General features: G+C 52.1%; 4 protein-coding genes and 1 non-coding gene across 6 annotated transcripts; all 5 read left to right on the top strand.

Moving 5' to 3' along the window:
- The first annotated feature begins 24417 nt into the window (after positions 1 to 24417).
- On the top strand, positions 24418 to 24909 carry LOC125399672 (uncharacterized). Its single transcript, XR_015003482.1, has 2 exons — positions 24418 to 24611; positions 24707 to 24909. It is a non-coding gene; the product is annotated as an uncharacterized LOC125399672 (transcript).
- A 270-nt stretch (positions 24910 to 25179) lies between these two features.
- On the top strand, positions 25180 to 27307 carry Prm2 (protamine 2). Its single transcript, XM_048433204.2, has 3 exons — positions 25180 to 25311; positions 26557 to 26926; positions 27052 to 27307. Exons 2-3 carry the CDS (start codon positions 26674 to 26676, stop codon positions 27114 to 27116), a joined length of 318 nt encoding a protein of 105 aa, XP_048289161.1. The 5' UTR covers positions 25180 to 25311; positions 26557 to 26673; the 3' UTR covers positions 27117 to 27307.
- Positions 27308 to 27395: 88 nt separating this feature from the next.
- Prm3 (protamine 3) lies at positions 27396 to 28154 on the top strand. The gene has a single exon (XM_048433205.3). It carries the CDS (start codon positions 27755 to 27757, stop codon positions 28067 to 28069), a length of 315 nt encoding a protein of 104 aa, XP_048289162.1. The 5' UTR covers positions 27396 to 27754; the 3' UTR covers positions 28070 to 28154.
- A 2294-nt stretch (positions 28155 to 30448) lies between these two features.
- Tnp2 (transition protein 2) lies at positions 30449 to 31137 on the top strand. The gene is made up of 2 exons (XM_048433433.3): positions 30449 to 30830; positions 30977 to 31137. The coding sequence occupies exons 1-2, from the start codon at positions 30521 to 30523 to the stop codon at positions 30991 to 30993; spliced, it is 327 nt and encodes a 108-aa protein (XP_048289390.1). The 5' UTR covers positions 30449 to 30520; the 3' UTR covers positions 30994 to 31137.
- A 3299-nt stretch (positions 31138 to 34436) lies between these two features.
- On the top strand, positions 34437 to 36709 carry Socs1 (suppressor of cytokine signaling 1). 2 transcript variants are annotated; one of them, XM_085694560.2, is made up of 2 exons: positions 34437 to 34820; positions 35591 to 36709. In XM_085694560.2, the coding sequence occupies exon 2, from the start codon at positions 35641 to 35643 to the stop codon at positions 36277 to 36279; it is 639 nt and encodes a 212-aa protein (XP_085550686.1). In that variant the 5' UTR covers positions 34437 to 34820; positions 35591 to 35640; the 3' UTR covers positions 36280 to 36709. The 2 variants fall into 2 exon arrangements, with proteins under 2 accessions (XP_085550686.1, XP_085550685.1); XM_085694559.2 differs by lacking the exon at positions 34437 to 34820 and adding an exon at positions 34893 to 35082.
- Positions 36710 to 69711: the final 33002 nt, after the last annotated feature.

The raw sequence follows: 69711 nt of genomic DNA, 5'->3' as shown, positions 1-69711 counted from the left end.
TGCAAGAACACACTGTCCACACTACAAAAGGTGTCTGGTTCGGAACTCCTTGTACCCTGGGACACTAACATGACATCTGTGTGAAAATTTCCTGGAGGAATAAACAAGAAACTGGGGCCAGTATTAAAACTGTATCAGCACCCCTTTTCTGGTAATGACCCTGATTCTGGGAAAGTGAAACTGTCCCAGAAAATTGAGACCGACATGGTCTGCCCATGTGCAGACAAGAAGATGCCTCTGAAGTTGGGTGTGGTGGCACACGCCTTTAGTCCCAGAAGTCAGGAGGCAGACAGAGGACGATCTTTGTGAGTTCGAGGCCAGCCTGGTCTTCAGAGTGAGTTCCACGACAGCAAAGGCTACACAGAAAAACACTGTTCCAAACAAAACAAAACAAAAAGATACCTCTAAGAAAGTGAGACCAAGACAATCTCCTATACCAAGGAAGAGGAGGGTGGGTCGGGAGATGGCTCAGCTGGATGAGGATCTGAGTTAGAATCTCCGGTATTCACGTAAAGGAGTCATGTGATGTCGTGCACGTCTGCCATCCCAGTGCTAGGAAGGAAGAAACAGGCAGGTCCTGGTGCTCACTGGATACCCAGTTTAGTCAAATAATCCCAGGCCAGTGAGAAACCCTGCCTCAAAAAAACAAAGTGGTGTTGGGCTCGGTGGTTAAGAGCACTGGCTGCGATTCCAGAGGTCTTGAGTTCAATTTCTAGCAATCACCTGATGCTCACAACCATCTGTAATGGGAAATGTTGCCCACTTCTGCCCTATAGGCATACATGAAAATAGAGTACTCATACACATCTTAAACAAAACTAAGGGGGCAGGCAATTGAGGAACACAACCAATTTCAATCTCTGCACACCACATACACGTGCACACCACACCCCCAAATATATACATAGTACACAAAAACAAACACAAATCAACAACAGATGCAAACACGTGGCTTGGAAAAGGCCTCCCCATGGCAGCAGGGACATTTTGTAAGTGGTTTTGGGGTAGAGTCCAGACAAGAGTCAGGAGTAAACAAAATGACCATTTGAGGCTGAAGTTCCAAAGCAGATGTTTCCAAAGCCTCCTGGACGGTGGGTGGCTTTGATGGGAGAAGGAAAGAACCCCACCGCAGGATTAGGGAAGGACATGCTACCCCAGCCAGGAGCTGCTAGGACTAAGGACTCAGGCTGTAATCTTGAGTGAACTCCACTGGGAATAAGGCAAATGTCATACTGGAGACATTTTTTTAAAAAAAAAAAAAAACAAAAAAAAACTGAACCCAGAGGCTGCAGCTATGAGACTGAGAATTTGCATGAACTTAAGGCTGGGCCTTCCTCAGGGACCTGTGAGCTGAGGCCCAACTGCAAAGGGCCAAACACAGCGTCAGCCCCAGCAGTCAGAGCATCAGCTACCAAGACAGGGAACTGGAGAGGGCTGAAGTCCAGCAGGGTCCAGTGTTGATCCCTTGGAACAGTGAGGAAGGAGCTTGACATGTGCAGGGGTTTGTGCTGAGCCATGCCATCCTGCATTTTCACAGCAGGGCAAGACGAGGTGCTTTCTCCGGGCACTGGAATGCAGTGATAAATTAAACTAACAAGAAACCTGGCTTAGGACGGAGTCTGCTGAGGATCAAAGACAGAGCTAAACATGACCAGTGCATGCAGGGAGAGGAAAGGAGCCAGGCGGACCAGGGAGAGCATTCCTTACCTGAGATCTGGACAAGGAACTGGTGGTCTATTGAATGCAGCTCCAGGGGGAGCAGCAAACACAAGGCCCTGAGGTAGGGCGCCAGGTGCAGAGTGGGGGAAGGAGCCAGCTATCGGGCTGCCCAGACCAGGTCAGGTGAACTGAGGCCACTGGATGAAAACTGGATGTTGGTCCCAAAACAACCTTAACAGATGTTGTCTGGAGGGTGGGCTGAGGCATGGTGGGGTTTTCCTTCTTGGCACATGGCCTGGCTGTAGTGTGGGGAAAAGATGTAGGTGAGGGGGCAAAACAGTAGGGGGATGGGAGGTGGAGCAAGCTTAGTGCAGCAAGGCGCAGGGTGTGGAAGTGACCACACACAGACACCCCACCCAATAAGGGGTGCAGGAGAGACAATGCCAAGGTTAGTGGATAGTGGGAGTAACCCCAGGAATCTCCTTCGTTTCCCTGTTCCCCCTAGGAAGCTCAGAGTGTGTTTCATTCCTATCTCACTTTTCCTCTCCATCCTGGCCTCGTGCTGTTCCCAAGGCCCCAGCACCCTTCCCACAATCCCCGACATGTGGAGACTTTGGTACCTTTAGGTGTGCAGTTCCTCCTGGCTCAGGACTTTTGCTCCTCCCTCAAGTGGCAAGGGCCTCAAAAGGGCTGCATTTGGATGAGGGATGGCCCTAAAGTCAGTGCAAATGTGTTAAACTCTAGCCTAGTCAGCTCCAGCTAGGACACTGAGCGTTCACATGGGACCTCGTCTCTCCCTCTGCAGAATGGTTTGGTATGGAAGTGGCTACATGCATGCAACTGCCCCTGTTCCAGTCAGAGACACCGCTGTCACTGAAGGAAGCCTTAGGCCCAGCCCCACACATAGTCTTGAAGCAGGTTGCTACAGGAACCCTCCTGGCTAGGTGGGTCCTGGTAAACTTGGAGGGTTCAGGGAGAGGCCGAGGTCTTGTTCAAAACACAACAGAAGTCAGGTGTGGTGGCAGATACTTGAAGCCTGGAAGCAAGTTGAGAGAGCAAGGCAGGAAGATATTAAATTCCAGGGCAGCCTGGGATACACAGCAAGGGGCCTTATATTAAAATTAAAAGGGCTGGGAATGCAGTTCTGGGAATGCAGTAGAGTGCTTGCCTAGCAGTCACAAAGCTGTGGGTTCAGTCCCAGCACTGGAAATAAGAGGAAGCAAGACCTTCTCCTCCTAGGGTTCTGGGAGAACGGAGCCCCACATTTCCCAAACACCCTTGCTTTCACCGGCTCTGATAGTGCGTGACCTCCCTTGGGTGACTGTGGCTGGCTTCATGCCACAGGTGCTGAGGCCAGATGTCCCATCATCTCGTGCACCCCTGCATGCTGTGGCTGGTCTCTGAAGAAGGGGAAGCCTTGGGCAGAACAGCCTGACTGTGGTGAGGCGCCCTCACCACTGTGGTGCAGGCTCTGCTGGGAACGAGAGCAGGGTGACTTACAGGAATTGGGACCTCTGCACCATATCAAACGAAAGGTGCACATGCACATGTGTATCCACACAAACACATACAAGCACCTACTCAGCAGCTATGCATGCTTAATGCATGTATTGCACATATAGCCAAACATGTGCACATACACAAAGGCACACACTGACACACAGGCACATATATGCATGAGCATACACTAGCACACAGACATATACATAGGTAGATTTGAACATGTGCACACCTACACTGCACATACCAGCAAACATACATGCACACACATGCATACACATACACACATTCACACACAGACACACAGGCACATACTACAGACACACGTGCACGAACATGCACCAACACATGGATATGTGCACAGGCAGACCCAAATGTGTCTGTCTACACGTGTATGTCTTGTACATACCAAGATGAATACATGTATGCTTGCACATATACAGGCACACACCAAACACATAGACACATACTCAGTCCCAAAGGCTCTTCTTGCTTGTGACTTGCTGTCCCTGGCTTCAGGCCTACACACCTCCCGTTCCTGCTACACAAATTGTATCTACATGAAGCCAGTGTGAACACTCACTAACAAACACGTGACAGCCAGACCAATGGACCCCATGCTCATTGCCTGGCTCCCTGACCTCATGACCTCATGATCTCTCTCTCTCTCTCATTTGGCCACAGGGGAGGTGCTCGTTCTTCCCCTAGCTGCTACCCAGGGTGACCATTCTGGTTCCTCAGTACTTCTGCCTGTGTCCCATCCCACCCTAAACCACCTGCCCTCAAGCAGCCACGTTCACCAGCCCCACCCACCAGAAAGTTTGTAGCCACACAGATATTCTAAAGAGGGCTGGGCGACAGCGGGATTGTGGGTTAGCTTGGTACCTGGCCGTACAGATCTTAGCCTCTGTGGACCTCGGCTTCCTGAGGTTGAAGTCACCACCATGTTATGCACAATGCCCCTCTTCCCTTAAGAGGAGTCGGGCAGCCAGCCAAGTACATACTAGATGCTTAGTACAAAGATGGTTAAAGGAAATGAAACCTTGTCCCACAGCCTGAGCTGCTGCTGTGTCTACAGGCGGGACCTTGTGAATGCCACCAAAACCCGAGAGAGGAAACTAAGCCCCAGGGGAGGGGTCTGTCTGAGGTCACTGATCCTGGGCAGCTGTGATTATAGAGGGGTTCCAGGCTAGGCACTGTTCCAGGCAGGTGTAGGCTCCTTGCATTCCCTGTGGGGCCTGTAGGGGTCCCAGCTGGCAATCAGGGCTAATGAACAGGCCCCGTGTGATGGGGGCTGAGGCGAGGGGGTGGAGGAAACTTGCTCAGGATGGCCCACTGACCAAGCACAAGCCTGCAGCCCAAATAGCAGGAATAGACGGGCCTGGGAAACGTGGAGTTGTGCCTGGCTTTTCACAGTGCCGGTGCTCCTCGGGATGTAGAAGCAATACTAAATCCAGAATGTCCTTACGTGGGATTCTTGGTTCTTCAGTTACCCTCCCCACTCCAAATAAGGTTACAGCCATGGTTCGAAGTGAGGACGTGCGGGGAGGACGGGGGATGACAACAGTTTTAGCCAGTATTCCTGGAGCTGGGGCAGTCCACAGAGGAGTGTTCTGCCCCACCTGTCTCTGAAAATGATATCCTTGGCAAGACCAGAGCTGGCAAACCTCGATTCCCCCGACTCTATTCCCCGTCTCTTCCCTTGTCAAGGAGGAGGCTACAACAGTCCTTATCTGACACTGAAATAAAATGAGAGGCCTAGAGAGACGGCCCAGCGGCCAGAGCACCTGCTGTAGGCCTAGGTTCAGTTCCCAGCCTGTAACTCCAGCTCCACATGACCACACATGGGCACATAAGTAAAAATACAATAAAAATAAATACTTAAAAGGAGAAAAGAAAACGAATTCATAGATCTCAGGCAGGAGCTGAGTCTCAAAAGTGACCAATAACTGTTTCACAAAGACAGGTCAGGCATGGTTCAGACATGGCGGCTCACACCTACAATTCCAGGTTAAAGCTAAGGCAGCAGGGTTGCTGAAGTTCGAGGCCTGAGCTGTATTGAAGGTTAAAGGGCAGCTGGGCTGCAGAATGAGACCCTGTCTCACTCCTCATCACTCAATAAATTACCATAGAGGAAGTAGGTAATGTTCCAAGAATTGCTCCAGTGGTCTCCTGGGCACTCCTTCCTTGGTGTCCCAGAGACAGGGCAGCTCAGAAGAATTCCTGAACCCTGAGATGGCACATCGCTACAATTCCAGTTCCTCATCAGTGTCCCACGTGGGGCTCCCAGGCTGATTCCCGACAACATCTTTAGAGGTTTTCACACAGCTAAAGGCAAGGGCACTCAGGGAGCAAGGGCAGGGCTCCCGAAGGCTTTCCTGGATCTTGCCAGGAACATACTCAGAGACCTAGACAGCCCGTTTGCGTGACGCTGACGGAGCTTGGGAACCACTGGCCTCAGGCATAAAATGCAGGTGAGGGAGCCATCCTTAGCTTAAATCATGCATCTGCTGTAGAAGTTGTGTGGCCTTGGGTACCCATTTCAGCAAGTCTGTAAGTCCCCGGGACAGCACCAGGTAGTGGATAAAGCCCAACTGTTGGAATTATTAATTATTTCATCTTTTTGTTTGTGTGTTTGTTTTGCTTGCTTGTTTTGTTTTGTTTGAGACAGTGTATCTCTGGGTAGCCCCGGCTGACTTGAAACCCACTGTGTTAGTCATGCAGTGGTGGCGCAGGCCTTTAATCCCAGCACTCGGGAGGCAGAGGCAGGCGGATCTCTGTGAGTCCAAGACCAGCCTGGTCTACAGAATGAGCTCCAGGACAGGCTCCAAAGCTACACAGAGAAACCCTGTCTTGAAAAACAGAAACAAAAACAAAAAAGGAAGGAAGGAAGGAAGGAAGGAAGGAAGGAAGGAAGGAAGGAAGGAAGGAAGGAAGGAAAGAAACTCACCTTATAGCTCATGGTGATCTTGAATTTTTGATCCTATTGCCTCCACCTCCCAAGGGCTGGTATTTAAAGTGTTTGCCAGGTTTATGAGATTCTAGGAAGGGAACCTAGGACCTCACAGTGCTAGGCAAGCATTCTACTAACTGAGCTGAATCCAGCTCTCGGCTGGCTTTTTATATAATCAAGTAGGAGCCAATCAGACTTCACATATGGGTTCCGGAGGCACATAGTGTTGAGACGCTGAAGCAGGAGGAGAGCTAGTTTTGAGGCCAGGCTAGGCTATCCATGGTTCCTGTCACTCAGTTGCATGGCCCTTTAGGTCCAGGGTCAGAGAGTAAGTGGGGAAAAGTCATCTATGGCTAGCAAAGCAGCCAAGAGCAGACAAGCATGAGTCATGCAGGTCAGCAGGGCTCTGTGGTGTCTACAGATCAAGAGGCAGATGAGCTATGCCCAGGAGGGCACTCCAGGAGGTTCCACAAAGAAGAGATGGGGCAGAGCGCTGTGCTGAGCTAGAGGAGGTGTCCCCTTTGTTGTGATACAGCAACCGCAGGGACCTGCCCCTGCCTGTTCCCTTTGAAGCCTAATCCCTCTTCTGGGAATCTCTCTAGAGCAATTTCATCCCTCCCCTGCAGCACTAAGCAACCAAGTGGGTGGCTTTGTTTCTAGGCCACCACGGGGACCAAATTCTCTGAGAGAGACAGGGATGCCTAGATGCAGGGACTTCCAGCCCCATCCCCTCAGCTGGGTGCAACAGGGAGACAGGGAAGGAGGACCCAGTGCTGTGGGTACCATGCCCCAATGCTGCGCAAACCATCAAGTTCATCTCCAGATGGTCTGGAACTGGGTTGTTTGTTTCTGTTACTTTAAATTCAGTTGTCTGTTTCATTATCATCCCCAAAGTGGGCGGGGGCGGGAATCTGTCTGCCTGTTTGGTATGGACTCAGCTAGAGGGCTTGTTTGTTTTTGTGTGTGTGTGTGGGGGGGGGTGTTGAGGCAGGGCTCACCATGAATCTAGTGTGTAAGTTGCTGAAATAGTACCAGGCAGAGTGGTAATCCTGACAATCCATTTTACTGCGAGGTCCTGGCTCTTCCTCCACTGTTTTCCTTTTGTTTACTTGTAAAGATTTATTTTTATTTTGTGTACATTGGTGTTTTGCCTGCATGTATGTCTATGCGTGGGTATCTGATCCCCTGCAACTGGAGTTACAGACAGTTGTGAGCTGCCATGTAGGTACTGAGAATCGAACCCAGGTCCTCTGGAAGAGCAGCCAGTGTTCTTAACAGCCATCTCTCCAGCCCCGCCTCTGTGCTTTTTTAAGCACAGGTCTCTCATCCAACCTGGAATTCACCAAGTAGGCTGGGCTGGTTGGTCAGTTAGCCCCAGGATCCACCTGTTTGGACTTGCCCTGTGCTGCGGTTATGGACACACGTCATTGTGCTGGGCTTTTTACATGGGAAGTAGGAATCCAAACTCAGACCCCATAGGGGTGCAGCAAGCACTTTACCAAATGACCCATCTCCCACACCTCTTGCTTTGTTTTGAGGTAGGGTCTTTTTTTTTTTTACTTAAATTTTTTAAAATTTATTTTACATACTGACCACAGTTTCCCCTCCCTTCTCAATTAAATTTTTTAAAATTTATTTTACATACTGACCACAGTTTCCCCTCCCTTCTCTCCCCCAGCCCCCAATCTTCCTTCTACCCCACCCCATACACACACCTTCTCCGCATCCACTCAAGACTGGGGTTCTCTTTGTTGCCATGGGTCCTGAAACTCCCTCAGTAGACCAGGCATGCCTGCCTCTGCTTCCCTAGTGCTGGGATTAAAGGCATGTGACACCACCACCCAGCAAGGCAGGACTTTATAGTCCAGGATGGCCTCAAACTTGCTATGCAACCCTGTCACCTGACTCAAGTCTCCCAGACCATGGGCACCCGTGCACCGGAAAGCTAACTCAAGATCAAAGCCACTGTTAGGATGCCTTTTCTGGACACAACAATGGGGATTAGGACTGCAGCTCGGGCGGTAAAGGCTGCTAGCACAAGAGTCCAACCCCAGCACCCTGGGAACCTGGTGTGATAACGCAGGCTGGTGTACCTGCCATTTGGGAGGTGGAAGCAGGAGAGCAGAAATTACAGGTCATCTTTGACTATGTCATGGCTTTCAGACAAGCTAACAGTGCCCAGCCATCACACCTCTGCAGGCTTCAGCAGAAGCCACAGACTAGAAGCCAGCTCCTTCTATCTGCTCCGGGCTGCAGGCGTCCTGAGTCTCAGGGGCTGCTCTGAAGGAGTACGGTGTACTGCGCCGGAGGAGCGCTGGCACGCGCACCCTGCCCTGTGGTTACGAATGCTCAAACTTACCCCTTCCACACTGGGCATACAGTTGTCTCCAGCTGTTTACTACCACAACATGGCTGTGCTGAGTCACTTGAAACTTGGCTGCCTTCCAGAGGTAGGCTGCCAGCCTGGGCGTCTATAATTTTGACCTTGACATCTACAAGGGGCATTTCTTATCTGATAGCCTGGGACAGGGCACTGAGCGGTGGCGGGAAGTGCCTGGGTGGTGGGACCCTGGGTGGGGCTTGATACAGGGAAGGCCAGGCCTTTCCAGGAAACAGAAAGTGAAATTCAAAAAAGGACTGACAGCCTTGAAGTCCTGGGAAGAGACCAGGCTGCAGCTGGCTGATTTCCCTGTAAGCCCAGTCCCAGGGTTAAAATGTTGTCCTCAGACCAGGACCTGAAGGCAACAGGCAGTTGTGCCGAGGGTGAGGGCACAACTACCCTATGGTTGCTACCTTACTCTGTGCAGTGGCTCTGACAGGCTTTATGTTTATATCCCTTGGGGAAGCCAATGAAAACACACTGGTGGCCCTGTCCTGGGAGGGCATCTTACTCCTCCACACAGTAGGTATGAAGTGGAATCTGAGTTTCCAGTTTTCTTCCCAGCTCCAGGACTGTCAGGCCAGGATCCACGCTTGAGAACTGCGTGTCATCCAGCACATTCTAAACGAGCTGACTGGGAAAGGCTCACTTTACTCTGTTAGGATTCTTATGACTAATATATTATTTGTGATCAAGGGTATGACTGAGGAGGTGGCGCCGTTGCCAGCCCCACCCCCTGGCTTGTGGCCAGAGCTTCATTATTGACCCTACCCTTGGCCACCACTGTGGTACCAGGAGGAAAACGGAGGGGTAGGATCAAGCAGAGGACCGGGTGGCTTGCAGTCCCAGCTGTGAGAAGGCTGAGTAGATTCCCTGAGCCCACACATCAGACACCAGACTGAGCAACGCAGTGAGACCCTACTTCAAAACATAAAAAAAGAACAAGCGGGGTGGGACTAACCTCAGTGGGCAGAGTGCTTACCCAGCATGCACAAAGCACCACATAAAGTGGGCAACCCCACTACCAGGAGGTGGAGGCAGAAGTATCAAATATTTAGGGTCATCTTCAGCTACATAGTGAGTTCCAGGCTGGCCTGGGTTACAGGGCACCCTGTCTCAACAAACATTTACATGGAGATGGAGGTAGCAAGCAGCAGCCCCTGCTTGGATGGGGCATTTTAGGGATTAAGAGGGTATTCACAGTGAACAGATGCGTAACCTCCAGCCTTGGGCCCCCTTTCTAAGGTATCTAAAGACAAAGACAGCCACATGTTTGCCAATTAGGTGGCTAATTTGGTTGCCAGCATGACATACTTGGAAGAGAGAAACCCATTTGAGGAATTCCCTCCATCAGATTGGCCTGTGGGCATGTCTGTGGGGTATTTTCTTAATTGCTAATCGATGCTGGGGGCAGCCCTCTGTAGGTAATGCCATCTCTAGGCAGCTGGCTGATTATGAGTCCATAAACATTGTTCCTTCATGGTTCTGCTTCAGTTCCTGCTTTGGCTCCCCTTGACCTGTAAAATAAAATACCCCCCCCCCTTCAAGTGGTTTTTGGTCATGGTGTTTACCATAGCAACAGAAACTTACACTGTGGACCCACTGGGTAGTGGGGTTGCCATTTGTGGTGCTGGGGCTCAAACACAGGGCTGTGTGCCTGCTGGGTACGCACTCTGCCCACTGAGGTTAGTCCCACCCTGTTTGTCCGTCCTTTCCTTTTGGAACCAGGGTCTCACTGCGTTGCTCAGTTTGGTCTCTGATGTGTGGGCTCAGGCGAGCCCCTCACCTCAGTCTCCTTAGTAGCTGGGACTGCAAGCCCGGACCTACGCTTCATACAGCCCTCCATTTTTCTCCTGATAGCACAGTGGTGACCAGAAATGTACAGGATAATCTTGTAAGTATTGTTCCCCAGAAGATTCAGTCTGGGACCAGATTCTGACAGAAAGGACAAACCAACAGCGATCCTGCTCCCAGAGGAGCTAAGGCGGACAGATGTTACTGCTGCCATTGTGAGTGATCCCGCTCCCAGAGGAGCGAAGGTGGACCTAACTGCTGCCATCAACAGGAGGAAGCACAGGGCTGGCTATTCAGAGGAAGGAGCCAGACACACAGAGTTACTCACCACATGGCGCTTTTTCTACCATGTGTGAGAAGCAGGCAAGGACTCTCTCTGGTGGGAGAGTCTGATCTTGGGAGTCACGGGAGTATGCACATGTGTGAGTCTATTCAAGGGCCGGAACTTGCTGATACGACCCAGTGTTATTCAGCTACACTCCTATTCATTGACTCCTTTTTTTCTTGTTAGCTTTTTTGAGACAGGGTTTTTCTGAGTGTCCTGTAACTCACTCTGTAGGCTGGCTTCGAACTCAGAGATCTGCCAGCCTCTGCCTCCTGGGTGCTGGGATTAAAGATGTGCACCACCACTGTAATGGTCTGTCAAGCCCTCCTTGCCTGAGACAAGCCCCTCCCACTCCCCCCACCACCGCTGAGTCAGGAGGATCTTTCTTCTGCTTCCCCTCTGAGTCCCTTCCTTTTTGTCTCTCTCTTGAAGAGGCAGCTTCTGTCTCTCCCTTCTCCCCACTTCTCCTTTCCCCCCCCTCTGTCTCTCTGTCTCTGTTCTTCCCTTTTTCCCCTTCCCTTCCATAACCCACTAAATAAATATCCAACTTCATGCTGCATGGTGTGCCTATCCATCTCTGTCTTTCACCCGCCACGCAGCTTCCTGCCTGGGACCCAGCTGCCTTTGTGGCCTGCCGTGGTCTTGGGACCTGCTGCCCACTGCCTGCCACCACTCGGGGACCTGCAGCATTTTACTTACACCATTACAACCACTACCTGGGTCATTGAGAGACTCTTAAGGATAGTAAAATACATGAGTTCTTATTAGCCATTCTCACAGATTAAGGCTGTGAACTGCTGTGAACAGTTTCCTGAATGCTTCATCTTGTGAAAATGAAACACTAAGTCCATCAAAAGTACCCCGCTGTCCCTCCCTCTAGCCTCAGGCAACCCCCATCCTACTTTCTCATTCCGTACTCCTGTTTTTACTAAGTACACAGATATATAAGTTGAGTTATATAGTAAATCATGGCTTATTTCACTTAGCAGATAGTCTTCAAGGCTCATCATGAAGCCTCTGTCAGAATGTCTTTCCCCGCACCGCCCCTCTGAGCTGAATTATATTCTTTGTTCAGGCATTATAACAACATGTCACAAGCAGGATATAAGACAACAGAGAGTTATTTCTCATAGGTATAGAGACTGAGAAGACTGAGATCAAGGTGCTGGCAGATCCAGTGTACATTAGTTTCTACTTTCTGGGTTACAGACAGTGTCTTCAAAGTGTTCTCACATGGGAGAAGGGGTGAACAGACTTCAGAGCCTCCGAATTGTTTCAGATAGTCAGACTGATCCTGAACTCCCAATCCTCCTGCCTCTGTCTCCCAAGTGCTGGGATCACATGTATGCACTACCACCTTTGACCTTTGGAGACTCACTTTTAGTGGCACCAGTCACATTGGGGCCCCATGTGCATTCGTGAGCACTTTATGTTTGTGCATGTACTTCTGACAGGCACTGACACTCCCTCCCACACACACCCTCGTTCTCCACAGCACGGTTACAAACAGCACCCTTCTAGTCCATTATGTCACCCACGGATGTGACAAGGAATGGGGCAGGCAGAACAATGGGCCTGAGGCTGAGTTCTAGGGTCAGACAGGATTAAAGAATGGCTGTGTAACCTTAGACAGGGTACCTCCTTCCATGAGTGCCACCCTCATCCTGACTCGCATCCTCTGGACATATAAAGAAGCTCAGAGCCTTCCTGAGGGGCTGGTGAGAGACTATGTGGACTCTGAGCATCCAGCAGTGACCTGGCACAGAGCACTTCAGTGAGTGTCAGCTGTTGTTATTGTCACTATCGTGGACTCCCTCAGGAGCTAGCCCCAAGCACACAATATCCCAGACTCAGAAAGCTGAGTCTCCAAGCAGCCATTCTCTGGGAGTATGGCAGTATGCCCCAGGCTCTCCTCAGTTCCCAGAAGACACCGAGATGGGAAGGCTGCTTCTCTTCCCACAGGCAAACGACATGGGTTCCAGAGTCCAAGCTGGGCAAGAGTCTCTTACCAGGAGATGAGGAGGTCCTGAGACCCAGCATCTTCAAACAGGCCACCTTCCCTGCGCTTCGCTCCTCCCTACACGCCCTTACACGCTCTATAGAGCTGGTTTCCAACAGGACAGCATGTCGTTATAATCCGTTCACTTAGTGCAACCTGTGCCCCCCAGGCCCAGGGGTCAGTGACTCCATGACCCCAGCATAAGGTCTGGATAGAGGGCTTGCAAACACAGAGCTCATAAGGAGTAGTGGAGACCCCACAGTGTCACCAGGCCACACCTCTCCTGCAGGGGACCGTGCACTTGAGTGCTCTATAGTCCCTCTGGCTGCCCTCTCAGGCTTTGTGGCTGAGGTGGCCCCAGAGGGCTGTGTTTTACCAAGGGTAGGGAAGGGGCCAGTGACCACCTACGAAGCACATTGGTCCTCTTCTTTCCTTGCAGCTGCTTGGAGCTAGGAGAGCTGGGAATTTTTTCCCACATATTCACTGAACTATAATCTATGAGATGCATACTTAGACCATTAAGGGGCTTTTAGGGACTGGGGACGCAGCTCAGCTGGTGGCGTGTTTGCCCAGCATGCACTCAGCCCTGGGTTGGATCCCCAGTACTGCATAAGCGAATATGGTGACACAAGTTTAAAGTCCTTGCACTCAGGATATGGAAGCAAGAGGTCCTGATGTTCAAGGTCATAACCAGTTACATAGCAAGTTCAAGGCTAGCTTAGGATACACCAGACCCTGGCTCAAAAAAAAAAAAAAAAAGACAAAAAATCGGGGCTGGGGAGGGAGATGGTTTGATTGGTAAAGTGCTTGCCATGCTAGCTTGACAATCTGAATTCGGATCCCTACCACTCATGTACAAAGCCAAATGTAGGTCTGTAATCCAATGGTCCATCCAGCCAATAGGAGAGCTCCACATTCAGTCACATCAGTCCACCCAGCCAATCAGAGAGTTCCACATTCAGTCACAGATTTTTCTCTCAAAAATAAGGTGGGGTGATAGAAGACAGGGGAGATCAGTCTTTGCTTTTTACACGTGTATAGGTACACATATGCCCGGTAACCCCATGCACATACACACCAAAAGTTCCTAGCCTATGTATAGAGCTGTGTGACAAGCATCATAGTCAACTCTAGAACATTCCATAACCCCTAAAAGACACCCTGTGCCCATCTAGAATCATTCCCTTCCCTACCTGTCTTCTCTCGAGATTGGCCTCTTCCTTTAAATAGGGACCAAACCACTCTGCTGGCCTCGTGAGATGTTCTTCACATTTGCCAGCGTGACCCTGACACAGACCTGGGACTTCATTCCTCCTGATTGTTGGATGACGTTCCATCATGTGTCTGGCGAGCCAGGAAAGGGCACCACCTCTGCACCGACTTCCAGGTGACACTCACTGCCTGAGACTTTCCTCCAGTCCAGGTGGTAGACACTATACCTCTTTTTTTTCTTTTTTGTTTTTGTTTGTCTTTTTGAGACAGGGTTTCTATGTATAGCACTGGAATTTGCTTGTAGACCAGGTTGGCCTTGAACTCACAGAGATATGCCTACCTCTGCTTCCCCAAGTGCTGGGATTAGAGGAATGTGCTATCACTTCAGGCTGATACTGCTCCTCTTAAGTTCAGGGACCCAGGGCCTACAGACAGCTGAGGTGGATGTTTAGGTGGAAAGCCCTATGGTGGCGCCCATATATATCCCAAAAGGTTGGAATGTTTGGGATCTCCAGCTTGGGGCTCCATTCTACACTCAGGTCTCGCTCCTCCCATTCCAAACCCCACTCTCAGGGTGCCAAGCAGTGGCCCTGGAGCTGCCCTCTTCAAACTCCACCCCTGAGAAAGCACACCAAAAGTCAGCCCCTCCTTGGGCTACTTAAGACCTGGTAGCCATATTTGCCATGTGATACCTCTCCTGCCCTCCTGAGGGTCACCCAGGAGTGCTTTTTTCTGTTCATCAAACCTGGATTTATTAATTTGGTTTGATTGGTTTATTACATTGGCAGTGGTGGGTTTCCATTAACCAGGGTGGGGGATTCAAAACCTATAAGGGGGAATCCGACTTTCCAGAAGTATTAGTGGAGTCTTGGCACCATGGGAGCAGCTCCGAGCCCTTGTCTTTTGTTGCTCAGTGTCCCCAGATGCTCTGACAAGAAGGTTAAAATGAAGGCAAAGGGGGAAAGCAGCACTTACACCATTTTCATTACCACTGGGGTTGGTTGGATTTTGGAGATAAAGTCTCATGCAACCCACGCTAGCCTCAAGCTCTAACCCAGGCTAGCCTCAAGCTCTAACCCAGGCTAGCCTCAAGCTCTAACCCAGGCTAGCCTCAAGCTCTAACCCAGGCTAGCCTCAAGCTCTAACCCAGGCTAGCCTCAAGCTCTAACCCAGGCTAGCCTCAAGCTCTAACCCAGGCTAGCCTCAAGCTCTAACCCAGGCTAGCCTCAAGCTCTAACCCAGGCTAGCCTCAAGCTCTAACCCAGGCTAGCCTCAAGCTCTAACCCAGGCTAGCCTCAAGCTCTAACCCAGGCTAGCCTCAAGCTCTAACCCAGGCTAGCCTCAAGCTCTAACCCAGGCTAGCCTCAAGCTCTAACCCAGGCTAGCCTCAAGCTCTAACCCAGGCTAGCCTCAAGCTCTAACCCAGGCTAGCCTCAAGCTCTAACCCAGGCTAGCCTCAAGTTCTGTGCCATCTCATACTTGACTCTTCACTGCAACTTCGAACACAGAGATGTCTCTTGGTCCTACAGCAATGCCGGCCTCACTGAGAATCTGTGTACTGCATGGGACCCTGTTCCCAGGAACATGATTTTGCAGGGACCACAGTTTGCTTCCAACTCTGGGGATTCTTTGAAAGTTGCCACTGAGCTCTGAGCCTATGGGAGAGCAATCAGAGCCACACGGTTGGCGCACTCCTCTGAGCCCCGGCGCAGCATTGGGGTGAACTGTGCCAAGATGGCATGTGGAGGAGGCAGCAAATAGATGGGGAGGGAAGGCCAGGCACCCATCAGTCCTGATCCACTGGTGAGGCAGGACTGGGAGTGGGCGTCAAAGTGGCAATGCCTGAGCTTGTAGGACAGGCTCGTCACCTTTCACCACGTCTCGGTGGATACAACCAGACCGACACAAAGGTGAGGAAGGACGTTCCAGGAAGATGGAACAGCCTGTGCAGAGACCCTGAGGCAGCAGCAGAATTTAGACTCCAGGGTCTGAAAGAGTCCGGGGGTGTGCACAGTGAGGTCTAGAGGTGTAAGGGTGAGGGTGGAGGCCCTCCAGGCCAAAGAAGGGAGGAGAAAGGCTGAAGCCACCAGATCTCAGCTTTGACGACTTGTCAGACACAGCAGACTCCTGAAGCCTCAGCAGAGTCCTCAGAGATGGGACCCACTGTTCCAGCCTGCCAGTGTTTATTGAGATACCCTCAAAACTGGAGCACTCTGGTGTCTCCCTAAACCTGTGGGTTTTATAGAGGGAGTGCCTGTGGATGTGCCCCATGTGTGGTCACACGCTACAGCTGTGCTGTGGGAACATCCAGTTGCCTCCCTGGCAGCTTCCTCTGGTCCCTTTGAGCATTTATCTATATCTCACATATAGTAGGACCCCAAAGATTTGTCAATGTTCTGGCCCCTAACATTCTGATCGTGACCTCGCATGGAGGGAGGCAGGGGTGTACAGATGTGACTGGCAAGGATATTGCCCAGCTCCCAAATAAATACAAGGAAACTTATCACTTATAAATGCCTTTCCTTAGCTTGCCTTGTTTCTAGCCAGTTTTTCTAACTTAAATTATCCCATTTCTCTTTAACTATGTTCTGCCTCTGGGATTTTTAGCTTTCTTTATTCTATGTATCTTTATTTCTTACTCCATGACTGGCTATATGGCTGGGTGGCTGCCCCTGGCGTCCTCCTTGCCTTCTCCTTTCCTTGTGCTCCTCATTTCCCTAGATTTCTCCTTCTGTTTATTCTCTCTGCCTGCCAGCCTCACCTATCCTTGCTCCTGCCTAGCTATTGGCCATTCAGCTCTTTATTAGACCAATCAGATGTTTTAGGCAGGCAAAGTAACACAGCTTTACAGAGTTAAACAAATGCAACACAAAAGAATCATTATATTTTATATCATTAAAGAAATGTTCCACAGCATAAAAGAATGTAACATGTCTTAAACTAATATTCCACAATAAAGCTGAGAGATGGGAGATGGGAGAGCTTGGCCCATCTGAGAAAAGAGTTTCAAAACCCACCTGACAGGTCAGCTATGCCTGTGCTCCTTACCAACATCTGGGAGGCCTTAAAGAGTCAACCACTGAGCCCTCCCAACACTCCTCTGAGGCTAGAACCATCACTATGGTCTCTTGACAGACGAAACTGATGTCTCCTGACACATCAATAACACTCAATGAGAATTGATGGAATGTGGACTTTTATTTAGTTTGTGTACACATGGGTGCAGAGCCAGGCATCTGGTGTCTTCCAGAATCATTTTCCTCCTTAGTTTTTGAGACAGGGTCTGAAACTGGACACCACGGAGTAGGCCAGCAAGCCATGGGCAACCTCCTGCCCTGCTTCCCCAGTGCTGGGATTATAGGTGTGCCACTACACCTGGCTTTTTATGTAGGTTCTGGGATTAGATGCAGGGTCCTCACACTGGGGAAGTGAACGCTTTACTGCCTGAGTTATCAAAGAGAAGTCAAGTACTATACCCAGCACCGGCAAAGCAGGGACAGTCCCCTGCCTCCTGTACACCTGCCAGCCTGTTATGTTGCTTTCTACCCTTATATGAAGCTTGTGAAATTAGCACTGCTCACCCTGCTGGGTGAGGAAATGGAAGCTCAGGCAGGCTCGCCTGCCTAACTCTGCCAGAGTTAGCTTTCTTCCCTTCTCTTGTGCTCCCTGGCCCAGAACTGGAGTTTGCAGCCAAGAACCTCATTGGCCTTTGCCTTGGAGAAAGTTGTGTTCATCTGTCAAAGTTTTACCTCAGGGCTTGTTCACATTTCCAGGTCCAGGGAGCTGCAGCCCGCTCTCCCGGGTGCACAGCTGGTTCATCTGTGCCAGCCTCAGCAGGCCCACCTAACATGAGCATTTCCAGGGTTTGGGGCTGCGTGCCACTCTAACTCCTTGGACTGGAGATGGTGACACCAATCCTAAACCTTTTCCTGGACAGCAGAGGTGTGGGAGACAAGCGGTACACCCCCCTTCTTCACAGTTCCTAAACACATAACCCTGTGTCTGGGCCTGGGGACCCATATTCAAGGGTGTCGCCGAAGGATCTCCTCATGGGTGCTTGGGAAGTGCCATTCTAAATGGGCCTCAGAGATTTCAGCTCTCATTGCATGTTTTTGTTTTCTAGCTGCAGAGACTACTCACACATGTTGTGACCTGTAGGACAAAGGCTGTGTGTCTTGTGTTCATTCCCCTTCCGTAACCCAACCTGGATGGCAATAGGAGATGCAGTGTGTATTCAGCCCAGCTTCCCTCTTTTCAGATAAGCAAGCATATTGAGCAGGGTTTGGCTTGTTTTCTTCTATTTTAATGCAGAACAATAGTCCCTCTTAAGCCATTTGTATTTCTGCATTCTTGTTCCGACATCCCATACACTAACACCCCAGCACAGATATTTCTATTACTATAGTGGAAGAAAAGGGTCCTGTACCCTTTTGCAGATGAAGAAACTGAGGCCCTGGCTCACACTGAGTTCCTGCAGCAGGCTGCTGTTGGAAGGAGTTTGCGGCTGGGGCTGTGGGCACTGTGTGGTGTCCCCAGACTCTGCAGTCAGCCATGGGGTGCAGAACACTGTGCACTTGAGCAGAGGGCCGGATGGAACTGCTGCTGGCCTCTCCCTTAGAGCAGCCAACCACAAAGCAGGCACACCTGGCAGGTGGGCGGGCGGGGCCCACAGGCAGGCCAGCGCAAATGAACCTCAGCTGGCCACTGCATTTCTCTTTCCTGTCAGAAGAGTGTCTTACGGGACCTGTGAGCGTGCAGGGCCACAGAGCCCAGCTGGCTCAACCCTGAGGGACTCACAGGGGCTGCCTACCAGGGCAGTGGATTCCTTCAAGGTCGTTTTCCGCTTCTGCTTGCTTTTTTGAGACAGGGTCTCACTGTGCTGCCCAGACTAGCTTGAAACTTGAGAATCTTGTTTCTGCCTCCCAAATGCTGGGGTTACAATTTGGAGCCAGGACACTGGGCTTCCTCTTGGCTTTGTTTTCTTAATTCTTATGACACCATCACTTCTTTGGTGTGCTGTGTGTGTTTATGAAGGGACTGCAGCGGGAACGTGGAGATGAGAGAACTCGTGGGAGTCGTTTTCTCCCCACGGAATCCTGGAGACTGAGCCCTCTCCAGACCCTGCTCCTTGTTCTCTTATTTACTGTTTGCTTGCATGTGTGTGATGTGCATGTCTGGATATGTGTGTCCACATGTATGTGTGTAGGTATGCATATGTGCATGTGTGAGCATGTGTGAGCGCCTGAGGTTGCTCAGTCACACTCCACTTTACTGAGGCAGGGTCTCTCTATTAATCCAGACTTTACCAATTCCACTAGTCTAACTAGTCATCTTGTCCCCAGGGGCCTCCTGTCTCTGCTTCCTGAGTGCTGGGATTACAGGTGGATGGGTGGCTATACCTGCCTCGCTCGCTTTTATGTGTGCTCTGAGGGTCCAAGCTCTAATCCTCATGCTTGCAAACCAAGTATTTTTATACACTGAGCCATCTGCACGCTTTTTTTCTCTAAAAAAAACAAAACAAAACAAAACAAAAACCAAGGTCTCACTGTGTAGGCTAGTCTGTTCTTGGATTTGTGGCAATCCTCCTGCCTCAACCTTCAGTGTTGGGATTATAGGCACTAGTCAGTATGCTTGGTTTGTTTCCTTTGTTTCCTTTCTTTTCTTTCTTTCTTTCTTTCTTTTCTTTCCTTTTCTTTCTTTTTTTTTTTTTTTTGAGACAGGGTCTATGTAGACTGACTATGTAGCTCTGGCTGGCATGGAGCTCAGAGATCTTCCCGTCTCCTGAGTGCTGGACTGAGTGTGTGTGTCACCCACACTTTTCTTTCTTATTCTCAAACTGCATGCCCTTAAACGCTCACAAGAAAGAAGAGCAAATGCTCCTACTATAGAGAAATGACATGAGTTGGGGAGATGGATCCCAAGGAACAGTATTCAGTGTTGACATCTGGCTTTGCAGGCACACACACATGTACTCACACAAGTACATATGCTCTCACACACGGATACCTGAGCACATGCAAACATGGCCCACGTGCACATACACGAAAATGACATGATAGATATGTGAGGAAAGTAGATAGCTTTACTGTGGTTTAAGCACTTCAGTGTGAACACACATGGGACCATCACGTGGTTCTCTATTGATACGGACTAGCTTTATGTGTAAGTCAAGTTTAAACATCTGTTGTGGTTGTACATGCCTATAACCCCAGCACTGGGGAAGTGGAGTGTCTTAGTGAGGGTTTCTATTGCTGTGAAGAGACACTATGACCACGGCAACTCTTAGAAAGGAAAGCATTCAATTGGGGTTGCTTACAGTTCAGAGGTTCAGTTCATTATCATGGTGGGACATGGCAGTGCACAGGCAGACAAGGCACTGGAGAATTAGCTGAAAGTCCTACATCTTTCAGGCAATAGGAAGTGGTGTGTAACACTGGACAGTATTTTCGGCATATATGAGACCCCAAAGCCCGCCTCCACAGTGACATACTTCCTCCAAACAAGACCACACATATTCCACAAGACCACACCTCCTAATAGTAGCACTCCCTTTAGGGTTCTGCGCCTTTCAAAACTACCACCGGGAGGGAGGAGGGTCAGGAGTTCAAGGTCATCCTTAGCTACTTAGAAAAACAGTCAGTTCAAAGCCCTCTCCCTCCTGTTGGATGAGTGGGTGCTATGCATAGATCCTGGGGAGATGATTCTTGGCTTGGCCTCTATAATTTCAATTACCCATGTAAGGAATGCAGAGCAAAAGAGGAAGAAGCCCCCAGCACTGGGACTGCCAGAGAGGCTGTCATCTCCTTTCCTCCTCCGCATAGGTTCATAAAGTCCCATTTTCTCCTCTCTCTTCTCTCCCTCGCTCCCACCCATCTCAGTAAATACAGCCAGTGTGTGTGTGTGTGTGTGTGTGTGTGTGTGTGTGTGTGTATGTGTGTGTGTGTGTGTGTGTGTGTGTATGATGCATAGGGCATAATGCTGGGCTAAGCCCATCCCTGCCCATCGTTTGCAGACACTCAGCTTTGAAGACCCCAGAGGGTGACGACACCAGTGCTGCGGAAGACACATATGCAATCGCAGGAAGGTGGGCCTGGAAACAGGAGGAATCAGTATTCATGGAGGAGAGGAGAGGAAGGAAGACCGGGGCTGTAGCTCTGTGGCAGTCCTTCGCCAGCATATTGAGACCTGGGTTCTAGCCCCATGCTGCAGTCTCAGCTCTCTGATGGTGCTCTGCTGCCCAAAGGCTTTACTGAAATCACAATGGATGGGTGACTTGTAGCCCACACCTGTCACCAGCATTTTGGAGCCCACAAAGTCACTACTACGGTCACTTGTCTCATAGGCTTGGACAGAACACTATGGTTAGCAGAATTATGTGAAATTCTATACACTAGCCCCCCATCTCCCAAGTCAGATAGGAAGCTGAGAGGGTGGGAGCACAGGAAAGGTCCTATCACCAGTGAACCACTTCCTCTAACCCAGCTCCATCTTCCCCAGTCCCACAGTGGAACTACTCATGTAGGGGCCCCCTCTGGCTCTAATCTGCTCTGAGAACTCCCTCACAGACACCTTTTTTGACTTTCAATGCAGTCAGGGTTCCAGTCACAATGAACGGTCCCAGTTACATATGCGGAAATAACCACACACACTTTCGTGTATCTAGAAAAATTTCTAGCCGTGGGGCACACACAGCAACTCACTGTTGAGGACATCTAAGCAGCAGTTCCCGTGGTTAGCACCCTATGACACTTCTTGGTCTCTAATACCACTCTGAGGGTGCTGCCTGGAGATGTGGTCTGGTTACCTGGGTCAGACCAGGTAATACGAGATGATTCTGGAAGATCTAGGAGGGTCCATGACCTGCCACAATCTGAAGTGACAGAAATTATATGTGTGAACAGTTGGTCCCTGGACGGTGGCACCATCTTGAGAGGTTATGGAATTTTGGGGATACGTGTTAGGAACTTTTCCTAATGCGAGCTCTCTGCCGACGCAAAAATCCCAATAAAGCCAAATCACAACAAGCCAAATTAAGAAATATCCAGGTTTAATGGGATTCCTGCGCTCTCGGGTGGCCCTGAGGGGGAATTGGGAGGCCGCTAACACGACCACCAGGAGGAAGGAAAAGAGACTATGAGGAAACTTTCCAGGGAAGCAGTTTAAATAGACTGAGGGCGTGGTCAAGATTTTGGTGAGCTCGTTTTTTGACCCTCCTCAGGGGAGGGGTCAAGACTTGGTGGGCACAGGGATGGGGCCTCCAAAGATGGAAGCCAGAGACCGAGGCTTACCATAAGCACCCTAGGGTCACTAGGGTGGCATTTGGAGGCTATGCCCACTTCCAATTCTGATCTAAAGGTCTCTGCTTCCTGATCCATGAGGATGTGAAGAGTCACACGCTCACTTGTCTGCATCACTGTGACAAAATACCTGAAGGGGGCGTCTGTCTGGGTCATTGTGAGGAGGGTGCAGCCCACCTTGGTGGGGGAGGCAGCTGTTCACATCACAACTGCAGTCAGGAAGCAGAGAAGTGAACACTGGTGCTCAGTCAAGGAGTTGCCCACCTTCAGAATGCGTCTTCCTATGTCGGTTAACCTAACCTAGAAATGCCCACACAGACATGCTCAAAGATCTGTCTCCTAAGTATTTTAGGTCCCGTCAAGTCGACAGTATCAACCATCACACCACACTACAAGCTCCCACTACTGCAGACAGAACCACCCCAGCTGCCATCTCTCCCCTGCCGTTGTGGGTTGAACCCCCCCCCCCCACCCCGAGACTGGGATTCAAAGTATCACAATAAACACCCTTTGTCCCTGAGGCTGCATCTGTTAGGCATTCTGCAACAGCAACAAGAAAATCAACTAGTAACGCAAAGTATAAAGCACCCACTAATCCACTCTGACAAATAAATTGACAGCAGGGGCCAGGGTAGGGTCGGGGGAAGTTCCAGTGTGGAGGTTTCAATGGCTGGTGAAGACATGATATCTTGAGGAAACACAATGTCCACCCCCTAAGTATGAACCCTGCATAGAACCCCAAGCTGATGGAGGAGGAGTCATTCAGTGAGCACTGACCCTAGCCTCGGTTTCACCCTCTGCAGCCCTTAATGGTTTGATCTTCAGACACCTCTCTGTGAGCTGGATGTGGGGAGCCTGGGCTCGCTCTCCTTCTGGAGTACACTCCACTTCCGTAGAGCCTCATTTTCTCCTAGACTTGAACCTCTGAAGCCACGTGGAAGATCATAGGCGGTGGCTAGGAGGTGCCTGAGACTGTTCTTTAACCAGACAGTAACTTACCCCTCCCGTGTGTGGTGGTGAGTGTGGCTGGGTTTCCAGAAGGCCATGGCTAGCCTTTAGTCCACCTTTGTATAAATAAACTTGAAAATTCAAGTTCTGAGCTATGGAATTAGAGGGAAAAAAAAAAAAAGGTAGGTCACGTGTGAGAAACACCCAGGTATAGGGCTGGAATTCACAAGCAAAGCCTCGGCTGGACTCCCATCCTCTGCTCAGTTCCTTGCTTGGAAGCTTTCAGTCCACAAATGCACAGTTGTCCTGGGAACCCCTGGGGAGACAACTCTCAGAACTTGAAGACAGAGTGCAAACCAGAGTCCTTGATAAGGAGGGAGGTGGTTTGGAGGCTTTCCTCATCCCCATATCGGCTTCGTGTCCACATCCCCATCAATCTGCTCACTGCTCCCTTTCAGGCCTCTCTGCATCTTTAGAAATATCTAGAAGCAGCTAACAAGAACATGCCCATCACTCCTCTGCCCACTGGTGTGTCCCCAGAGCCAGGACACCGATGGTCTCTGGCTTCCTAGCCTGTCTCATCCCATGTCACTTTTCCTGTGACCAGATGCCAAGCCTAAAGTCCACAGGGGCCTGGAGGAGGTCACATTCCATCTCGGCCAATTCCCATTGCGGCCTCCCTCACCTGCTGGGCCTCCCTCTGCTTCTTGCCCAACTGCCTTTCAGCTTCCTCTGCAGGCTGGACAGCAGCCGAGGTGAAATCAACACAAGAGGAAGTGAACTTCTCCTGGACACACAGGGGCAGCAGCATTGCCCACAGTCACCTCCTGTCAGGTAATGTGCAAAAGATGACCTGCACCCATGTAGCCCATGTGGCTACCTAAGGGGCTCCAGTGTTCTCACCGGAGCTGACTCTTCCTGCATCTCTGAGACCCTCTGGAATCATTGGTCAGTGCCCCGCTGGGGCTTTCACTAACTTTCATAAGGTCAAGTTCCCTCAGCAAATATCCTCTGGGCAGTCTGAAGATGTGTGCTTTTTTTCACAGTTCCAATTTTGCATGGCTGTTTCCCTGCTTGCCTGGCCTTGGATTATCTGTCGGGGCCTCGCCTGGAAGCAGGTGTGTGTGGCAAGCACTCACTGTGAATGAATGACTGAATGCTCACGGAGGTGCTCCCCTCAGTCACTTCAGCAACTGCTGATGCCAAGACCCTGCTCCCCCTCTTATGCCCATATTTGGACATGGTACAGGTCCTCACTGGCCATGGTCTGTGAGGTCCTGGCCTTTTTTGACTTCACAATCCCCAGGGGCCCCTTGCGTCTATAAGAGGAAGAGGGTGCAGGCTCGCCAGCCACAGCCCGCAAAATTCCACCTGCTCACAGGTTGGCTGGCTCGATCCAGGTGGTGCCCCCTGCTCTGAGCCAGCTCCCGGCCAAGCCAGCATCATGGCCAGATACCGCTGCCGCAGCAAAAGCAGGAGCAGATGCCGCCGTCGCAGGCGGAGATGTCGCAGACGGAGGAGATGCTGCCGGAGGAGGAGGCGAAGTGAGTAGGGAGCTGGGTTTGGCTGGGCTGGGTTCAGGCGGTCCAGGGACTGGGCAGAGCTTGAGATTCCCCCCTCACTTACCTTGTCTCTCTAGGGTGCTACCGCCGCCGCCGCTCATACACCATGAGGTGTAAAAGATACTAGATGCACAAAATAGCAAGTCCATCAAAACTCCTGCCTGAGAATTTTACCAGACTTCAAGAGCCTCTCGCCACATCTTGAAAAATGCCACCATCCAATGAAAAACAGGAGCCTGCTAAGGAACAATGCCACCTGTCAATAAATGTTGAAAACTCATCCCACTCATGCCTCTTAGTTCTTGGGCTCTACGAAGGGTGGGTGAATGTGGCTAAGGGGGTCTTTGGTCAAGTGGGAGAGGTTTCAAACCTGTCAACAGCCAATTCTCAACATCTACCCCCAGCCACCTCTACAGATCCCTCCCCAGAAGGGCTTCTGAGGGCCTCACCGTGGATAGCAGACATGAGGGCCACCTAACCTGGGAGGTCTTGGGCCCCAGTCACACAAAGACTGTTGGAAAGTCGAGGGCCCTCAAGACGAACATCAAATATGAAGGCCAGTTGAGTTTCCAGAGTTAGATCTAACTGGTCAGAAACTGGGGAACAAGAAATCCCAATGGATCTGTGTGATAGGCCATCAAGACTCGCTAACCAGAAATGCCCATCACCGATCCCTTCTTGGGTAAGCCCATGAGGGCCTGAGCAGTTAGGCTTGGTCTTCTCTTGATCTCAATCCTTGGGACTGATTTGTGTGTGAATGCAGAGTTCAGATGACCCTGGCTGGAACATGTGTCTGCAAGGCAGCAGGAGCCTGCACAGGGGCCGTGAGCCAAGCCTGTGCTCAGCTGAACCTTCTAGGCCACCAGGGGACCCTCTGTACACTTCAGATGGCCTGTTGAATATCCTTTGTGCCTGGTTTTCGGTGTTGGTGACCCAAGATCTTATGTATGCTAGATATACTCTGCCACTCTCATTGGCAAAATCTAGATCTTGAAGCCCTCTGTTTATGGTGAAATTCAGCCAATATTCCATGATGGTTAAGATCAAGGTACCAAAACCACCATGTTGGAGATAAAAAGTACAACCCCCCCCCCGTAAGTTTCACTACACAAGTTTAATTTTTTTGCTGTTAGGTCCTTGCACATGCTAAGCACACTATGTCTCAAGTCCTAGTATGTCCTATGGTTAAACGTCAATTATGAGAGAAATCAAGGATAGCCTGGGCTAAAATGAGACTAAAGAACTGTTTCAAGTATGCCTCAGGAGAAGAGGCCCTGAGGGGTCAGGTGTGGTGGCTCACATCTTTAATCCTAGCACATGGGGCAAGAGACAGGCAGACCTGGCTAGCCTGGTCTCCAGAGCAAGTCCCAGGACAGCCAGGGTTACACAAACCAAAACAATGATAGGATTCCAGCATTGGAGGGAAACACAGCCTTGACTCTGTCTGGTTCAGCCGTGACCTTGATCAACACAAACTTTTTGTGCCTCAGTTTCCCCCATGGAAGATACATGAGAATATGTCTGGCACTTGTTTGGACGTTTTAGTAGTTCAGTGTGTCCTTAGTGTACATGGAGAAGGTGGGAAGCTTTTTCCACTGCCTGGCAGTGTGAGGACAGAGGCTGGGGCTGGGGCTGGGGCTGCAGGTGATTTAGTTGGTAGAGTGCTTGCCTGCCATGGTACTGCAACAATGGCACAGACCACGCAACAAGGCAACAGACCAGGATAGAGAAGTTGAAGCCCTGTCTCATACTAAAGCTACAACGGCTCTAAGGCAAGGCGAGTAACTTGGCCCCCTTCTCCCAACCTGCGAGCCAGTGCTGCAAACCCTGCCTGTGTTGCCCTCACAGAGGGGACTGGGCAGGGTGGGAACAATCAGGGGTGGGCCGCCAGGTCACAGTGGGGTTCCCCTTTATATATGACCCCCAGAGAGCTCCCCACACCAGACCATCATCACCACCAAGAGCAGGTGGGGAGGCTTCCGTCCTCCTCCTCCTATCCAGTCAGCTGCAGCCTCAGCCCGGAACCTCCTGATCTCCTGGCACTATGGTTCGCTACCGAATAAGAAGCCCCAGTGAGCATCCACACCAGGGGCCTGGGCAAGACGATGGACATAAAGACCAGGGGCAGAGGCAAGGGCTGAGCCCAGAGCGTGTGGAGGACTATGGGAGGACACATAGGGGTCACCACCATCACAGACGGCGCTGCTCGCGTAGGAAGTTGTACCGGATCCACAGGAGACGCCGGTCATGCAGGAGGCGGAGACGTTCCTGCCGCCACAGGAGGCGGCATCGTAGAGGTAAGCACCCAAGAACCCCAGAACCTTGACCACCTGTGCTGCTGCCCAGCAAGGCAGGAATGCTCCCCATCCAAACCCTGCTGCCTCCCAGGTAGCCTAGCAAACCAGAACTTTCCTTCCCAAAGGCGGCAGAAGATGCCGAAGGAGGAGGAGATGTAGGTGCAGAAAGTGTAGGAGGTACCGCTACTAAAGCCTCGCCAGGCCCATCCATCCTGCCTGGAGCCAAGGAAGTCGTCTGCCCAAGGAATAGCCACCTGCCCGAGCAACGTCACGCGAGGTCACACCACCGTTCAATGTTGATGTCTGAACCCTGAGCTGCCAAGAAGCCACGAGATCTGAGTAATGAGCAAAGCCACCTGCCAAATAAAGCTTGACACAAGACTCGCTGGCTGCTGTCTCCTTTTCACGAGCGTCATGGACCCGAGGGGAGGGAGTAGGGACCATTTCTAGTTATTGTCAGGGAGGAACCTGAGCCTTGCAAGGATGGTGAAAAGCTAATTTCCCCCAAAGAGGAATTCTACCTCTGGACCCGGGAAGCGAACGAGTTTGGGACTGGACTGGGAGAGGTCCTGGAAGTAAGGCCATCTTCCCACCGTAAACTAGGCACACTTGAGTTTCTAGACGCAGTAGGTTTGCCTGACATAACTCCTGTCCAATTGGCCCTCCCAGCTCATAGTGGCCAGTGCAGCTTCAAGTTCCAGGGTGGGGGAGGGTCCAGAGGGTGGTGCCTTGGAACCTGTTTGTGACGTCAGCGCCACGCCCACTAGCCTCACACCCTCTCACCGCCCAAGCTGCCTCCCTCCTAGTCCAGAGAGACAGGAGTGGGTGATGGGTTCCCGCTGTGCCAAGCTCAGCACTGGCCATGGCACGGCCCAGAACACAGGTCACAGCCGTGGCCACGAGTCCTCCATGAAGAAGCTCGTGGCCTGTGTGAGTCAAGACAACTTCTCCCTGTCATCAGAGGGCGAGGAGGAAGAGGAAGATGAGGAGGAAGAGGAAGAGGAGGATGAGGTGGAAGAGGAAGAGGAGGAGCAGATACCGGTGAAGGGCAAGCTGCTGCTGCTGGGGCCCGAGAAGCAGGAGAGTACTGAGGACAATGCCGTGGCCCAGCCAAGCCCCGAGCCCAAGCAGAAGCACTCCTGACCCATCCTGAGGCCTGTCTGGTGATGGGTGCCCATCGCCACTCCAGAGGAAGAGGACATTCAGAAAATAAAGAGTCTCCAAGGAACTCTCCTGGTTTCCCTCTTTCCCTTCATGTGCGTGCTTGGAGAATGGCCACCAAGTGTTGGGCACAGAGCTTGGGGCACTCGAGGCAGACTCTGTGTAGCTCTGACTCAGGCAATCCTCCTGCCTCGTCCTCTGAATGCTGAGATTACAGGCTCAGACACAGGTCTAATTTGCTTCTTCTGCCCCACCCCTCCTTGGGAAGTTAGTTCCTGGCCGCTCAGGAAACTCTTTCCTCCTGCCAAGGCAGCACAACCCCAGGAAACTTCGAAGGCCCAGGTCCTGGTGCTTGCACTGGTAGAGTCTGCAGCCTTCCTGATCCCAGGTAGCCTGATTTCCTTTGACTTTCATCTACCCTGCCACAGAGGCCTCCTCCAGCCAGCCTCCCAACTCTTCTAGGCCCTGGGGACCTGGGTAGTGGAACCCATTGGGAGTCCTCAGGGGAGGTCAAAAGGCCATGATGAGTACACAAGGTCTCCAGGGGTCTGGGGAGGGTTGGGGGGGAACTATGAAAAAGATAGCGCTGAGGCCCTTCAGGTATGGTCCAGCCTCCTTTCCACACAGCGAAGGGCGTGAGCAGAAAGGACAGCCAGGCTGATGTGGAGAGCTTCTCAAGGTGTGTTGCCCAGAACAGGGGTCTAGATGATACAGCTAGATGATGTAGGTGCCACCAGCCACTGCTCCAGAAATTGTGGGCGTATGACTACAGGACCCCAACCTGTGCCTTTAATTAGCAGCACTTGGAATCAACCCAGGGCCTCGTATGTGCCAGGCAAGTGTTCTATCCTGGCTCTTGTGATAGTTCTAGCCTCTCTGAGGATACTTGCTAGTGGAAGTGAAGGCCGGCCCAGCTGGTCTAGCACAACCCATGATTCATAGCCTCCATACATTTCAAATGCTTCTTCCACAAATCAGATCAGTATCGGTGAGTTCCATGCTATGAGAATGGGGACACAGATCTCGGGGGAGGGGAAGCTGCTATCCAGCCTGCATTTGCAGTCACTGGGATGCTTCCAGGCCAAGCTGGCTGAAGAGGGTGAGTGGAATAGGCAGGGCTCAGTAAACCAGGCAGTTTCCACAAGGGGCCCTCTGGTATGTATATGAAGAAATTGACTTAGAGCTTGGCATGCGCCTGAAATCCCAGCACGTGGGAGGCGGTGTCATCCTCAGCTGCACAGTGAGTTCCAGGCCAGCTCACTGAAACTGTCTAAACAACAAAGGATGAGTTAAATGGCTCAGTGGTTAAAGGAACTGGCCGAGTTCAAGGAGAGAAAACATTTCTCAGAGTTTTTACACACACACACACACACACACACACACACACACACACACAGAGAGAGAGAGAGAGAGAGAGAGAGAGGGAGAGACAGAGACAGAGACAGAGAAAGAGAGAGGGAGAGACAGAGAGAGGCACCTGCCAGTAAACGCTGATCACGAGAGGCAGTACCGCAGGAATAGTGCAGTACGGAAGCTGGGGCAGGGCCATGTGGGCACAGGGTGGGCAGTATCTCAGAGCCAGAGCTGAGGAAGCACAAGAGGGCTCTAGTAAAGCTGCTGGATATTGGGAAGAGAACACTGGCGTCAGGGCACACCGGCATCACTACAACCTGACCTTTTCTTTTCCGGGTTGGAACAGAGACTGAACACTGAGTCCCACTGGGAGGCTACCAGGACCCAAGGGCTGGCATCCTAGCTCAAAAGAATAGAAGGGCTCATATCAGACTGAGGGAACCTCACGGCATACCCAAGATCAGACTTCAATGCAAACTAGGCTTTGAACCTGCCACTCAACTTCTCACCTAGGAAGGCTGAGAAGGTGGGTCCATTCTAACCCCTAGTCACTCTGCAAGTCTTTGGTCCAAGATGCTACCCAGTCAGGGCACACTGCCTCACTGCCCACTCACTGGTTATACCTCTTATGGTAGGCCGGGCACCAGGTGACCAGGTGGAAAGGAAGAGAGTTCTGCTGCTCTCAAGGCCTTGAAGCACGGACCAGTTGCACTGACCGCAAACTGGTCCTCACCTAACCTCATGATACAAATTGTTAATATTTCCAATGGTTTATTATCTCCATCCCACAAAGCTGGGAAACTGGGCTATGGAGAGGTGAACGCACAGGGACGAAACAAGAAGCTAGCTGCGAATCTGAGATGTGACCTCAACACAATCTGACCCACAGAGCCCTGAAAACTGCCCCGCCCTGGGGAGAGGGCGATGGGCAGGGCTTTGCCATACCTGTCACCCTCTGTGGCCTGTGCCATCATAATTGGCCAAGCTATATAACTAGGTGCCGTGGGGGCTCCCCAAAGCTGGGCCTGCTGGAAGAAGAGGAGGAGGAGGAGATCTCTGCCCCTCCGGTTGGGGCCTCCCATGGACACCAAGATGCAGAGCCTTTCCTCCACCCACCCTCATCCCTCTCGGTCCCCAGGCCACCCCTGCAGCCAGTGCAGCTGCAGCCACCACTGCCGGAGCTGCAACCAGGCAGGCCACCCGAGCTCCAGTTCCAGCTCCAGCCCCAGCCCGCCATCGAAGCACCCCAAACTAACCATGCACTCCCAGCACTCACCTAAATATCGCAGCGGCTGTTCCAAGAACAGGAAGACCTTGGAAGGGAAGGTGAACAAGAGAAAGGCGGTCAGGAGGCGGAAGCGGACATACCGAACTAAGAGGCGTAGCTCAGGTACCTGCCCAGTGGAATAGTAGAAGTCTCTACAGCCTGGGAGCAGGGAAGAGGGCCACGGGCTGCCCAGGAGGGCACTGGCTTCTAGATGGAGGAGAGAATGGGAATCCTGTATTAATGGCCCCTTTTCCATTTCTAACTTTTAGGGCGAAGATACAAGTAAGACACTCCACGTTGTTCCTGTGTCCATTTGATCCCAAATGGAGACAGCCATCACTAGGGGATGTTGGGAAGATGCTGGCAACAGGAACGTGTCCTTGCAGCAATTTCTATGCAACATGATTAAAGCTTGTACCCTGGAAGACTATCCTTGAGTGAGCAGTTTTGCTTTTTGTTGTTTTTGAAAACTAATAAAGTAGCACTTAATGTGTCACAAGCAATACCAATCAATGGTTACATGTGTGGGTACACGCCACCCTGTCAGACGCGAGACTGGAGGTAAAAAATCAGCCACAGCACTGGCTGAAAGTTCAAGACTTTCATATTCAGTCCCTGGTGTGATTCAGGGAGCAAAATGAGTCTCTTCCCACCCCCATTCCCTTGCTGGAGACCATTGGTGACCATTGGTCCAGGCTCTGTTCTGTCCCTACCACATGGCTGGCTAGTGGCCCTAGTGGACCTGCGATGCTGTTCAGCAACCCTAAGATTGCCCGTGTTTATAGGGCCTTTGCACTGGCCAGTCTTCTCTGCTTCATCTTATCCCACAACCATCCAATCCCTCCCATACGGGGACCATGCACACACCCCCCACTCCCCACCCCCACCCCCTGTCAAGGAGTGTTGGGCAAAGAGCACTTTCAAAATCACACACACTGACCAGGGAGAGCGTTTCCCAGCATTGGAAAGAGAAACCAAAGGTTTGGTTTCTCCTCTCCACCTCTACCTCTACCCCCACTGCTAGAGAAAGGTGGCCTACAGGCCAGACTGTGCCCCACATCTCGCATCCCAACCCAAACTGCAGGCTTATGACCACAGCACAGAGGGGATCTACATCTCTTGCCCCAATTTCTGTAGTACGGGAGGTTGAACCTAAGGTCATAAGCATAGGCAAATGTTCTACCAACAATTCCATCCCCAGTCTACTGTGTTCCCTTTAGACAGCCCAGCCCTGGGAGTATAGAGCAGGCAAAGTCGGAGGAGGGAAGGAAGACAAGCCTGTCACACAGTATGAACACAAAGATTGAGTTCATAGACCAGAGCAGCACCGACTGGGTACATAACCTCAGCATTTATCAAGACCCTACCACAAGTAGCAAAGAAATAGGCGTAAAAAACTGTCTGTGTTGTAAATGGAGCACTCTGCTCTGGGCCCCAGGACGGGAAGCTATGTTGTTCAGCACATTTCTCTTTCCCTCTGGCATCTGGATTTGGTTTCGTTTTGATTTGAATTCACAACTTTTTAGAAACTGAAACCGAGCTGTCTGCAATAGGCTGAGGAAACTGCATCCAGTGACTACCCTGACTCACACTGGACTTTGCAACCAAGTCAGGGTACAAGGGAAAGTGAGACTCAGCTCATTTGCCAGACCCTGGAGTCTCCCTCTTATTTAGGGATGCAACGAGACAATGACTGAATCTCTCGGCTTCTTCGTTAGCAGAGAAACCAGCATGGAGACATTGGGAGTGCGGCAGTCTGCAGTGCAGTGAACGGGGGCAAAGGCTTCGGGGTCAGAACCTTGGCTGTGCGGTGTCCAGGCCATGAAAACATGGCTTAGTTTCTACCACTAAACCAGTAAAGACTGCACCACTGGGCCCGGGAATTAAGATTGGGAAGTGCTTAGCATGCAGTCAGCCTAAGCCAATAGGCTGTGGCTATTGGAAAAGGAAGTGGAAGTATGGTCCCTGAGGAGAAGCTAGCAGGGCAGGGGTGAGGGGATAAGCCCTCTGACTGAGGGAATGAGGGAAGCTCTCACAAGCAGTTGCTGGAGTTGCCAATGTGAGTGGAGGTGATGAGAGGCCTGGGGCCATCTGCTATTTATAGGGTTCCTTCTGCAGAGGCCTGCCAAGGAGACTGGAGGAGTCATCCCAGCCTTGCCACCTTCTTTCAGGCCCACCCACCTCGGCTCCAGCCCTCCTGCTGCCAAGTCCCAAGGGATACTGTACTTGGGTCTAAGTACCAGAGACTTCCCTCCTCCTCTTCAACTTTGCCTGCTCTAGTCTGTACTTCCTGGGCTGAGCACAGTAGCCTGGGAATGGAATTCAGTTGGTAGAAAATTTGCCTATGACCTTAGGTTTAACTTCTAGTACTACAAAAAGAATAATAATAACTGGGCAGGTGATGTAGACCAGTTGGCAGAGGGCTTGTCCAGTATGCACAAGGTCCTGCGTTCAGTTCCCAGCCCTGCATAAACCAATCATGGTGATGCCTGCCTGTAATCCCAAGACCCAGAGCTCGAGCTAGAGGACCAGAAGTTCAAGGCCAGCCTTGACTACAGAGCAAGTTTGAGGCTAGCCTGGGCTATAGGAGGCACTCTATCAATGATAAAGGACAAGGCCACGAGCCTGTGGCTCTAACACACCTCTTGAAGACACTCTCAGAAAGAAGGAAGGAGGAAGAGGAAATGCCTGTCGGGAGTAGTTTGTAACTGGAAAATGGATGCATCCAGAGCGGAGAGAGGCAGTGCAATGCCCAGCACAGCAGCAGAGGGCATGCAATCACATGTCAAGGACATGGCTAGAAGATGCTGAGTGGAGGAGGACCTGGGACCGAAGCCCAGGCTTTACCCACTATGTTACCTATGTCACCCCATCACCTACCAAGGGTGTGGGCCAACCACAGCTGCCCCAAACCAGACCACACTGCTCTGCACTTTCTTTCCTATCCCTCCATAGATGCTTCACCAGCGACCCTGCCAGCCCCAGTCAAACAGCTTCAAGGAGCTCAAGACAAGGACACTTAGTTGTGCTTGGGATGAAATGTGGAGCTCTGGGCTCAACCTGGGGAAACTGAGGAAGGGAGACCAGGAAGATCTGGCCCCAGAGCGTCAGACCAGCAGACTAGCAGATATCTGAGAGGAGCCTGTAGAGGGCAGTGTACGTCACTGCAAGACACAGAGAAGTTTGCACGCGAACCTCCTCATCTGCCTTCATTCATAAACATCACCACCAGCCAGGCACCTACTCATGGCCTTCCAGGACAAACTGAATCACGAAACCACACAGTGTCCTAATGATAGGTCTGACCGCCTCGATCCCAAGGTGTACATGGAGCACGGGAGCCCTTGTGGAGGCATGCTTGCTAGAGCCTTGAGAGCGTCTGTAAGGTTGAGGTGAGAGGGTAGGAAGGCAGAGTTTTGGGGTTACAGCTGAAAAAGCCTTATTTTTTTCCCACTGGGTTCGTCTGGAGGTGCCCAGCCATTGTGAATCACAGCCCCGCCCCGGGCCTCAGTTTCTCCAGCTGCCCACGTAGTGGGAGTGCAGGGAGTGTGAGTCCTGGCCGATGGGGACCCAGCCCAACCCCACCCGGTTTCCGAGGAACTCGGCCGGGAGCGGGGGCGCCCCTCCCGCACCGCCTTAGGCTTCCTTTGAAGCCTCTGCGGTCAGGCCACCGCTTCCTGGGAAGCCCAAGCCAAGGCCAGGCTGGGTGGCCGACGGGAGGGGCCTGCAAGTCGGGCTCCGAGGCTCCGAGGCTCCAGGGGAGGGCGGTGGCCCCGCCGGGCTCCAGGACTGGCTCTCGCACTCCAAGACCGGCCGAGATTGCCAAGGCTTTCGGGTCCTGGGCGGTAAGGACCCTGGCAAGGAGGAGCTTCTTAGGGGGACGCAGGCTCCAGGCGAGGCGGAGCCCAGACCAGAAGGTCGCAGACACCGGGAGGAGAGGAGGCGTGTTAACGTCGCGCGAGCATCCCACCCGGCCGGCTGCAGAGATGTGGGGCGAAGGTGGCCAGAGCAAAAGAGCGGGCACCAGGTCTTAAGGTGGCTATCCCAGACACGGACCAGAAGATTCGGGGCGGAGCCAGAACCCCAGGACGCAGAGGTCCCCAGTCAGGGCAGGTGCGAGGCAAGATCGAGCTAGGGAACAGACAGACTATAGGGAGAGCCGCCGGAGAAGAGAGAGGACTAGCTGGAAAGAGAAACCGAAAGCGGCGGTGGGTGGGACCGGTGGGTGGGGCCTCCCTGGTTTAAGAGCCTGATGCAGGGGCGGGCAGCAGCAGAGCGAGCTGCGGCCGTGGCAGCTGCAGGGCTCCAGGCCCCGGAGCATGCGCGACAGCCGCCCCGGATCCCTCAGCCGCGGCGCCCCGCGTCCCGCCGCCAGGTGAGCTGGGGCAGCGGCGGAGGAGGAGGCGGGTGGGGATGGGAGGAAGGTGAACAGAGCCCGGCAAGACTGGTCTCGCAGACTGCGTGGTGGGGTCGTGGATGCCACGCCTCTGGCGCCCGCCCGCCCCACCGGCTCGTCCAGGCGGACCCCCGCGCGCGAAGGGTGCTGGCAGCGCCGCCTCTCCGGCCCTGAGCCCAGATCGCCCGCCCGGGTTCCAGTCCCCGGTGTGGCCAGCAGGCGGCAGCCGCTGGGCGGCGAGCCACCAGCGGGGACGGCCGGGAGTCGGGCCCCTCTCCACGCCCCCTTCTCCACGCGCGCGGGGAGGCCGGGCTCCACCGTCAGCCTGGAAGGGTTCCACGTACGGGAACAGCCTACTTCGCAGATGAGCCCACCGAGGCATAGAGCCTCCGGGCGGATTCGGCGTTCCGCCCTCGCTCCTTGGGGTCCGCTGGCCGACCAGCGCCACCCGGACGCTCGGCTCACTGTCTCTGTCTCCCCCCATCAGCGCAGCCCCGGACGCTATGGCCCACCCCTCCGGCTGGCCCCTCGTGTAGGATGGTGGCACGCAACCAGGTGGCAGCAGACAATGCGATCTCCCCGGCAGCAGAGTCCCGACGGCGGCCAGAGTCCTCCTCATCCTCGTCTTCATCCTCGCCGGCGGCCCCCGCACGTCCGCGGCCCTGCCCTGCGGTCCCGGCCCCGGCCCCTGGCGACACTCACTTTCGCACGTTCCGCTCCCACTCCGATTACAGACGAATTACGCGGACCAGCGCGCTCCTGGACGCTTGTGGCTTCTACTGGGGACCCCTGAGTGTGCACGGAGCGCACGAACGGCTACGTGCCGAGCCCGTGGGCACCTTCCTGGTGCGCGACAGTCGCCAACGGAACTGCTTCTTCGCGCTCAGCGTGAAGATGGCTTCGGGCCCCATGAGCATCCGCGTGCACTTCCAGGCCGGCCGCTTCCACCTGGACGGCAGCCGCGAGACCTTCGACTGCCTCTTCGAGCTGCTGGAGCACTACGTGGCGGCGCCGGGCCGCATGTTGGGGGCCCCGCTGCGCCAGCGTCGCGTGCGGCCGCTGCAGGAGCTGTGTCGCCAGCGCATCGTGGCCGCTGTGGGCCGCGAGAACCTGGCGCGCATCCCTCTTAACCCGGTACTCCGCGACTACCTGAGTTCCTTCCCCTTCCAGATCTGACCGGCCGCTGCCGTGCCCGCAGCATTAAGTGGGGACGCCTTATTATTTCTTATTATTAATTATTATTATTTTCCTGGAACCACGTGGGAGCCCTCCCCGCCTAGGTCGGAGGGAGTGGGTATGGAGGGCGAGGTGCCTCTGGCTTCTGGCCGGAGACCCCATCCCGCCTCTGGGGGGCTTCCCCTCCTGGTGCTCCCTCCGGGTCACCTGGTTGTAGCAGCTTGTGTCTGGGGCCAGGACCTGAACTCCACTCCTACCTCTCCATGTTTACATATTCCCAGTATCTTTGCACAAACCAGGGGTGGGGGAGGGTCTCTGGCTTCATTTTTCTGCTGTGCAGAATACCCTATTTTATATTTTTACAGTCAGTTTAGGTAATAAACTTTATTATGAAAGTTTTTTTTTAAAGAAAAAAGATTTCTGGAGCGTATGTTTTGGCCAAACGTCCTGGGTTGGGGGCAGGGATATTCAGATTGACTTTCTTGAAGTGGTTGGGGATTTGGGCAGCGGACACAGCTCCTCCCACAGCACTGGGGACCAAACTGCCAGGCTACTTTTGGTTTGTGTTTGGAAAGATGGCGGCTCCAGTCTGAGCTCTCCTGGTTATCCGTGCCTGGTCTCTGCTACCCCTGCTTGAGCGAATCCTACAGCCCCTGATACTTAGTATTGCCTTGTCCCCCCTTTGAGCGACAGGTCATTGTGCCAGACCTCTCCTGGTGGAGAGGTGGGCCCTTTTGACTGTCCACCCAGCATCAGTTTGAAAAGGATGACAGAGAGGAAACTTCTTTGCTCCTCTGACCACAACTACTTCCAGGAAGAGGGTGGGGCAGAGCGGCCAGGGCTCACCGAGTTTTTGGAAGGAGTGGCAAGTTCTGCAGTCAGAGGGGATGATGAGCCATGCTGGCTTGACTGTTGCTTCCCACCCTACTCTGCCTTGTGTACTTTTTCGGAGCCAGAAAGCTGCTTTGCGGTCTGTGGTGGCAGGGGCCCTGGTGCTGCTGGTGGCTGGGGCAATTCCCTCTGCCTCTCTGAAAGGCCCAGCTCTGTGAGACACAGTGGTGGCAGGCGTCCAGGTGGAAGGGCTGTTTCAGGACACTTGTGGGGCACCAGAAGGGACCCAGGACCCTGGCTTTGAGGCAGGTGGGCTGGATAGGAACTGGTAGGTACTGAGTCACAGCGAAGTTTGGGACTAAGCATGTTCCACCTCATATTCGGAAGTTGTCATGACTCCCGCAGCCTGAGACATGCTTCTAGTGGCTTTCCTAGTGTTCAGAGGAATCAGCTGCTCTGGGCACACTTGCCTGGCCCAGACTTGCTCTGTGGTTTTAAAGGGCCAAAGTCCTCCAGGACAGGGTGGCCAGTCCTTCAGGGAGGTGGGGTGGGATGGAGGCCATATTTGGTGTGTTCTCTATTCCTTCCTTTTAGCCCCGATGCTGCTGTATGAATTATGGAAGTTATGGAGGTCCTTCCTACCCTTGCAGGGCAGAGACCAGGTGACATCTTGCAGACCCCCTAGTTAGAGGTGTGTGTGTGGGGGGTGGTAGCTGCGAAGACCCTGCTTAATACTCAGACCGGCCTGGGAGTCAAGCTCCTACCCCCAAGAAATAGGCCAGAAGGCAAAGAGGTGCTCCCACACTGGCACGGACCAGTTGGCCTTCACCTGGGCCTTTTGATTGGTACTGTGGTACTGTTGGCATCCGCATTTTACAGGCAGGAACCAGGCCCTCCTTCAAGCATAGGTTGAAGGCAGGTAGTTTTACAGCATGCCAGGGGGATTTCCTGGTCTGAAAAACGTTGACAAGTTCTGTGTTCATCACAGAAGTCTAAATCACAGACCCATTGCTTTGTAAAAGCCTGAGGCAGACCGGCTAGGAATAAAGACTCCCGTCCCTCACACTCCCCAGAGATGGCCCCTTCTTCCCTTTATGAGTCATTAGAAAAAAAAAATTCATCCTGACATACAGAAGGTGACCTAAAAGCCCCTGGGAGCTGCACTCCAGTGTCTGTGTGTCTGTCGCGCTGTGGCTTCCCTGGGGTGCAGGTTCTCTCTCTGGCCCTCAAACCTCAGCCTCATGATTCAGCAGTGCTGACGTCAGTGCACAAGAATGAAAAGTGAGAGGAGGGACCAAGCAGTGGGCCAGGTGGAGTATGGGGCTGACAAAGGGGGGGAGCAAGGCTGATGGCACACACGCGCACACATACACACAGGTGTGAGGCTGACAAAGGGGGGGGAGCAAGGCTGATGGCACACGCACGCACACATACACACAGGTGTGAGGCTGGCAAAGGGGGGGGAGCAAGGCTGATGGCACACGCGCGCACACATACACACAAGTGTGAGGCTGACAAAGGGGGGGGAGCAAGGCTGATGGCACACGCACGCACACATACACACAGGTGTGAGGCCAGCCTAAAAGCCAATACAGAGCATCTGTGATCTGTGTTGTTTTCCTGGGGTGGAAGAAAAGGCTCAGGCAGGAGGCTCCAAAGTGGCAGCCAGGCCTTGTACAGTATGTCTGTCCTGTTCTCAGTAAGATAAGTTTTGTTCCTTCCTTTTTTCCTTTCGTTCCCCCTCGTTTTTGTTTTTTGGAGGTAAGGTTTCCTGTGTGTAGCTCTAGCTGCCTGGAACTCGCTCTGTAGATGAGGGTGGTCTTGAGCTAGAAACCCACCTGCCTCTGCCTCTGTACCTCCTGAGTTCACCTCCACCCAGCAGAGAGTCTTTAAAGAGTTGGGGAGGGAAAGAAGACGGAGAAAACCTGTGAAAATGCATTCCTGGGCTTCCCCTCATTCTGTGAGCTCTCCTTGACCTCAGGAGTTGGTCATGAAATGAACAGAGGTGCCTCTTCTTTGGAGTGTCCACTTAGCACAGAACCATGGTATGTAGTAGGTACCTAATCTCTGCACAGTGAAGGATGTGTGGAGGTCCAGATAACAAACACTGTGGTGAAGTCTGGGAAGACTGAGAGTTCAAGGCCAGCCTGGGCTATATAGTGAGGAACACATTTCACACATTTCAGATGCTCTTCTAACCCCCAAGGACGCAGAAACGAAGGGAAGAGGGGTCTGGGCTCTGTTCTCAGGGTACCACATACATACACAGGAATGGTACTCCAAAAAGGGGCAGGGCTTAGAGGAAAACTAGCCGTGGCTGGTGGTGGTGGCACTGGAAGACGTCAGGAAGGTCATCCAAGAGTCCCTGGAATAACTCCTGACCAGGAAAGAGATGAACTGACCAGGAAAGATGGGGAAAAGGCTTAACTGGCAAGTACAAAGGCGCCACCCACAGCAGAACCTGCTTCTGCTCACCACAGAATGCCCCAGAGGGGAAGGCTAGATTGTGCTGTGCAGGGCCCCATCCATCTCAATTTTAGGAAAGCCCATTGGGAACCAGGAAGGAGGTGGGTGGGCTGACAGGTAGGTGTGACCTGGCCACTTGCATAGCTGCTCCACACCCCTGGGCAGCAGCTGGCCAGGCATCCCACAGATATCACCCTGAAGTGCCTAGAATAACAAGTGGGGGGTCTCACTCAGCCTGTTTCTGGGGGAGCCTCAAGGTTCCTCTGAGGAGTACCATTTTCACCAAAGCAAAAATCACACAGGGATAGCGGTGCCTAGCATGGCACCTTGAACTTGGAATTGGGACCTAAGCCACAACCCTTGTGGGGAAGCGTGGGTCCCAGGCCCACAAGTAATGGGGATGCTGGTGCAGCTCCACCTGTCTCGCCTTGCACATAGTACGGACCAGCAACTCTGCCTGTTATACCAGTCCCCACAGGCTTGAGGAACCAAGGCCTTCAGGGGGTCTTGCCTAGCTTTGGCCCAGTACTCACCAGCTTCTGTTTCCGGGGTGTTGTGCTTTTCGTGGTAGTTTGTAAGGTGTAGTTAGTAGGTGCCGGCCATGGTAGATGGCTAGGTAAAGCATTAGTCCAGGCAAATCCTGTTTCAGCCAGTGGTGCTCGGGCTGCCACAGACTGTACTTGATAACATCACTGCACTTACTGGGCTTACGCTGAGCTTTGCTTGGCTCTGCTTGGCTCCCTTCACCAGTGGTCCCTTGTGGAGTGAGTGGGGGCCTGTGTCTTCAGCCTGCTTGACTCCTTCCAAGGCCTAGAGCAGGCATGTCTCGAGGGCACGCCAGGTCAGCGAGATGATAACCAGCCACCCCCTGTCCACAGCCCCTTTTAGAATATTTATTTTTAATTATGTGCATGTGCATGCAATGTGTCTGCAAAGTGGCAGTGTCCTTGAGGTCAAAGGTGGTATCAGACCCCTGAAGTTAGATTACAGATGACTGTAAGTCACTTGATGTGGGTGCTGGGAATTGAACTCAGGTTATCCTAGTTTGGTTTTTTTTTTTCTGTTGTTGTAATAAAACATTGACCAAAAGCAACTTGGAGAAGGAAAGGGTTTATTTCTTCTCTCAGGTCACAATGCATCATTGAATGAAGTCAGGCTGTAAAGAATTTGGAGGAAGAAAATTAAGCAGAAGTCAAGAGTTTGCCCATAAGTATAACTCAGGAGTTGGCATAGCCCACAGTGGGCAGGGCCCTTCCACATCAATCATTAATCAAGAAAATGTCCCCACAACTACATTCACAGGCTGATCTGATGGAGGCTATTCTTCAAGTAAGGTTCCCACTTCCCAAGTGACTCTGTGTCAAGTTGATAAAAACTGACCAGCACGTGGGCCATCTCTCCAGTCCCTAACCCTTTTTGTTGGTTTGTTGGTTTTGTTGGTTTTTGTTTTTCGAGACAGCCTTGGCTGTCCTAGAACTTGCTCTACAGACCACGCTGGACTCAAACTTAAAAGATCCACCTGCCTCTGCCTCCCAAGTGCTGGGATTAAAGGTGTGCGCCACTACCCGCCTGGGCCTTAATCCTCTTTTTAAAGACTGGGTCTCCTAGGTCTCCACTTTAGTTCTAAGTTAGCCTGGCACTCACTTGCAGTTCAAGCTGTCATTACCCCTCAGTCCTTCCACCTCAGCCTTTGAGAGCTAGAATTACAGCTTTGGACCATCGTGCCCTGCTCACCCACCTTGTTCAGTCCTCGGAGATTCAACAGTGTTCCCAGCTCACTCTAGGCCCTACTGATTCTTACCTCCTTATAGCAGGCTTTCTTGTACCATCAATCAGCAACCAAATCAAGACAGGGAGACTTCTTATCAATTATGAATGCTTGACCTTATCTTATGCTAGCTCTTATAACTTATATTAACCTGTTTCTCATCATCTGTTTTTGCCTTGGGACTTTTTACCTTTCTTTCATTGTATATGTCCTCCTTTCTTGCTTCCTCAGTGTCTATCTGGCTGACTCTGTGTTTCCCTCTCTTTCTCTCTCGTTCTCTCTTCACCAGCCTAGATTCATCCTCCTACTTATTCTGTCTGCCAGCCCTGCCTCTCCCTCTACTGCCCGGCTATTGGCAGTTCAGCTTTTTATTAGACCAATCAGGTGCCTTTGGCAGACAAAGTAAAACAGCAACACTAGCTTTACATAATTGCATAATTAAACAGATGCAGCATAAACAAATGTAACACATCTTTACATACACCTCTGCCCACCATGTAACTCGGTCTCAAGCCCTCTCCTCACCTGCAAATGCTGTAAGCTACTAACCTTCTAGACCATGGACAAGAGTCTTGCGAGGTAGCCAAGGACGACCTTGAACTCATGATCCTCCTCCCTCAACCCCTTGGGTTCTGAGATTACCAGTGTGTGCCAGCACATCTGGCCTTTCCTACTTTAGATTAGCACCATTTATTGTTACCTACCAGCTGCTAGGCTTGACCCAGCTTCCATTATGAAGGAAAAGGCTCAAAAAGGTTGACGAATGGCCCCGTTTTGGTGGGTGAAAAGCCGGGCTGGATTTTGGGCCTAGCTGCTTCTGATGCCGAAGATCATTATCCTAGTCACTGTAGGTGACAGGGCTGAGGGTTTATACCAGGGATGTTCACAGGCCAGCCAAAGCTCAGAGACCCCATCTTCCTAGCCTGACCTTTCCCAGTGCAGGCCCAGGAAGCCAAAGCAGGCTGGTGACAGGGAGGGCTTGCCCGCAAGGTGGCATTAGAATCAAGCCTGGGAGAGCTGCCAGATCAGAATGGACCCTGAGGCCGGAGGGGACCCATAGGTGCCAATGAGGGTGAGCCAGAATCCAGGAAGCGTGAGACAGACAGTTGATTCCCTATGAGGGTGGAGGCTGGATGGTGGCATAAAAAGTTGGCCCTACCCAGGAGCCTGCAGGGACCTGTGGGTGAACCATACACTCCCTTTCACAGTTGGGTGCAGCAAGGAGGGAGGGCCAGAAGACCAGGATGAAGGAGAGAAGGGGGTGGAGTCTGAGTGACTCAACCTCGAAAGGCCCCTACCCAATGACACTCCTCTCTAGGAGACAGCACAGAGGTACAGAGAGAGCCAGGACCCAGACTTTGGACTTGGCTTTGAGATCTGGCTCTGCCAACTGACAGGCTGTGGTGGCCTCATTCATAAAACCAGGATCAGGCTCAATTAGCATATTGCCTCTGCACTGGCTTACAGAGGTCACGGGCATTGAGCAATGAAACGCAAACTCCTTGAAGCCCCAAATCTAGGAGCTCTAATAACCATTGTACCTCATGACATCAACTGAACCAGCAAACCCATGGCCAGATCCCATCCTGGCCTCCTTGCTTGCTGGTAGGAGTAGTGACAACCAGCTCAGTCTTGTCACATGGCATTGTTTTAAGTCATCCGAGCAGAGTGTCCCACATCACCCTCAGAAGAACAGTGTGGAACAGATCTAATCATCAGAGCTCGGACCTCAGAGAACTAGATAAGTGCTCAGCGTCACAGCCCAGGTTCGGTCTAGCTCCGAGCCTTGCTTTTCTCCCATTCCTTCATGTTAAAGTCTGAGCTAATCATGCATCCAGGGCTCTACTTGTATTATTTGGCAATATCTATCCAAGTCTCAGTCATTCTCTTACTCAGCTGTGTGCGTGTATGTGCACGCGTGTGTATGTGTGCACACTTGTCTGCATGCAGATGTGCATCAGGTGTCTTCCTCAATCACTCTCCCTCAGTCTCTCACAGAACTTGGAACTCACCGTTCCCACTAGACTGACTGGCCATCGAGGTCCAGAGATCCACCTGCCTCTTTCCTCCAGTTCTGGTATTACAGATGGGTGCTAGAAATTCAAACTCGGGTCTTCATGTTTGCATAGCAAGTACCTTGCACACGGAGCCATCCCTAGCCTAATCAGGTTACTGTTGTCTTAAGGCAATTTTATATCAAGGGAACTGGATCATGGCCTGTGTGCAAGGCCACAGTCACTAGTAGGCAAAGTGTTGTAAATTCTGCTGAGATAGTTGGCTCTGCTGTCTGTGTGAGACATGGAGTGAATGCTGCCAGCCATTTCCTGGGCCTGTCTGGCATTTCACAGACAAGAGTGCTGAGGCCGTGAGAGGCTGAGGACCCTACATGCTTCACAGCGAAGAAGCAAAGAAACAAGACGCATGCAAGTGTCAGACATGTAGGATTGTCTGTTTTGGTTTTGAGACGTGGTCTCAAGTAACACAGACTGGCCTTGAAATGACTCCAGAGCTCAGGCTGCGCTGAACTCCTGGTCCTTCTGCCTCTGTATCCGAGCGCTGGGATTACAAGCACAGCCCTCCACGTCCACCCAGTGTTTTAAGACACAACTGACTCACTGCCTGAGTTGAGCAGAAAACCTCCAGTAAAACTAGGAAAGGGGGCTGCAGAGCTGGCTTAGTGGGGAAAGTGCTTGCTGAGCAAGCACAAGGACCCGAGTTCGGATCTCCAACATCCACACACTGTCGTGGATTCCACTGTAGAGGCGGGAGACAGAGGCATGAGGATCCCGGGGGCTCACTGGTCAGCCAGGCTAGTCAGTCAGTGAGCTGCAGGTTCAATGAGTGACCCTGTCTCAAAAACTGAGAGTGACAGAAGGCATCTGATGTTGACCTCTGACTTCTGCATTGGTGCACACACACACACACAGAGAGAGAGAGAGAGAGAGAGAGAGAGAGAGAGAGAGAGAGAGAGAGAAGAGAATAGGAAGTTTGAGGGTTCCTGACGTAGGATGAGAGCCAAGCACACATCTCACCTGAAGATGAGATGGGATCGTGTCAAGCTCACAAAGCATGGAGGATTACAGAAGCAGCTAGAAACGTGACACAGAATACATGCTCAATACCCAGCTCATGACCTTTCTTCCTCGCCTTGTGCATAGACCACCGAAAACGAAACGCAGCCTGGGAGCCATCTGTCTGTCTCACCTGGGAGCCATCTGTCTGTCTCACCTTGGCCAAGTCCTTTCCCCACCACCTGGTGACAGGAAAGACCACAGTTTTCAGAAATGGTTCAAAATGAAAGTCTTCAGGTCAGGGCGGAGTGGGGGAGGCAAGATAAGAGGAGTCCCAACCAGATGGGTGGTGTGTGGGACAGAGGGTGACAGGGAACCCTAAGGCAGGCCCCTTCACTAGAGGCAAGACAAGGGATGGGCTATGGGGCACGAGGACTGAGCTCGGAGGCCCCTGTGACTCGGGAAACAGGACTGAGCATGAAGACCCGGTGAGACCTATCACACATACACACACACACACACACACACACACACACACACATGCAAATGCTGCCGGCTGGTTCTGACCCAGTCCTGCCTGGTGTGGTTAGTGTCCATTTTATGGACGAGAACAAAGAGGCTGAAAGAGGCTAAATATTCTCCGTGTTCTACAGCAAATCTGCACAGGAGACAGAGCATTTCAACTCAGGAAAGGGACTCCAGGGCACTCCAGCGGTAAGTGACTGCCAGGTGCCCAAATAGGGCCCCATTCTGTGGAATTTGAGATTCTTTCCAATCTGGCCCCCATGATTCTAGCCCTCCCCTCACCCCTCATTTCTGTCTTGGTCCCCTCGCTCCAGTCACAATCAGGCTTTCATGGCTCTCTAGACAGTTTTGAGCTCCCAGAGGAAACTCTTTGATGCTTCCTTCCTCTTTCTTTGGCAAACACCGTTACTTAACCTCTGTGCCTTAGTTTCCCTAGCTAAGTGTGGGATAGGGAGACAGCAGCGTTGTTATCTTTAAAAGGCTTAGAAGTATACCAGGCACAAAGAAAGTCAGCTGGGAATAGGATAAGAACTCCACATGGAAGTCGGGAGAAGGGTTAGACTGAGGATGGAAGTGGAAGGGAGGGGCATGCGGATAAAGAAGACACTGACACCCCCAAGATCAAGTGCAATGCTAGGCATAAGATGCACAAATGCTCCCTTAAACACTTATTTCGATGTGTAATACAAGGAAATATTACCTTGAACCTAAGGTGCAATCTCTTCTTTCTTAGCAGTTTTTCCTAGCAGCACCGTGTGGTGGCACCTTCGTGCTGCAACAAAGCTTGCCTGAGGATCGGAGTGTGGAGCGAGCCATTCCTTAGCCATAGAGGCCAGGCAGTGGTGGCACACACCTTTAATCCCAGCACTTAGGAGACAGAGGCAGACAGATCTCTGTGAGTTCAAGGCCACCCTGGGCTACACAGGACTTGAATCAGTCTAAAAGAGAAACAGAGCCAAGCAGTGGTGGCACACACCTTTAATCCCAGCACTTAGGAGGTGGAGATGGGAAGTGATACGGCTGTGCAGAGAGAGGAATATAAGGTGGGAGGAGACAGGAGCTCAGGATCCAATTTGAGGTTTTGTAGAGATGGCATTTAGTCTGGAGACTCCTAGAGACAGGATACCCATTCAATCTAAGGATTCGGTAGAGGTAAGAACTAGTGACTGGCTGCTCTGCTTCTCTGGTCTTTCAGCATTTACCCCTATATCTGGCTCAGGATTTATTAAAATTACTAAAATCAACTAGAATTTGTGCTCAGCATCACATAAACTGGAGCATGGTGGTATAACCTTGAATCCCAGAATTTGGGAGGGAAAGGCAGGAGGAACTGAAATTTGTTTGTTTGAAGACAGGGTTTCTCTGTCCTGGAACTCACTCTGTAGACCAGGCTGGCCTCAAACTCACAGATCCACCCGTGTTTGCCTCCTCAGTGCCACCAAGGCACCTAGGCATCTAGGCCATCCTCTGCTACTAATTAAGTTTGATGCCAGCCTAGGCTGCATGAGACCCTATCTCAAAAAATAAACATATAAAAAGTTTCTCCTCTGAACAATGAAGTTATGAAGTTCAGGACAAAGAGCAGAGGTGGGGAAGGCAGAGATATGTACAGGTGGAAAACCAAAAGAAGCAGAGGGAAGGGGGCCAGGGAGGGAGGAAGGATGGAGCATACAGGAGAGGAAGCAAGGAAGCGATGGAGAAATAAGGGAAGAGGAAAAGGAAGAAGAGGAGAACAAGAAGGAATGGGAAGTAGAGAGCTGAAGAAAGAAAAATGGACGTGCCTGGGAAAGGGGCTACAGGCCAACAGGGGGTCTGCAGGACTTGTGGCAGGGAGTAAGGCTGGCAGGAGGGCCACAGGCATGAATAAATGAAGGAAGGAGCTGAATGGTCCTGGGCATAGATAAAATAGGGGCAAAGAGATAGGGACCCAATGGTGACAGTCAGTTCACAGTCAGTTCGCAGTCCCCTCCAGTGCCTCTCTCCTAGCCCGGGTCCAGAAGAATTTGTTGGTTGCAGCCTTGATCCCATAGAGCAGAGCCCACTATACTGTTCAGTCATGAAGTCTAGGCACCTGCTCGATTCTGACCTCTGAAAACTGAAAGCAAAAGCCATCCTGAGAGCCTTGCCTAGACCTTCCTGTCCCTTGGCTGGTTTCTTAGAAACCAGCTGCCCGTGCTGGCAGTGGTGTCTGGACTTCCTCCCCAGCCCAGGCCCTTCCCTCGCAGGTATCTCAGTGCCAGCAAAGGGAGCCAGGGGCTGCTGTTGGAGCCGGGTAGTCCCCAGCAAACTTGGAGGTCCAGCATTCATCCGGCAAACGTTTACTCTGAGCCCCACTGTGTGCTAGTCACTGAGAATCTGAGCCATTCTCAGGCTTGGAGGGAAGGGAACCTAGGAATGGATTCAGGAGCTCCCTAAGGCACCTAGGAAGTGTGGAAGCTTGGGAGACCTGGGGCAGTAGAGTCTGCTGGAAAACTCAGCTCTTTAGAGAGAAGGCGTCTTGGAGAGGAGGAACAGCATCTGAAAAGATGGAGGGGTGTGAGAGCTGGAAACTGAACCATATGCTCTCTCCCTATCCCAGGGGTCTCTTTCTCTCTGTGGGTGCAGGGCTAGAGGCTCAGAGGAGCATATATGTCCAGCTTTTCCTGGGGGCGGGGGACAAGCTGAACCCTGGGTCCGTGTTGTGACTCTCCCACCTGGAACATTTAAAACCTTGTCAGCATCCCCAAGGAACACCCTGTTTGGAGGAGAAATGAGGCTCAGGCAGACCCCATAGGCAGGGCTGGGTACCCAAGAGTACTGCGAGTCTGGGCTCACAGATCCTGCCCTATGTCCCATGGAAGTGGCAAGGAGAGCAGGAACGGAGGCTCTGGTGCCAACACTCAGCACTCAGGAACGCCTGCCAACTATGCTATCATGGTCCTATATGGAGCCATGGCTGTCAAATGCTGCACTTTCTGTGGGCATGGAGAGACTGTCAATCAGTTCCTCATGCCCCGGTTCAGAGCAGACACCTGACCCAGACTAATAAGAGATCCCCCTGGTTCTTTCTTCACGTGTGCGTTTGCTTCATTTTGTTTTGTCAAGACTGGGTTTTACATAATCCAGGCTGGCATCGAACTGCCTATGTGGCTAAGCATGAGCTTGATCCCCCTGTCGCCACTTCCAGTGTGCTGGGACTACATGTTCCATCATGCTGTGTTTAGGTACTGTTAGGGATGAAGCCCAGGATTCCTGCACACTGAGAGGGCACGGTACTGAGCCACATCTTCAGTCCTGCTGAGAATTCTAACAGTCTTTTCTCTGTTGGGGAGCATGCGCCGTGTGGGCTCCTGAGTCCAGCCGAGCCTGTCCACCCCATGATATCCCTGTCACGTGCGTCGTTTCCTCTGTTGTTGATGTTAGTCTCGGTGACGTTTCTGTCTCTCACAAGCTTGTGGAATTCATTCACAGGAACGGCAGTCAGGCCTGACGGGAATGAGGGCCAAGGCAGGAAATTGAGTCCGGTTTCATTTTAGGAAGCCAGGAAAGCGGCCTCTGTCTAGAAAAGCCAAAGCTCCTAAGGCAGGAGCTGTCTGCTGCAGAGAGCCTCTGGGACACAGGTTCTGATTTTGCCCACCTGGCAAGATTCTCCATGGTAATGTTCACTGTTTTAGGTTCTGGGGATGGGACCCCGAGTCTGGTACACACCACACAAATGTTCTATCACTTAGTAACATCCCCAGATCTCCGTTTTATTTAAATTTTGAAACAAGGTTTCACTAAATTGCTCAGGCTGGCCCGGAGCTCACTGTGTAGCCCAGGCTTTGACTTGCCTCAGGCTCTATAGCAGCTGGGCAGGCAAACCTGCACCACCCGGCTCTGCTGGGTTCTGGGCTCTGCTGGGTTTGCTTCATTTTATAGATTTTTCACTGTTGTTTCGAGATTTGTTTTTGGTTTGAATTTGGGTCTTACTGTGGAGCCCAGTTGGGCCTGGAATTCTTGATCCTCCTGCCTCACCATTTCTGGGTCATGACTATTTACATAATGTATTTTGTTTTCATTGGAAAAAATTTCCACATTATTATTATAACATCCCCTTCCCCTTTTAAAATAGGAGGTTAGTTTTAGAGCATGTCACACTAAAACTGATTAGGCCTCTGGCAATGAAAGCTGGAAGGATTTAGTCAGCAGAAGCTGTTGACTCAGCCAAAGGCTCTGGAAAGGGCTCAGTCAACTGGAACACGACTGACCATCCTCCCTTAGCTGCTCAGAGCTGGGCCTGCAGGTCTGACCTGCCACACCTGGCCCCAGGATGGCTCCTCACTGAACGCTCTCATATGAGGTCCTGTGCTGGGCACTTCACCACACCTTACCTCTGGGCCACCTGCTGAGTCTTTCCTTCCCAGAGCTGGCCGAGGAAGGCCAAGGCCACTGCAGGGCCTGTCGCTTTCAGCCTTCCAGGAGGGTTTGGCTTTATCCCTGGGGCCTCTGTTGTGCCTCCCTGCCACCCCCCTCCTGGGCTAACCCAGCTATCTGTTGACTGGGGAACCAGGAAGTGACTTATTCTAGAGCCAGCATAGCCACCCAGGGGTAATGAGACCCTGAACCTGGAATTTTGAGCCGTCCTATCTCTGCCAGACAGAACTTGAAAACATAGGCCTGTCTAAGGGTGCCACTGTAGGGGTGCCAACTGTCTGGTAGGCCAGATGGAATGGATTGGAGATGGGCCCATTTTTCTGTCAGTAACACTGAGATCAATGTGTGCACGCCTAGTTGCTGAATACCCTGAGTACTTGTCCAGAGGTCCAGAGACAAGGGTGAGTGTCTAGACACCTAGGGGACTGACTTGGCCCAGCCAGGCCAAAGCATCCCGTGGAGAGAGGGAAAAGGTCCTAGACTAGTACCTACCCTGGCCTCTGGAGTAGTTGCTGGCATCCCTCAGAGCACAGAGTAGGAGGGTGGAACATTTCCAGGTACTGAGATGAGATTGGGGCAGCAGAGGAGGAAGGGGACAGCGTGGTCCCTGGGGCGCTCAGCCTGCCCACCCGCCAGGCACAGCAGGTCTTCTTCGGGGAAGTCTCGAAGCCTGAGTTCCAGGAAGCGATAACGCTTGTTGAAACCTCTTTCTTGTGGCCTGGTCTCGTCACACGGCTTGGTAGGGACCCACGTCAGGCAGGCTGGAGCCTAGGCAACTGCTGCCACCCCTGCCCTCCCCAACAGGCTGAAGAGGGAGGAGCGCCTTCAACTCCCATAACACCCTGCATGGTCGCCTCAGCGTCAGGTCCCTAAACAGCGGTACTATGGCTACGGGGCCACCGGGACAAGGACTTCCTGCTACCCGACACACAGAGGATGCCAAGAACCGGGGACTCCACTCCTTCCTAGGAGGTCATTCCAGAGCACAGTCTCTTGACCTTGCCATTGGCACACAGGGCTTTTGCTGGGCTGGGGGAATGTCCTATGGCTTGTAGAGCCCTGGACAGCATCCTCTACACTGACCTGCTAGATCCACCCCAGTGTGGCATGGGTGACTAATGGCGCCTGCTGCAGCCTTGTGTTTCCTGGGGTAGTGTTCTGGTTTCATTTCTGTGCTTGGTACACCAACCATAGGTGCTTTGATAGCAAAGCAGGCCTGGGGCGTTTTGTGATCTACTTCCTGGCATCACAGGGACACCCAGGATAACTCAGGAGGCTATTAGCATTCCAGTCTCCACCAGGGACCCTTAACAGAGATAAGGTCTCATGTAACCTAAGCTGGCCTCAGCTATACTAGCTTAGGGAGGACTTGAACTCCTGACCCCCTGCTTCCACTCACCACTACTGGGATTGCAGGAATGCACACCATACCCAGTTCTGTAGTACTGGAATGGGACAGTGCGGAGAAGACAAGCACTACCAGCTATACCCCCCAGCCCCAAGTATGCCAGCTACATAAAACTACCTGAGGCTTGGGACGGGGCATGGCAGGCCGGGTAGAGGGTAGACCAGTTCTGAGACTGATCCCCAGGATCTGCATGGTGGAAGGAAAAACATGTCTCTGTCCAGTTGTCCTCTGACCACACACGTGCCATGACGCCAATGTGCAACCCTTGTGCATAAGTAAGAAAATAATGTGGGGAAAAAAAGTGCAATTCATGTAGGGAATAAGCAAAATCTTGAAAGAAACAAAAAAGTCTTTAGGAGACATCATGTCCACAAAACAAGAACAGATGTTTTGAAAAAGGGAGCTTTGGAAGAGAGGAAAAGGACTAGAAAGATGATGGCTGAAGCAAATATTACAGCAGCGGCCTTGAAGACACAAGTGGAAAAGTCTCAGAGAGAAGGAAACAAGAGAAAAGATAGGAAAAATATCAGGCATGGTGGCACACAGCTGGAGCCCACAGGTGTGGTGGCACACAGATGGAGCCCACAGGTGTGGTGGCACACAGCTGGAGCCCCAGTTTCCAGAAAGTTGGAGCAGAAGGAACATAAGGCTAGCTTCGTAGTATGATCTTGTTCCCAAAGTAGAAATCAGGGAGAGGGGACACAGTTATTAAATCTGTGTCCTATCTCTGAATGTTGCTACTCTGGCCAAGTGGTTGAGAGACCAGTGACTTCTGCCTAGCCTTTAAGGGGTCTGTGGCTCCTACCTGGCCTTTCTGAGCTGCAGGCACCACAAAAGCCAGCCAGAGGCATCCTCGTGAAACACAAAGCCAATTGTAGCTGGATGGAGCCTGTCAACTGAGGCCACTCTAGACCACCCAGGGTTTCTCTGTCTGTCCTGGATTTCTCTATGTAGACCAAGTTAGCCTCGAACTTGAAGATCTGCCGGTGCCTCCCAAGTGCTGGGATTAAAGGTGTGTACCACCATGGCCTGGCAGGTACAGCTATCCTTTAGTGTGGGTGCTTCATAGGGAAACTAAGGCTCAGGGAGGGAAGGGACTTGGCTAAGGTCACCCTACACAGAGGTGACTCAGTGACTTCCCCAGGGATTTTGTTGTTCTTTTTCTTAGTGTCCCAGACCATAGGAGTGTGTGTGTGTGTGTGTGTGTGTGTGTGTGTGTGTGTGTGTGCACGCACGGGTGCGTATCTGTGTTCTGTAATCCTACTATATACTGAGACTAGAGGGTCCCAGGGAACCTGCAGAGGAACCCCCAGCCTCCACAGCCCCACTAGGTGGCACAGACAGGATTTGGGGTTTCAAGGTGGGTCAAGGGCCCAGGGACAGGAAGACAGAGGGGGATTCAAACCCAGATCTCACTGCACTCACTCTGGCACTGTCTCCCTGTGCGGTTTCTAACAGGCACTGGAGCAGCACTGACAGGGGCACCGCAGAACCTGGGGCCAGCAGGGAGGGGGCTGGAGGAGCGGAGGAGGGTGGGGAACCACCGAGCAGGAAGAGCAGAGCAGAAAGTGAAAGGGACCTGAGGCCCAGAATAGCTGTGGGTGAGGAGGGAGGGAGGTGACAGCGGAGAGAGGCTGCAGAAAGAGAAATGGGGGGAGTAGGAGGTGGATGCCTACTCCCCAGGGAAGGAGACCTGGGTGGAGTCCATTGCCTGGAGACCTGAGGCAACTACACTGCAGAGGGTTGCCCGAGAGAGAGGCACCATTCACAGCAGCCTGTGAAGCAACCTGGACCACAAAGAGAAGCTCCCCAGCCCGCCCTCACAGGAGCAGATGTGGATGCCTCTCTAGAGTATAAGCAGAGCCCTTTTCAGTCTTCCGGGCTCAGAAAAGTGCCTGGTACACAGCAGGTGTTCAATAAATGTATACAGAGGCAGGGGGATAGAAAAGGAAAAGAGGGAGAGAGGAGGGAAAGAGAAGGCGGGGAGGACGAAGGCAAAGCAGAGAAGGGAGAGAGGAAGACAAGGAGGCAGGAGGGAGGAGGAGAAGGCAAGGAGCCCTACATGTAGGTATCCCTTCTGCTGCTCCCTTGAGTCTTTTACTGCTCTGTGTTAATTAAAAAAAAAAAAGTAGCCAAAGAGGGGGTTAATTTTGTAAACAGTGCCAGTCTTTCTACTCAGGTGGCCTCAAGACACCCCCATCCCTGCCCACCCAAGACCAGCTCATGCATCCAGGGCTGGGGCTGAGGGTAACAAGGGGAAGCGACAGGAAGCTCACAGGACACGCTGTACCAAATCTACAAGAGAACTCAGTGTTCAGGGCTGACACATGTCCGACCCCTCCCCCTGGGGGTGTTACCTCGGCCAGGGTGGGGACCTTGACCAGGGGAGCTTGGCCCAGCTGCTCAGGTCTCTAGGAGGAACTCCACCCCCTTGCTTTCCAGGAACTCTGCCTGCCACTGTGGGCTGATGGCTCGCGGCCCAGCCACAGGTTGTAGCCACCCTGTGCCTTGGCCCCCTCACCTGTATTGTCCGGAAAGCGGGCTCCCACATCTGGGTGCACTGTAAACACTTCGAATTTTGATTTTGCCATCAATGTCTTCCTCCCCTTCCCACTTCTCCCCTTTCCCTTCTCTCCTCCCATTTCCTTCCTCTCCTCTTTCACTTTTGGTGCCAGGGACAGAGCCTCTGCTTCCTGCTACTGAGCCACACTCCTAGCCTTTCACTACCTGAGAAGATTTCAGGGCAATACATATAGCAAAATCCCAGCATGGTCAGCTTAGCTTCAGAGCTCATTGATGTTGATGCTTACCCAGCCCCCCGCCCCCCCACACACTGAGCTAACTACTGCTTTTCCTCCACATACTGGGTCAACGTCCCCCTTTTACTTTCTATTTGGGGGTGGATCTCTCTCTCCCCACCCCTCTCCATCTCTCTCTCTCCAAAGTTTTAAGTAGCCCAGGCTGGCCCCAAATTTCTTATACAACTGGGGCTGACCTGAAGCTCCTATTCCCCTGCCCCCCACACCTAAGTGCCAAGATTACAGGTGTGCACCACCACACCTGGCTTGTGTGGTACTGGGAATTGAACTCAGAGCGTTGTACACACCAGGCAAGTACTGTACCCCTGAGCGACATCCCATCTCTAAGACCTTTCTGCAGATGGATGGGCTTAAGTTGCCACCCACTCAGCCCCCCTCAAACTGGAATTACAGGTGAGTGGCGGCCTTTGAGTCTTTGCTGAGATCCAACAAGCAGAGCGCTACACCCTGCACCACACTGGGTGCTGCCGGCTCTTCTCCTTCTAGTCCTTATGTTGGAAGCTGCCATGGCTTCTTTGCATTATAGTGACAAACTCATCCATGTTTCCCCAGGGGAGACAGGAGGATTGTCGCAAGTCTTGAGGTGGTGGAGTCATGGTAAAACACATGGGATGGGAAAAGTGGGGTTTCTCTTCTTTTCTGTTTCAGGTAGCCACTTAGCAATAGTGGGGACCTTTCTGTGACACCAGATCCAGTGGCAAAGTCCCATTGCTCTTCCTGTGCCTGTTAGGTAACCATGGCCCCTGTGCTCTGACAACCATGGCCCTGCGCTCTTTTTTTCCTTGAGCTCTGAGTGGGATTGGCTCTCCGCGCATGCTCGTTTGGCAACCGCCTCAGTCCTACAGTCTTGTCCTCTACTGAAATGCCTGTAGTGGTTTTTCTTGTCTTCAACAGACCGTGGACCGTGACTGACAAGAGGCAGCTCACTCACATGTCTCCTGAGGCTGCAGGGTTAAGCTTGGCAAACTTTCCCAGCTCCTCCGTGCTGGATCTTGTTCTCTTGTTTACTAGAGCTGAGTTGCAATTCCGCCTCTCACCAGCAGGGGAGACCAGCAGGAAGCGCCCCAGAAATCTATGCTTAGAAACTGGGGCTGCAGAGAACTGGTGGCCAGTCAGGATCTTCAGTGAACACGTCTGCCGTCAAGAATGGCGAGTTGGAAACTCTCCATACTCATTCCTTCCAAAACTGGTGGTGTTTTTTATTTGCTTCCCCCCCCTCTTTTGATCAAAAATTACTCTCAGAGAACCCAAGCTCTCAGAAATTCCTACAGTTGAGGCTGACATAGCAAGGCACTTCTCAGAAGCCCAAAGACCCAAATTAGCTGGGAAGCACTGCGCAAGTAGCTGAACCTTTCTGGGCTTTAACCTCTTTGTGAATATTGCTGGAACCCCATACAGCGTGCATGCAAATCTATAATCCCAACACTCAAGAAGCTGAGGCAGGAGAATTGTGAGTATGACAGCAGCTTGGACTACAGAGCAAGACCTTATCTCCACAATAAAAAGAAACTGAAGCACAGGGCTGGTGATACCTACGCTGCAGGATCTTTGATGGACAAAATGAGCTAAGGTGAAGAGTCGGTGTTTGATTCAGCAAGAAAATGGCTGTGTCCTTTGCCCCAGCCTCCTATATGTGGATTCTGGTTTGTGAGACCTAAAGCCCCAGTTGGGGGTAACTCTGAAGTGTCTGGGGAGGCGGCTCTTCACTCATGCAGCTGGCACTTGGCTTGTACCAGGGAACATCTATGCTGTTCCAAAACCTCCTTCTGTGTCCCCGGATTCCTCTGAGTGTGCCAACTTGGAGGGAGTCACTTCACACCTGCTAGCTCAGGTGGGGCTCCAAAGAACAAGTGCTCTCGAATATGAGGCAGAGACAATGAGATAGCTCAGAGGTAAAGGCAGTTGCTGTCAAACCTAACTGCTGAGTTCAGTTCCTGGACCCATGTGACAGAAGAGAGAACTGACTCCTTAGAGTTGTCTTTTCACACACACACACACACACACACACATGCACACACTGTAATGAGGCAGATCTGTGTGCTCTTTCAGGGCCAGCCTCAGATGTCACATGAGGTCACTGCTCTGATGTTCCCAAATGGACTGAGGAACACCTTGGAAGCTCAGCTCTGGTGTCTGTAAGGGTGCCTCCAGGGATGTTCAACTGGGCAGAAAGACCGCCCTGGGCATGGGCAGCACCCATGCAGAGCTGGAGTTCTGAACTGCAGGAGGAGGAAGGGTTATCTTTGTCGCCAGGATGGACTGTGCCCCAAACTGTGAGCCCAAGTTTGCTCTGGTCAGGCATTCCGTCACAACGGTGAAAAGCGGCCAGTAAACGCCTACTCAAATGCAAGGCAGAGGGGATGTGGATCCACCCGTCCACCCGGAAGTGTTGAGGACGGCTTGGCTGTGCCTTCGAGGCAGTGTCCGGAACAGCCACCTCTCTGCTAGAGATTGGAAGTGATGCTCAGCAGCCATGAGAGAACACGGACATGGCCAGGGAGCACTTGATGGGATGAAGGGTGGATCACAGTGCTCCACACGCCAGGCAGTTAGGACCTGGGCTCCGAGTCACTCTGAAGAGCATTGAGCAGGGACAGGCAGCCAGGTGTGGGGAGGTACACCATTGCCAGCTGACCAGCCATGGCTACCTCCTGATTCTGTTCCACATGCCTGTGGCGCCACATGTAATTGTAGCACCCAGAAGCCTGAGGGAGGACGAGTATGAATCAAAGGTCAACCTGGGCTACATAGTGAGAGCCTACTAAAAACTAAATAAATCCCATAGTGAGGATGGGTCTTCCGGGGCGAGGTCAAATGACACGGGCTCTGGGGATGTGAACTCAGGTCCTCATGCTCACACAGAAGGACTTTGTTCACCGAGCCTTGTCCTCCTTCCCAGCCCTTCCTTTCTTCTCTTTTGAGACAGGGTTTCATCAGACTGTTGCTGTATACCCTAGGATGATCTTGAACCCCTGTTCCTCTGGCCTCTACAAGTGCTCCCAAGTGCTGGGATTACAGGCATGCTCCTCCATGCCTGGCTGGGAACCATCTTTTGAAAAGATGAACTAAATGTCAAGCGAATAAATAAAAATAAACAAAGTTCTTGACACGATTTGGCAGGGCTCCACAAAAAGCAGCTGGGACTGTTCACTGCACAGCCATCCCCAAACATCAAGATCTCCTCAGGCAGGGGGCATGTGCAGCCAGAGTTCCCAGAGTCCACCTCTGACTGGCTGTGTGCTCAGGTAGGTTAACCTCTCTGAGCTAATGATGCTCTGTGTCCCCAGAGGAAGGGGGCACAGCCTCTTTGAGACTGTAAGTGGCCAGGCTGCCCCCACTCTAGTGCCACCCACATCCCTGAGGAATCATCAGGACCTGAGGGAGGGTCCTAGTGCTGACACTCAGCTCTCCCACCCTCCTGTCCTCGGAAGGGCAAGAGTGACTGATGCCCAACCCCCAGGATGACTGTGGGGTGCTAGGAGGGTAGGAGAGTACTGGGGACTCCTCCATGGGAAACCCAGGAATTGACCTTTAGAACAGAAAGGGTGTCAAGAAGCCAGGCTGACTCTGTGTCATGTGTGACTTGAAGAGTCCCCCCTGGCCACTGCCTCTAATTTGCCCAGCTAAGATGGTTTGGTGTTGTCAGGGATCCCAGCAGGGACTGGAAGAAGGGTCACTGTGAGGACTCCTGGGGAGGGATCTTTGCTTCTGACTCATACTTTCTAGGACCAACCTTGTCCTAGGGGAGGCAGTTGACAGGAAGGCCCCATTTGGCCTCTTTGTCCCATACAGATGTCCTGACTTCAGCTATGCTGAGCCCCACCCAGGAAAGTGCAGGCCAGGCCCGGCCCAGACTGGGAGGGATGCTGGAGGGATGCTAGGAGGGATGCTGGAGGGATGCTGGGAGAGATGCTGGAATGAGATGCTGGAGGGATGCTGGAGGGATGCTGGAATGAGATGCTGGAAGGATGCTGGGAGGGATGCTGGAATGAGATGCTGGAGGGATGCTGGGAGGGATGCTGGAGGGATGCTGGGAGGGATGCTGGGAGGGATGCTGAAATGAGATGCTGGAGGGATGCTGGAATGAGATGCTGGAGGGATGCTGGAGGAGTGGTGCAAGGATGATGAGGGGGATGCTGAAAAGGATCTTGCTGAAGATGGGAAACTGCACCTGAGCTCAGCCCTGTCTCTACCCAGTGTACCATGCGAAGTCAGCATAGCAACTCATCTCTATGGAAACTATGGCAGCGCCTGTTCAGGGCCCCTGTGCAGCCTGCCTCAATTAGGGACCACTTGCTCTTGCACAGGGCTCTGACTGTGGAGACACTCTTCCATCTTTCCTGTCCCCATCTGCCCCCATCTGCCCCCATCATGACTTCTTCAGAAGCTGACTTTAGATGGGGCCTCAGCAGTGTGGCACTCTGGCAGATCACTGTGATCAGGGTTGGGCTGGCTGGAATTCTTATGTCTATCATTCTCCTGGTGGGTGGAGTACAGGCAAAGTTGGTTCCAGGAGCCCACAGATGAGCTCTGGTAAAGCCTTTCAGGTACCCTCTGCTGCCCAGGAAGTTCCCTGAGAGGAGTGATAAGGGCTGAGGAGGGGGTGGGGGCCAACACTAGGGAAGCTGGGACACCGCTGAGCACTGACCAGCTGGACGCCTTCTCCATTCGTCCCCCTCCCCCCCACAACCGTCTCCTCTCTCACCTGAACAGCGGACATCTCTTCCCCACTTCCCCGTGGATGCATAATCACTGTCCACAAGGCGTCTTCCGAGAGCAGTGGATCTGACGCCCTGCCTCAGTGACTCCTCCAGTACCTAAGGTGCAAAGTCGGCTTCCTCCAAGGCAGGTGCTGGGAACACACGAAGCAGAGCACTTTAGTCCTGCCGGGCTCCGAAGTACAGATGCTGTTTACGGTGATGACATAAACAGAAAATGTATCAGAGCGCAGGGGAGAATCTAGCGGGGCTGGGGTCACACCCCCAAATTGCTAGGGGCCAGGCCTTGCTTGGCTCCAGCCGATGGTTCCCCCAAGGTGAAGGAATGGTGTGTGAAAGTCCTGGGGTCAGTGTAGAAGCCCATAGCTAAGGAGATGTGGAAAAGGAAGAGCAGGAACTAGGAAGCCGGGAGAGAAGGTCCAGGGGAGGGATGAGGCAGTGTGGGCACAATAAAGGAGCATAGCAGACTCAGACCACAAGGACTGAGCATGAGATGGCACACAGACATGGTCAAACTTGGGAAGAACAATCAGGCTTCAGTGTTGTGTGGGGACCCTCCATCCCAGAGTGCCACTGACTGGTACTAGTGGACATCCTGGGTACTTGCACACAAATGGGTCCTTGTATGCCTTGCAAGTTCTGGAGGACACAGGAAGACCCAATCTGGGAGATCAGATAGGCCCTGCCTTGGGAGTGTGGGGGAGGAGCCAAAGGCTCAGAAAGCATCTCAGCCAAGAATGGCTGGGGGTCGAGCTGCTAACCCCAACCCCAGTCCAGGCACTGCGATGCACTGCAATGCTCACACATGTGGAAGGTAGTGTCACTGGAGTGACATTGTAGCTGGGGACAGGAGATGTGGCCCCCCTCCCTCACAGTTCCACAAACCCACTTGCCCAGTGGAATCGCCCCTTCTCCCCATGCGGTAATAAGGAACCTGCAGAGGTCTTTCTGGGTCCTCATCTGGCAGAGCTTGGCTTCACAGTCAAGGTCAAAATGAGATCACTTCCCCTGTGTAGATATGTCTTTTCTCCCTCGGGAGCTCGGTTTCAAGCAGGGTTGTCCCCGGCTGCAGCCCGATTATGAAGGGGACATCCCCAGGATGTCCTGAACAACCTTCCCAGACACACAGAGGAGGAAATTAAGGAAATAGTTAGTACTAGGAGGTGGGAGCTGACACTTCGCTCCTGGAGGCCGGGCCTGCACTTGACTTCCACAGTGTGATCTGGATAAAAGAGATCAATTCCTTATGGACATCTGTGTTTCAAGTTCTGGCCTCTGAAGTGGTCTTTAGGACACCTCAGATGTTCCTCCCTATCTGAGGAATGGGTGTTAGGGGCCCCAGTGCTATCTGGGGTGAAGAAGGAGATGAACCTTGGGCTTCGCCTCTATCAACTTCTGACTCCAGGCTAGGGTTTCCCCTTCACTCAACCATCTTGCCGTCCTGAGGCCCTACTCAGGGGACTTCTGGGCTGGCATGTCAGCGGTGTCCTTGTATTTCACTGTCTTTTGTTTCCTAGCACCCCTCCAGACGTCTTGAATCTTTCCACCCGAGCATCTCAATGAATTCCTTTCCTTCCCCTCCTCCCTCCACTCTAGCTCAACCCCTTACTCTTCTCTTTAAAAAAATTATTTATGCTGGGCAGTGGTGGCGCACGCCTTTAATCCCAGCATTTAGGAGGCAGAGGCAGGCGGATCTCTGTGATTTCGAGGCCAGTCTTGTCTTCAGAGCTAGTTCCAGGACAGCCAGGGCTACACAGAGAACCGTCTCTAAAAACTTTTTAAAGAAGTTATTTGTGCATGAACGCATGTGTACGCATGTGTGCATGATATTGGGACATGGGGAGGTATGACGGTCAGAGAATAACTTTGTGGAGTTGGTTCTGTCCCTTCTCCCTCACACAGGTTCCAGGCTTGCATGCACAGTCATCTGCCCAGCCCCTCTTTGTCTTTTTGAGTCAGTCTCACTATGTAGGTCAGTCATCCTTCTGCCTCAGCCTCCAGAAGGTGAATATTATAGGCAGGAACTATCATGCCTAGCTGATGTCTTTCTAGACAAATAAATGTGAATCTCTGGCACTGCCTTTTCACCCCTTGGCATTGGACAGGCATTTGTAGACATGTGGTTCATCCCCAAATCTATCTGGAAGTCTTGACTAAGAAGCTCCCAACCAGCACAAGACAATTCCTAGTGGAAAAAAAAAATCCATGCTGGCTCTGACGGGCTGACCTGATCATGTGCTGCAAACAGCTGCAAGAGAGGCTGAGAAACTTGGTGTGGACTATTTAGGCTCCTCCCAGGGGGAGGCAGGCTCTGTCTTGCCCTAAGCCCAGGAGGGAGCAGTTTCCTCTCTATGGGAAGGGAAGGTACCTCAAGAATGGTCAAAGCCACCTCTCCTCCTAACTCACAGCTATGCCCATGCCAGAGAGGATCAGCCACTATCTGGTTATCCAATCCTTGGAATACCCTTTTTTCCACTCATGTCTGATTCTTCATCTGCCCTGAGGGTTGAAGCCTATGTCCAGTGACAATCCCTACCTCCTTTATTGCTATAGCACTTCAAGGGGTCCCAGTCCAGTGGGAAAGATGGACACCCAAGGGCTAGGGCGGCCAGCATGGCACAGGTCAGACCAGCCTGGCACAGGTCACGACTGAGGGAGCCTGGAGCACGTGGCTGCCCCGGCAGCAGCAGTTGGGAGGGCTTCCTGGAGGTGACAACACTGAGACTTGAAGAAAGAATGGGAGTCATAGAGACAAAGGTTGATTCAGCAACTCAACGAAGCCCCACAGGCAGGGGGATTCCAGGAAGTGCTGTGTCACAGGGAATAACCGTGAAGGAGTGAGGTGTCAAGGGATGGAGCCACACAGGAAGATGGCTCCTCTTGCTTTAGGGGACCTGCCTTCATGGTAGGGCGAGATGCCGGGCAGTGTAGTAATGACTTCCCGGGACAGGCAGTCAGGGGGCAGCCACTGAGGCACTGAGGCAGGGACCGGAAGCTAAGATCAGGCTGCTGGGGCACGTCCAGGCAAGAGGCAGAGAGGAGGAACCTGGGCAAGTCCCTGGCACAGCCTGCAAACTCAGTTTCCTTCTCTGTAAGCAGAGGGTGTTGCAAGCCAGCAAGGCTACCACTTTCTGCTCCCCTTGTACCCTCGATGCTCTTGGAGTTAGGACCACCCTGATATGGTGGGTGAGCTGCAGTCCTTCTGCCCCGAAGGGCGTAGTGACCCAGATGTGGGCTGCAAGCTCTGCATGGAGATGGACTGGGAGAGAGAGTGGGCCATTCCCAGCACCCGACTGGGTGAGCCCCCAGGGACTAGGTTTCTCAGGCCAGTGGATGCCATCATTCCAGGAACTAGATCTCCACCCATTTGCATAGCTACTATAACAGGAAGAGGGACCTCAATGCCTCATCTACCAGGGCTGGGCTGCCACACTGACTAGGGACTTAGTGGCACTGTGAAGCAGAAACCTGCACTGAGCCTTCCATCTTCAGTGACCGGAGAAATTGTAGGACAGGTGGCTCAAGAGCCCTGCATTGTCCCCAAGCACTTGGACCAGCTGTGACCCAGGGAAGGAAGAGGGTTTAACATTGTGACAGATGGGCCCCTTCAATGAGGTCAAAGTACACCATGTCGGCCCAGAGCAATCCTGGTTCCAAGAAGTGGTGGGAACACATCCTGATAGCAGGAAATATCCCTGCTTGCTACCTGGCCCCTCTGTGCCCCTCCCAGTCCCCACTGGTCCTTTCCAGTAAGTCCAGCTGTAAGCAGGAAGCCTGAACTCCCAAATCTCTGGGTAGGTGTGGGGCAGGATATAACCATTTCAGGAACTAAGTGGGAACGCCAGATGATGGGGATCTACCTACCCTCATCTCTCCTGGTCCCCAAGCTTGCTATTGATGTTTGCTTCCCTCCTTAGCGGGGGAGGAGGGGGGCTGGAGGGGAGACCCCAGAGAAATGGGGAGGCCAACTCCAGACTTCACATGAGCCTTCTTCCTTTCCCCCCTCTTCCTCTTTCTTCTTCTTTGTTCATGAGACAAGATTTCTCGGTGTAGCCCTGGCTGTCCTGGCACACACTCTGTAGACCAGACTGGCCTCACTCAGAGACCCGTCTGCTTCTGCCTCCCAAATGCTGGGATTAAAGGCATGTGCCACCACCGCCTGCATGTGACCTTCTTAATGGCAAGTTCTGTGACATGTTGGAGAGACCATGCCCCTAGTTCCTGAAGATACAGCTTCATAGGGTTTGAATCACACCTCTGATGCTGGCTGTGACCTCAGGCCAACTGCCTGAACTCAGCTTCTCTGTAGACAAGCAGGACTTCAGAGAGGTCCTCTTTCCCTATGTCTGAAGGACAGAACAGGTACCATAGGGAAAGGCCTGCCAAGTAGGAGGAAAGGGCACCTGAACTCCCAAGCCTACAGGGCGATGTTAGTGCCCCTCTGTAGGGACCCTGAGAGTGTGCTGGGGCCATACCAAGAGGCTGCATTGAGTAGCCCTTTGCAGATGCCAGAGCAGGGAGAAGCCAAAGTGCTGGGTCTTTTATGAGGGCTGAGGTAAGCTTCCGGGAAGAGTGTCCAACATGGAGTAGAAGGAAGGTATCTCAGTGGCACAACCCACAGGGTGGAGGCAAGTGAGCAGAATCCCTGCCACAGAGCTCTCAGACTCCTGTCCTGGCACGGCCGGTCTCCATCGCTCTGTGAGAACACTTCCTGTCCGGGACATGCAGTCATCATTCCAGAGCAAGCAGCAGCTCACTGGCACACGAGACGACTGTTCTCTCCTGGGAGCTCTGTCCACGTATCTTTAGGGTCGCTGTGACCAGCCCTGCAATGCACAACTGTTTTCTGTTATTTGCTGCTTTGTTTTGATTTTTGGGACAGGGTCTTACTATGTAGCGTTGGATGGCCTAGACTCACTGTATGGATCAGGCTGGCCTCAAATCTGCAGTAACTGCCCTGCCTCTGTTTCCTGAGTGCTGAGATTACAGGTGTGAGCCACCACAACCAACCTTCATTTGTATCCTCACTCTGTAGCCCAGGATGGCCAGGAATTGACTCTGTAGCCCAGAATGGCCTTGGATGCATGGCAGTCTTTCTGGACTCCTTGGTGCTAAAATCATAGACATGACCAATTCTGCCCAGTTTCCATTATTTTCTATGCAAATAACTTTGCCCTCTGGGCACTGGGAAAGGAATCTAGGGCTCAGCACGTGTTAGACAAGTTTCATTTAAAAATTAAGAACAAGGGTTTGTGGTTTTGACATGCCTGTGACCTGCTCTCTCTTTTGAGTAGCAATTGCCTAATATACACCATTAAGAGCCGGAGGAGGGAATGGACCATGGGGCAGACAGCAGTCATAAACCTGACAAAATCCACAACCACAGCAAACATTTCTTGAAGAAGCTGAGGTGTGCACAAAAAACAAACACACAGCAACAATAACAACAAAAACAAAACAAAACAACAGCAACAACAACAACAACAACAAAAAAACAAGGGTGAAGGCCTTTGTCCTGATCCTGACTTCACATCCTAGGACTCTGGGATTCTTGACAGGCTACTCAGTCTCCCTAATCCTTTGCCATTTCCTAAAGGATGGGACAGAGCAGTCTTTGCTTATGCTTTCTAGTGGGACTCCCCGTCACCTGCACGCAAGGCCCTCGTTGAACATAGCACCCCTCGGTTAGAAAGGGCATGCTGTCTCATTGCATTTTACCCCTTAAAGCTGGAGAGCTAGGCAGGAGCTCGAGGGGTCATGGGCACTAGCTGTGAGCCTCTCCATGCAGGAGCCTGCTGTGTGACCATGTGAGGGACAGAGGCAGAGGAATGCATCTCTAAACCTTCTGGGTGGACTGTCTCCAAATGCCTAGAAGCTCTGAGGGCTACTGGGTCTCCATGTGTCAAGTGTAGGTTCACAGCACCCCAGAAAAGTCATGCTACAACCTCTCCTTAGAGTTTAGTGCCCCCAGACTGGGTCCCTTTATCAACTGTAACTTAGCACGCCTTTGCAGACTGCTCAGGTGACCACTGCCTACAGAGAACAGTCCAGGATGAATAGGTAGAAGAATGGAGGCCCAGCCGCCCCACCCGCAACAGTAGGTAAGAAAGCCCTTGCCTTGCCTCCAAACCCAGCACCGAATTCTTCCAGCCTTTAATCATAGGGAGTACCCTACCACCCCCAATACTGTCTGCTCCTTCCTACTGTCCTCTTTCTCAAAGACACAACTCAGCTCTGGTCACATGTCCACCCGGCACCGTTGCTTCTGGACCTCCCAGCCATCCTCAGTCCCCCAGATTGCTCCGTCCACTGCCCTCATCATCTTCTGTGAAAAAAATGGGACTGAGTACCCTGGATAGAATGAAACACAATGGTGCTGCTTCTTTTGTAAAAGGAGGTCTCCTGTAGCCCAGGCTGTAGTCGAATCCTAGCCAAAAATGACCTTGAATTTCTGATTCTCCTGCTTCTCTCTCTTTCCCCCTTCCAAGTCACAGCCTGGGCTTCCTGAATTCTAGGCTATACCTCTAGCCTCAAGAATGCTAGCTTTACAGGTGAACATCAGACATTACCTGTCCCCAATAGGCAGATGGGCATTACAAGAAAATGAAGACATGACCCTTGGCACAGCGCCAGGCTCCATTGATGCTTACTGTGCTGTGTGGAGCCATCCTGTCCTCACCTCCAGAGCCACCCCTAACCCCACAATCTTTGAAGTCCTTTCTTTTAACCCTATCTACAGCCCCCCACTCCCCAAGTCAGGCACTTCTGGCTCTTAATGCTTATTCTCCTGTAAATCCCCTGATTCATTGTGGGCCCAGTCCATGAGCAGCAGGGCTCAGGCCTGGCCTGGAGGAAAGTGACTCAGAGGTTCAGGGAGGCCTGGTGGCACAATGCTAGCATGAGTCAGAGAGGCGTCATGCCTGCGCCCATGTGCTTTGGGTCAGCATCACCTGACCTCTGGCCTCCTTCTGAGCTGATTCAGATTGTTTGCTGGCAGCCGCCAGGCCCTGTGTCTAGTTCATTCATTGACTCATTTCTTGCCCTGCCCATTCATCACTGCCGGGATCGATCACAGGTGGCTCATCCCTGTGACTCCTCAGTGGGTCCAGCCCTTCATTCATTACTGATCAGCTTGGTGGCCCTTTGCCTGGCATCATCCTGGCCAGTTGCCTGCTGTGGGTGATTCCCCCTTGGGCCTTTTGGGGACTAGAGGAGGGGTTGATTTTGCCCATCACATAGAGGGGACACTGAGGCACTATGCAATGCAGTATTTGACTTCTCAATCCTCTCCTGATTCTGTTTCTAGAAAACAGCACTGCTACCCAGGAAAACTGTGTTCTTATGCATACCAGGTGGTAGCTGGGACAGCCATGTCCCTCCCCAATGTGACCCACAAGGACAGGGACATCAGCTGATCACTTGCATCCCTTTGCTCAGTGCAGCCTTCCTTGTGAGAAGCAGCTTTCCTTTGAGATCCCCAAAATCCCTACAGAGGGTCCTCCGTCCACTATGAAATTCCAGTATCCCCATCAGATCAGGGAATCTGACCTGATGCAGCTCCTGGGTCCTCGGAGGCAGAGCCAGCTTGTCTCACTTTTTTTCCCTCTTCCCACCTCTGCCTCTCCCACAGGCTCTGTGGGGCTGCCTCCAGACCTAGCAGAAACACATCCCTTCTTGGGATGCCTGCTTCTTCTGGTGGACACAGACTCTGGGAGCCGTGCCAACATGGCTCCCCATTGTGCCCACCGTTGTTCAGTCTTCACTTTCTTATGGGACCGGTCCTCTCTGGTGGTCCCCAAGCTAGCTCCCTCGGAGGGAAGACTCATGAGACCAGAGCAGTTTCCACACACTGAGTATGACATTCCCTTTCCAGGGGATGATTCTACGACTGACAGAACATGGGTCCTCAGCTTCATGATGGATTCTTGGCCTGAGAATCCTCCCCACCCCCCTGCAGCCCCATGTCTATCCCTGCAGCTTAGATTCAGCCTCCCCTAAGAGACCCAGTCTCACTGGAGGGGGCAGCAGGTACCTTTCCTAGACAGCTGGCATGCATTCCTATATACCAATACCTTCTGGTCCAAGTCCCATGGATGGGCAGAAGGTCATGGCTGAGGTAACTTCAGTTCATTTCCCTCTGTGGTTTTCTTTTCTCTCCGTGACAGCTCAGCAGGAAACACCTGTTATCTGCACAGGGATGGGATTTGGTTCTGGGACTCTCCTCCAAGGACGCCGAGTCTAAGGGTCTATCCACATGCGCTGGAGTGTAGCTCAGGAGTGTAGCACTTACCTACTGTGCCAGTGCCCTGGGTCCCATCCCCAGCATCACAGAACACAGACAACAGAATTCAAGGATGCCCAAGTCTCCTCTAAGGCACAAAACCTACTTGGAAGCTACACATGCCCTCTGCAGACTCTAATCCCCTGGCTGGCTTAGGACGTCCAACACAACTCCCTTATTAGGGAAAGAGCAGCAACATGGAATCTAAGATCCCAGAGCAAGTTCACTGCAGATACAGGGTTTGCTTCCAACATTTTTTGATTGGCAGTTGGTTGAGTCTCTGATTCACTGGATGACCTTGAACTTCTGACCCTCCTGTCTCTACCTCCCAAGTGCTAGGATTATAGGTGTGCATCTCCGCTTTGGTTTTATGTGGTGCTGGGAATGGAACCCAGGGCTTCATGTATGCCACACACCCTCTGTCCTCTAGGCCACACCTCCACGCTTAGACACACTTTAATTAGCTTGATTACTGGAAGACACCTTCTAACTCCCTCATCTGGAGAAGGTCCAGGATCTGGGAGAGCCCCTCATTCCCTCTCAGAGACTTAACATTTCATTTGCACAGTCTGGGCAGCATAGTGTGTAATACAGATGAGGAAACTGAGGCAGGGAGAGAGCTGTGCTACCCAGGAGTGGCAGGAGGAGCCCTGCCAGGTGAGGTAAGGTCTTTGAGTCCAGGCTGGCCCACCTCCCACCCAGAGTCAGAAGCTGTGAGTATAGCTCAGGGCTTTCAGAGTCCTGCCCAACCTAGATTTTCTCTTCTCAGAATTGAACACACTGCCGGAGATCCCTCTGTGCCAGGAGGTCAGTATTAGTTGTAGGCCTTCCTTCTAGAAATGTGCCTCGGAGATTCATTTTGCTGAAGTGTGCACAGCACACCACGCCTGGACGTCACATGTCCCCAGGCAGAGCAAAGGAACTCACACCTTAGCTGCTGTCTAAGACTAATTAGGATTCCATCCTGGAGCCCCTGGTGAGCTGGGGAGTTTCTAGGTTGTGGGAGTGAAAGCCTGGCTCTGATGGGGACTAGGGCTGGTGACTTTGTCCTGAGCAGCTGTGGGGCCTCAGACAGGGCACTTCCCTCTCTGGCCCTTGGGACTGCCCTCTAGACAAGAAGGCTGACTGATAGTGGTACCCGTTCACAGGACATGGCGAGAGAGACCAGACTTAAGGGAGTGTTCTTACAGCAGTTCCAGGGCTCCGCTTCCTCATGTGTGAAATGACAGGGTCTCAGCCTCAGCCCTCTGTTCTCGTCTACCTCCTTGACCTTTAATATTCTTGCCTCCTGGTCCTGAAATGGTTGCTTCGGGCGTGTACCTAGCATTCACAGAAGCACAGGTCCAGGAACTATGTAGAAAAGGTCAAGATAGCTGGAAGAGTAAATTAGTAGCCAGGCTGAGGAACAGGGTCTAACATATCATCATTCCCCCCAAAATTCAAGGCTCTCAGTGCCAGCCTTGTGGGCCAACAAGGCTGAGAGCTATTACTTAACCAGTTTAATTAATTATTTATTTATCTTATTTTCAATCCTGTGTACATGTGTATATGCGTGTGGGGTGGGTATGTACATGTGTGTATGTGTGTGTGGTGGGTATGTACATGTGTGTATGTGTGTGTGGTGGGTATGTACACATGTATATAGGTGTGTGGTGGGTATGCGCACATGTGTATGTGTGTGGGTTGGGTATGTGCACATGTGTATGTGTGTGGGATGGGTATGTAGACGTGTGTGTGTGTGGGGGATGGGTATATACATGTGTGTATGTGGTGGGTATGTACACGTGTATATGTATGTGGAGTGGGTATGTACACATGTGTATGTGTGTGTGGTGGGTATGTACATGTGTATATGTATGTGGAGTGGGTATGAACACATGAGTATCAATACCCACAGTGGCCAGAGGTCTTGGATCTCCTGGTGCTGGTGTTACAGGAGGTGTGAACCAACTGCCATGGGTGCTGGGACTTGAATTCCAGTCCTCTGGAGGAATGATACATGCTCGTAACTGCTAATAAATAAACAACCTCCTATTTATTTTTTTGAGACAGGTTCTCACTATGTAGCCTGGGCTGTCCTGGAACTCTTCACAGAAATCCCCCTGCCTCTGCCTCCTGAGTGCTGGGATTAAAGGTGTGCACTAACTCTGCCCTGCTTAACTAGTTTATTTTAAACACAATACTTGTTCTGACTGCAAATGTGGCCTAGACCCTGCTGCAGACAGGACCTGCATCTGGTAGGCTTTGGTGGCAACTCAGAGTACAAGAGAAATTAAACAGAAAGCCAGTTGTGGTGGCTCAGACTTGTCATCCCAATACTTGGGAGACTGAGGCAGGAGGATTGCCATCAGTTTGAGACCAGACTGGACTACAAAGTGAGTTCCTTGGTTACATAAGACATTGTGTCAACTCAATAAACCAAAGCAAGCAAACAAACAAATAATAGGGTTGAGTTTTAGTCCCGGGCTGCCCAGGAAGACCCAAGACTTTATTCAAAGAGTGGAGACTGACAGATGCTTATCCACATCATTAAATGTGTCTAGCACCCAGGTAGGGAGAGGAGAGCAGAGAGGTGATAACAGGAGATGGCTTGGTGGCTCTTGTTCCTGGTGTCTGAAGATATCTCAGGTCCTGCTGGTAGTTCTCTTCCTGGGGCCCTGGGTGACTTCGGGAGGGTGGGCGTGGCTTGGGAAGGTTCCTTGTCTGAGAACCAACCATCCCACTATCCCCAGGCCTCTGTGGATGCAAAGCAGGTGAGAACCTGACTCTAGTTCTGTGTCTGCAGCTTCAGTGACACCTCCTTGCCCTGCCTGGGGTGACAGTGCAAGGGACCAGCTGTGGAGTTCAGGACATGGGCCATCTGGGAGTCCACCTAGACCTGTGACTTTAGGTAAGCCCAGTGTGGTGGTTTGAAAGAAAATGGCTGCCAAAGGGAGTGGCACTATTAGAAGGTGTGGTCTTGTTGGAGGAAGTGTGTCACTGTGGAGGAGGGCTTTGAGGTCTCATATGCTCAAGCCAAGTCTCTCAGTGTGAGAGACTACTTCCTGTTTCCCACACAAGATGAAGAAGCACCATGTCTGCCCGCACACTGCCATGTCCCACCATGATGATAATGGACTAAACCTCTGTAAGCCACCCCGATGAAGTGTTTTCCTTTATAAGAGTGGCCATGGTCATGCTGTCTCCTCACAGCAATAGAAACCCAGAAAG

Source organism: Myodes glareolus, chromosome 9 (genome assembly GCF_982192425.1).
Source record: "Myodes glareolus chromosome 9, mMyoGla1.1, whole genome shotgun sequence".
Lineage (NCBI taxonomy): Eukaryota > Metazoa > Chordata > Mammalia > Rodentia > Cricetidae > Myodes > Myodes glareolus.
This window is presented reverse-complemented; position numbering and strand designations above follow the sequence as displayed.

What these genes read in the sequence shown, in the direction of transcription:
- Prm2 (XM_048433204.2), top strand. Translation starts at nt 26,674, where the DNA reads ATGGTTCGCTACCGAATAAGAAGCCCCAGTGAGCATCCACACCAGGGG. An exon ending in CAGGAGGCGGCATCGTAGAG is followed by an intron (nt 26,927 to 27,051) that starts GTAAGCACCCAA and finishes TCCTTCCCAAAG; the next exon opens with GCGGCAGAAGATGCCGAAGG.
- Prm3 (XM_048433205.3), top strand. Translation starts at nt 27,755, where the DNA reads ATGGGTTCCCGCTGTGCCAAGCTCAGCACTGGCCATGGCACGGCCCAG.
- Tnp2 (XM_048433433.3), top strand. Translation starts at nt 30,521, where the DNA reads ATGGACACCAAGATGCAGAGCCTTTCCTCCACCCACCCTCATCCCTCT.
- Socs1 (XM_085694560.2), top strand. Translation starts at nt 35,641, where the DNA reads ATGGTGGCACGCAACCAGGTGGCAGCAGACAATGCGATCTCCCCGGCA.